This window comes from Haemaphysalis longicornis, unplaced genomic scaffold, assembly GCF_048455015.1.
Source record: "Haemaphysalis longicornis isolate Haplotype H1 unplaced genomic scaffold, Haemaphysalis longicornis Haplotype H1 scaffold_2, whole genome shotgun sequence".
Taxonomy (NCBI): domain Eukaryota; kingdom Metazoa; phylum Arthropoda; class Arachnida; order Ixodida; family Ixodidae; genus Haemaphysalis; species Haemaphysalis longicornis.
In genome coordinates this window covers 72,898,645-72,959,592 of record NW_027526295.1, presented here as the reverse complement: position 1 = coordinate 72,959,592, position 60,948 = coordinate 72,898,645, and the positions used below count along the sequence as shown (strand labels likewise).

General features: G+C 46.3%; 1 protein-coding gene across 1 annotated transcript; it reads right to left on the bottom strand.

The window, feature by feature from the left end:
* Window positions 1-328: 328 nt before the first annotated feature.
* On the bottom strand, window positions 329-50,771 carry LOC144168064 (lipase member N-like). The gene is made up of 9 exons (XM_077697149.1): window positions 50,634-50,771; window positions 42,915-43,113; window positions 39,924-40,038; window positions 35,668-35,818; window positions 33,905-33,997; window positions 30,952-31,104; window positions 25,902-25,973; window positions 22,269-22,337; window positions 329-385 (listed from the first exon to the last, which is right to left on the bottom strand). Exons 1-9 carry the CDS (start codon window positions 50,769-50,771, stop codon window positions 329-331), a joined length of 1,047 nt encoding a protein of 348 aa, XP_077553275.1.
* Window positions 50,772-60,948: the final 10,177 nt, after the last annotated feature.

Genomic DNA, 60,948 nt, shown 5'->3' with positions numbered 1-60,948 from the left:
GGGTCCCTTTAAAGAGACCAGCATCGCCTACAGAACCACACTGACCTATATTACCCTGGTAAAACGATACTTGGCGTCGCACACTGCAAGAAGGATTGCGCTAAACAAGCCTTTGTAGTTGTAAAACAAACTGCCAGAGTTTGCTGGAGCCTGTATACGGACATGCTTTCCGTCAATGGCACCAATACAGTTGGGGAAGTTCCACAGATTCTCAAAGTCGCATGCAATTTCTTTCCGACGTTCCTGGGTGGGCGGCGCCATGTATCGTGGCTCCAAAACATGGCGCAGTGCAATGCATGTGGTCCGCACAATGCGACTAGCTGTGGCATCACAGAAGCAGTATGACATAGCAAGGATGCTCATTGAAGATCCGTGGGCCAGGTACCTGTAAGCACAGACGGCAGCAACACCAAGAATGTGGCACTGTTATGAAAGGAAATATCACAGCAACACAAAGAATGTGGCACTGTTATGAAAGGGAATATCAATTATGTTGCTATGGAAATATAAAACAGAAGAGCAGGGAATTGCAGTAGCTGCACAGGACACTTGGTGCTCGCACTTTGTCATCAGTGCAACAGTATGGTGCACTGCCCGGGCCGGTCCGGAAGCCCGAGACCGGCCCGCGGGCCAAGCTCGGGCCGGGTAGCACGCAATTTCTCATGCCCGGGCCGGGCTCGGGCTTGAACCAAAATTTGTTCAAGCCGTGCCGGCCCGAGGAGACCCTGATGCCTGGCAATTCTGTGCCACAAATTCTGAATGCTTGACAACAAAATGTTTTCTTCTTGATCTCTATGGTTAAGTGAAAACAAGAAAGTGAAGGGCAAATTCACTACGGCGCCATTAAAATATGTGAGAAAAAGTATGTTGCGCTTAATACAAAAACATTTGGGCCCCATCAGCATAGTGGGAGGGAACGGGTCAGAAAACGAGGGCACTCCAGCAACAGTGTACAACATGATTGTCTTTTCCTTCTGCTTTTCAAACTAAAACAAACAGAACAAAAGTGACGTGTAGTTTTCACTGTGTGCATAGTTTCGAGGACTAATTTTCGAAGGAGAGGACATGTTTTTTCTGGTAAGAGTGGTTTTAAAACCATGAGTAAAGGCAAGAAATAACAAGTGCAGACAAAATATTGCTGCCAACATAACTAGACGGAAAGACAAGAATGAAGTTCTGAAAACGGACGCATCGTCTGATCAAATTTCAGCAAGGAATAGAACAACGAAAGGCGCAATATATGTGGAAGGATTGCAATAATAATAAAAAAATTATCCACTTGCTCGGAATCATTTCAGGTATCCTCGGTGTGCCCTGATTTTGATGACTGGCAAGAAAATGCAGCTTATATTGAGAATATTTAAGTTGCACAAAGTTCGCTCCGAGTTTAACGAGAAGTTAAATCCGAAGCAGTCGTATTTGCTTTGTGCTTACGCTTTTTAGGGTAACAGCAAACGTCTTTCAGTTGGTGTTTATAGCCTTGTTGGACTAGGGATGATATTTCACAACAGTCTGACGGGCTCATGTTCATTTTAATAAATTCTCCCGGGCTTTGGCCGGTCTCGAGCTTATATTTTTATAATTTCTCGGGTCGCGGTCAGGCTGAAATTTTAAAAATTTGCGGGGATTGCGCCGGGCTCGGGCTTACATATTAGAAATTTGTCGGGCCCGGGCAGGGCCCGGGCCTAGAAATTGAGGCCTGTGCAATGCTCTGCAACAGTATAGCTGTGAACGAATTATTTATTTTTGGAGGGGTGGGAATTCTCAGGGAGGGGGGAGTTGAGGGATTATACTGTTCATTGATACGTAACCCCTCCTCTCATACATCCCCATCATCTGCACAAATGTCACATATACTGACAGCGAACGTGTCCTAGACTCACTGATAGCACTGCCTATTCAGGAAGAGTATTCTGCACCACAGTGTGTACATGTAAGCCACGAATCAGTCCAAAACATGTTTGCTGAAACATGCAATGCACATTCACCTTTGCTGACTTCACATGCAGCACGACAATCACCCCACATTACGTGGGACGATTCGCACAAGTCGTTTGTTAGCTGATGCTAAAAGTATAGTTCGACCCACCTCAATGTAAACGCCAACTTTTCTGCGGCACTCACAGACCTCCTCGTGACCTTCTTAGGTCGGATGAGCGGCGCCACCATGGCTAGTAGTGCGTCAAACCTGCGAGTCAGCGATTGTGTACGTGCATGCAATCGCAACTTGTAAATCGACGAGACAAAGTTTAACATGCTTGCACACGTGGGGCGCTGCGCAATTAGGCTACGGAAGTCACAAACACAAAGAAGGCACGCTGTGGTCATTTCAAGAAGGCAAAAGAAGCGCTTGCATTTACTCTTACGTTCAGGGTTACGAATGTCATGAGTAAAGTATCTCAAACGCAGCGCGGGGCGTTGATGATGTGCACATGCCACCACTAATATAAGCATGCATACCCCGCAATAGCACAAACATGCTGCACAATCTCGGCGTATAATAGCCGGAGCAGGTAGCTTGCACGTATATTCTGCGGGAATTCACGTAGTGTGCCCGGTCATGCAACCGCGCACGTGGTGCGCTTATAGAATACAGTACAATAAAAGTTACCGTTCAACAGACATCCGGAAGTACTTGAAGAAGTCAGTGCCGTCTCCTTGTCTCAGTCGCAGAACTACAGCGAAGTATTCACCATGCACGTGTATGTGTTTGAGAAGCGCGCGGATGCGCTTGCGGTGAAGAGCACGCCGCCAGTGTTGGCTCAGCACGTCTGCCGACACCATCATTCCCACCAACGGCCACTGAACGTTGTTATTCGAGGCTCCGGCGTAAGCAACTAGGAATTCTGTTACTTCCGTGCTCAGCTGATACGAGACGAGCATCATGGTCAGAAGCAGTAACTTGGTGAAAAACCACGCCATGACTGTAGCAGAAGCGGCAGATGTATGTCCCGCGTCGACAGAGAGCCGCAGAACCCGGATGTTAGAGCGACGACGTCAGAGCTTTAACTTTGTTTTCGGTTGACTGCCTAGAACCAATCACAATACTTGATTCAAGTGATGTGTTTGGCCCTACACTGCTGGCGGCGTCCGGCTCCCGAATGCAAAAGAAAATGGCCGCCCGACGCAGACTCGCGTGTCGGACCGACAAGTCGGATCCGACATGTTGGATCCGACTTGTCGGACTAAAACGAAACCACGCTTTAGTCGCAACGCCACTGTACAATCACCTCGCCAAAAAATGCAAACAAAATAACTTACAAATATTGTCAAAATAAAAAGAAAATACCTTTACGAAATTTTTCTGCTAGTCTGACTTCTTTGTTCGCATGTCTTCCCAAATTGTTCTCTGCTCTTTTCCCACCAACATTCTAACCTTCTTTTACTTACCTCTACTGCTGTACAGTTCACTTTCCCGCCAACCATTAAGCCAAGGGCTTCCGTAAGCTGGATGGCTTCATCACTGAGGGCTGGACGGATACTTTTGCACTCCGTTACAATATGTCGCATGGTTTCTGGCTCATTTCCGCAGCCTGCGCATAGTTCTTCCTGTACCGGCTCGCGAATTAGCGTTTTTGCCCGCAAGCAACCCGCTCGGGCTTCAAAAAGCGATGCACTCCCTTTGGTACTATTGAATACTTTTTCCCTTGTGCTCTCCTGCTTCCCGATCCTGTAGATATCTAGGGACTTCTTCGCATCCTTCCTCTTTTTTCATGTCGTTGTCTCTGTTTCTTTCACTTCATTTTTTATTGCCCTGGTTGTTTCCCCTTCACTTCCAGGTTTCATATACTTTGTCCTGAGCCTTCTGGTTCTTTTCCTCTATTGTGTGTCCACGCTTTTCATGTAAAGATGCCGTAACACTTTGGCCGCCCATCTCTGATCATCCAGATTTCTAAGACGGTCTTCAAAACATATTTAGATCTGTGCTTCTCTCAATTCGAAGGATGGCCATCCCATGTCTCCCTGCACTGCCTCATTTGTTGTTTTACTGTGTGATCCTAATCTCAATCGACCTACGGCCCTCTGATTTACTTCTAACCCTGATTGAATCTCTGATTTGACACACACTACTGCGTTTGAAAATGTGAGTGCTGGTACCATTACTTCCTTCCAGATTCCTCTCACTACTTCATATCTTATATCCCCACAGTACTCTGTGCTTCATTATAAAGGCGTTTCTTCTGCCTTTCATTCTTAAATGCTCCTCATGAGTTTTTAGATACACCTGACCTCCGCTTAACCATGTGCCTATATATTTGTATTCCGTTACCCACGGTATTGCTGCTTTTTGAACGAATACCGATTCGTTACGGGCGTTGTCATTAAAAACTAGAACTCCCGACTTTGCTGTGCTAAACTCTAACCCCAGTTCAGTGCCTTCTTCCCCACAGATATCTGTGAGCTGTTGCAGACACTGTTTGCTATCTGCTAGTAGTACTATGTCATCTGCATATATCAGTCCTGGGATATGTTGTTACACTTCGTGTCCGTTGCGGTTATAACATAGATTGAAGTTGTGGTGAGGTGCCAAAAATCAAAGCGAAACTAAAGAAGGAATGGACCAGCACAAGCTGTCACCGCATTCTGATCACAAAAACCATCGTCATTGCGGATAGCGCTGAAGGGACCGGGAAAAAGGCAAGAGGAAGACGAAAAAGAAGTAGTGGCGGGCTCGGAGGATGGATTGCCTGGCGGACTCGATGCTCGAGTGGAGTCCGACGGTTCCCGAAGCCTGTCGTTAGGACGGCAGGGACCCAGGTGTTCTGTGACCATTGGTAAAGAACGTCCAGACACCACGTCGCCATTGGCAACGCCGTGCGTGGCGCTGCCTCCAGTGCGCCTGTTCTTCTCACGATGCCACAGCATCTTCGCGGCCTGGCCCTCGCATCTTCAGCGGCTGCGCCTTTATCCGGCTGTCAATTCTGAAGACGGCTGCATCGCTCGCGCCTTCAAGCTCCGCAACATCTCCGTGCAACGACCACGTGAGACTCTCTCTTGTCACGAGAGCCTTGTATCATACTTTTGTGTGGGGACTATGCCCCTATTTGCGCTAGTTTAATGATGTTGAACTGTAGGTTGTAGCTTTTTGTTAAGTGTACGTCTCCTTGTTAGCGTCCGCCCTTTCCCTAACTTGCCGTCCTGTATAAATGTTCGTTTTCCTCGTTCATCGAACCCGCGTCGCATTTTCTTGCTCCTGGCACCTATATCCACGTCATGTGTTCTCCCTAACCTCAACATCATCACAGAAACCTATTTTACTGCCTTTAAGCTTTTTTTTCTAGTCTAGCCATGTACAGCATGAACAGCAATGCCGACATAGGACATCATCATCATCATCAGTCTGTCTATGCCCACTGCAGGGCAAAGGCCTCTCCCATTATTCTCCAATTACCTCGGTCCTGTGCGAGCTGTGACCAATTTATCCCTGCAAACTTCCTAATCTCATCTGCCCATCTAACTTTCTGCCGCCCCCTGCAACGCTTGCCTTCTCTAGGGATCCACCCTGTTACCCTTAATGAGCAGCGGTTATCTTGCCTTCGCATTACATGCCCTGCCCACGTTCCTTTCTTCTTCTTAATCTCTACTAATATGTCCTTAACACGTGTTTGTTCCATGACCCACTCTGCTCTATCCTTGTCCCTTAATGTTACACCCATCATTTTACGCTCCATTGCCCGATGAATCGTTCTCAATTTAAGTTGAACCCTCTTAGTGAGCCTCCAAGTTTCTGCTCCGTAGGTGAGTACCGGTAAGATGCAGCTGTCATACACTTTCATCTTCAGCGACAATGGTAGGCTGCTATTCATTATCTGAGAATGTCTGCCATATGCACCCCACCCCATTCTGATCCTTCTAATTATCTCTGCCTCATGGTTGGGATTTGGCGTCACAACTTGGCCTAAGTAGATATATTCGCTTACCGCTTCCACTGCCTCGCCACCTATCTCAAACCGCTGTGGTGTCCCGAGGTTATTGATCATTACTTAAGTTTTCTGCATGTTAATTTTCAGGCCCACGGTTCTACTCTGTTCGTTCAGTGCGGAAAGCATGCTTTGCAATTCGTCCCCCGAGTTACTTATCAAGGCAATGTCATCAGCAAATCTGAGGTTGCTGAGGTATTCTTCATTAACCCTTACACCCACCTGTTCCCAATCCAACGCTCTGAATACTTCTTGTAAACTTGCTGTGAATAACATTGGACAGATTGTGTCTCCTTGTCTGACACCCTTCCTTATAGCTATTTTACTGCTCTTCTTATGGAGCATGATGGTAGCTGTGGACCCATTGTAGATATCCTCTAGTATTCGTACATAATGCTCATCTGCCCCCCTGGTTCTGTAATGCCTGAATGACTGCTCGGGTTTCGACCGAGTCAAATGCTTTCTCATAATCTATGAAGGCTATATATAGGGGTTCAGTATACTCAGCGCACTTCTCTATCACCTGATTGATCGTGTGAATATCGTCCATTGTTGAATAACCTTTACGGAACCCTGTTTGTTCTTTAGGTTGACTGAAATCTAAGATTGCAGAAATTCGGTTAGCGAATACCTTGGCAAATACCTTGTAGACGACTGACAGTAAGCTGATCGGCCTGTAATTTTTCAAGTCCTTCGTGTCGCCTTTCTTATGGATTAGGATGATGTTCGCGTTCTTCCAAGATTCCGGTACCATTGCGGTCATTAGGCATTGCGTATACAGGTTTGCCAGTTTTTTAAGTACAATTTCTTCGCCACCCTTCAAGAGGTCTGCTGTTATCTGATCCTCACCAGGTGCTTTGCCCCCTTTCATTTCTTTCACAGCCTTCCTTACTTCTTCGGTCGTTACTGGTGGAATGTCTATCTCCTCTGAACTACTGTCTCGTTCGGCATTATCCTGGGTGTCTCGGCTACTGTGCAGATCCCTGTAGAACTCCTCGGCCACTGTGACTATTTATCCCTATTTGTGATGACATTGCCTTGCTTATCCTTAAGTGCATACATCTGATTTTTCCCCACGCCAAGACGCCTCTTCAGAGCTTTCAGGCTACCTCCGTTTTTTACAGCGTATCCGACCCTCTCCATATTATACTTCCGTATGTCAGCTGTCTTGTGCTTATTGATTAACTTCGAAGGCTCCGCTGGTTCTATTCTGTCAGCTGCGGTAGAGATTGTCATGGTTTGCCGTTTCCTAATTAGATCTTTCGTCTCCTGTGAAAGTTTGCCAGTATCCTGTCTAGCCATAGTGCCCCCGACTTCTACTGCACACTCCGTGATAATACGTGTAAGGTTGTCGCTGGCTTCCTGTGTCGTAAGCTCGGCTTCTTCGTTAAGAGCTGAATATCGGTTCTGCAGCGCGATCCTGAAGTCTTCTACTTTACGTCTTACAGTTAGCTCATTTATCGGCTTCTTTCGTACTAGCTTGTTGCGGTCCCTCCTCAGATTTAGCCTAATTCGAGATCTTACCATACGGTGGTCACTACACCTTACCCTTCCGAGTACTTCCACATCCTGCACTACGCCAGGGTAATCGCATAATATGAGGTATATTTCATTTTTATGCTTCCCATTCGGGCTCCTCCTGGTCCACTTCCGACTCTCCCGTTTACAGAGGAAGGTATTCATTATGCGTAGGCTATTCCGTTCTGCAAACTCAACTAGTAGGTCTCCCCTGCTATTTCTACAGCCCAGACCATAGTTCCCAACTGCCCTGTCTCCAGCCTGATTCTTGCCTACTTTAGCATTGAGGTCCCCCATAACTACGGTATACTCTGTCTTTACTTTAGCCATTGCCGATTCCACATCTTCATAGAGGCGTTCCACTACTTGGTCGTCGTGGCTGGATGTGGGCGCGTAGCCCTGCACCACCTTGAGCTTGTACCTCTTATTGAGCGTAATTACAATACCTGCTGCCCTTTCGTTAATGCTATGGTGTTCTTCTATGTTGCCAGCTATGCTTTTATTGACTACAAGTCCCACTCTCAGTTCTCTTCTGTCCTCTAGATCCCGGTAACATAAGACGTGCCCATTTTTCAGCACCGTAAAGGCTTCGCCTGCTCTCCTAGCCTCGCTAAGCCCTATTACATCCCATTTAATTCCTCGAACAACACCTCGAGACTCGCTGCGCTAGATAAGGTTCGCGCGTTAAACGTTGCCAGGTTCAGATTCCATTGGCGGCCTGTCCGGATCCAGGGATTCTTAGCACCCTCTTCTGCGTCACAGGTCTGACCGCCGCCGCGGTCAGTTGCTTCGCAGCCGCTGGGGACTGAGGGCCGTGGGTTAATTGGGGTATTCATGAGAGGTTGTGGCCGTTACTACACCAGGGTGGCCAATCCTGCTCTGGTGAGGGAGTGCATTGCCGGCAATGGTCGCCAGGGTCAGGCCGCACCCCAAGCCCGCTTGGGCAATTCCATCAATACGCGGATTTTTTTCTTTTTTTTTAATCCGGTGGGAATTGTCCGGCACCGGGATTCGAACCGCGGTCCTTCTGCACGCGAGGCGGATGCTCTACCTCTACGCCATCGCTGCACTTACAACGACACTCCTGCACTACGCCAGAGATAGGACAACCCTGCTTTAAACCTCTATTTGTGACTACCGGTTCCGTGCACTTTTGGTCCTCCCAGGTAATTTGCACCTCGCTCTCATTGTAAATCCCCTGTAACAGCTGTATAAAGTCCTGGCCTAATCCCTCCCGCTCAAGTACGCTCCATAGAAGTTCTCTATCTACGTTGTCGTGGGCTCCCTTTATATCGTGAATTCTATCCGTAGTGGTCGCTCCTGAGCCATTGACACGTCTATGCATTGGGTTAGGACAATTAAATTGTCCTCTAAGCGTCTGTCTCGTCTGAAACCATTTTGTAGTTCTCCGAGTATGTTGTTCCCCTCTATCCACGCCTGTAGTGCCGCTTTTATGTCTTTCATTGCCAGCCTGTATGCAACTGAGGTACCTGTATAGGCCTGTACGAATTGGCATCAGCCCTGTCTCCTTTACCTTTATATATCATCTTCATCCTGCTCTTACGCCAATTTTACGGTACTTGCTTAGTTTTTATCACTTTTTTGATTGCTCGATAGAGCTGTGCCTTGCTTTTTGGACCCAGTAGGTTGACCAGTCGTATAGGAATTTCATCCGTCCCTGTTGCCGTACTAGCTGGAACATTTCCTTCGGCTTTTTTCCAGTTTAGATTCCCCAATATTAGTTCTCTATCTGTACGCACTTCGCTTTCCCCACTCCCTGAGTGCTGTAGCCCTCTCTCCGTTCTTCAGAACTTCTGTTGTATCATTGAGCGTATGTGAAATACCGTTTCTTCCCCTTTTAGTACCTGGCCTTCGCCGTTTATGACATGACGTTGTACTTCTTCGGTCTTTTTCCTTAGTTCCTTTACATGATTCCAAAACTTTCTCGGCGCGCCTTTCTCGGTGCGCCTCTCCCGGCGTGCTCCGCGGAGCGCCAGCGCACAAGACGCGGCCACGCATCGAAGCTCAGCGGCGCAGGCGCACAGGGGCTTAGAGGCGGGGCTTCGTGTCGTCTGCTACAGCGCGGGAGCGCGCCGTGCCTGCTTTGCTGTGGAGCTCGCCTAACTTTTGGCATGCTTTTAGCGTCTTAGCGCGCCGCGACGCCTTGCGGGAAAGCGCACTTCGCTGACTGCGGCGCGTTTGTAGTTTCTGCGTAAGACGACTGAGCGCTTCCTTTTTTCCGTGCCACCATCCCAGTTGAACGCATATATTGTTACAAACATTTCAGGACTGGTTTGGTTTGATTTAATGAAGAGGAGAGCTGTGGATAATTTTGGCCACTGATTCTTTTAATGTGCACTGGCATTATGCAGCACATGAGGGTCCGTGCATTTCGCGTCCATGGAATTTCGGCAACATGCGGCTGGGTTTCGATCCCGCGACTTTGGTCTCGATATCTGTTGGCTTGTTTAACATCGGGGCTGTTGTTTCAGGCCGTACATGTGTGCGGTGTGCGGCGTCATCAGAAAACTTCGGGTCATGGTTACTCCCACAGTTTACAGCTCATGTGAGCCCGCGCCTCACGACGAGCGCTTGGAGAAGTCCAGGCTTGCGCGTGGCGATCGCAAAATAAATACCAAGCAAACAGTTCGCGTGCGTCTGCACCTCAACGGAGGGGAGAGGGGGACAATACAGCTTGCTCTACAGACGCCCAGTTGGCGGGGTCGGTTGCCACCGGTTTTATTGCGTCCTGACGCATTCCACTTTGGGCGAACTGTGTAAACCTCCCGACAAACCGTACCGGGCCCGCCAGTCATGCATGAGGAAGAAGATGGATATGTCGATGACTGCTACTACCGAAGTGGAAAGTGGCGACAGGCCATGTAAATAAACAATTTCAAAGCTAATGCAATGCCTGGTGGTGTGTCTTTCAGTGCTTACATAGAAATAAATCCTTCAGCTTCGCTATGGATCAAGCCTTGTGTAACCCTCTGCAAGCTTTTTCAATTTTTTTTTACAAGATCATCGCCCATTGTCGAGATAGTCTAGCAGCCACCCAGCAAGCGGGTCTCACGCATCCAGCACGATCATCATATACTCTCCGGCAGAGTCTTGGGCTGGTTGCACTGTAGCCTGCTGCGTTATAGTTCATATATCATTAGTTGCGAAGCATATACCTCGCTAATTTTTGAGACACAGGGGCCTTACCTACCCTTTCTTGCCACCTCCTACGTAGACTTTTTTCTGTTGTGATCCGTACGTCCACGCAATGGGCCTATGTGAGTAATGAAGCTCTGGCCACTAGTGCCAAGCCCCACCGTTGTGTAACAGCTTCTCCGTTCTTGCGGTCCATAACTTCTGCGTCCTACTCTTTACCATCCCAAAACGCATGGCCTAGCCGAACGCCAGGAACAGAAAAATAACCAGTATGTTCAATGTCTTCAATCCAATCGCAGGGATTGTGACAGCTACTGTAGTTCATCCCCTCTCCAGTCCGGCACTGCATAACACGAAACGACTGCTTTAAATCAATCCTTCTTTATGCTCAACCTACGCTCAACCTTAGCCACTATTCTTCAAATTTCTGGTGTGCCCCCCCTACCCCCCCTCCTCCCTGAAAAAGCCTGTCGCCTCGCCTGCCTTCGCGTCCTGGCGTCGCTAGATCGCTCTAAAGCGCGCTATGGTGGCTTGTGCTATCACGGGCATGGCAGTGTCTTATCTGCTGGTGGGTTGAAAATGATTTCTAAGCTAACTCTCGGCTTTGTCCAAGGGAAATACTGTCCAATTCTTTGTGACCGCTGAAGCCACCCGACGTTTTACTCGCGGTATTTTTATCGCCTGACGCAACGTCGCGCTATGAGCATTTCAGTTAAGGCTTGCGCTTTTTTTATTTCTTCTTGTTTCCCACATTCGTTCGGTAATAAAACGGCTGCAAGCTAGCAGAGCTACACCATTTTTCCACGAACGTTCGGAGGGACAGCGATGTCGCGTGTTCCAGATGACCAAAGAAGGAAAATCGTGGATCTCAGCTTGCAAGCCTACATTCAGAGGCAGATATCCGAAATGACCAATCGGCCGCTTTCAACAGTAAACCAGATAATCCAAGCGTACCGAAAAGAGCGGCGAATTAAGGATGCGCCTCGTAAAGCCCCCCGAAAGTGACAACAGAAGACGAGGACATGGCCATTCTTGCAGCAGCTGTGGACTGTCCAACTGCAACTGTTCGCGAAATCAAGTACAGTGCAGGGCTCGAAGGTGTGTCCGACACAACAGTGAAGCGTCGTCTGTACGAGGCTGGCCTCAAATCTATACCGGCGGTTCAGAAGCCCATTGTTAGCGAGGCTAATCAGCAAAAGCGCTTCGAATTTGCTCGGGAGCACCAGCAATGGACCGAGGACCACTTGGGGAAGGTCGTCTTTACAGACGAATCTACATTTACGACAAGGTGGGACCAGCGGCAGCGAGTCTGGCGTCCCCAAAACTGCCAGTTAGCACAGATTACAGAAGCTCTCGTATTCTAGAAAGTATTAACTTGCATTTTGCCCTTAGTCCACATGCATATTCAAGTTTGTGTGAAAAAATAGGAATTCCATTCTCACGGCACTTTACCGCCGACTTTGAGCTTGCTACAATACATATAGCATGCGTGCGAAGGAGTAAATCGAGCAGATCCCTGAAGCCACAGTTGCATCACTACAATGCGCCTGTCACCAAATCAGTGCCTGTGAAATATGTCTAACGTACCGCAGTAACCACATATGACATTTTAGAGGAATAATAATAATAATAATAATAATAATAATAATAATAATCTGAACGTCCCAAAGCTGCACGTGGGGAAAGAGAGACCTGATAGAATGGGATGAAATTATAATTTACGTCGTGCTTATCAGGCTAAACATTTTAAACCAAGCATTGAGAACACAAATATGATAATCGGGGCTTGGCGCCAGTACAACAATTTCAGTTTAGCCAAGTTCAGGTCATAAGTCCTGTGGAATGTACTGCTTCTTAATAAATAGCAGCTAGAAATCCGATTTGCACACACAGTGGCATACGTAGAGATGATGTTCTGCCAAAATCTGGGATTATGTAATTATCTCCGAAACACATGAACTGAGAAAAGAGAGTCCGCGTTTTGCTTATTTAACATAACTGCGTTTAAAGAAAATTAGTTCTTCCCCGTTCATAACCATCATACAAAAGCTAAAAGTAATCGCGTTTAATACTTGTTCTTTGTAACCAATGGTTTCATTCGCATTTTATACTGATGTCCACAAAAATATTTTGATTATTTTAGGTATATGCCGGAGTACATGCAGCGAGTCGCAGCCAGTGGTCGTCACTCTGCAGCGAGTGTTTGGGGCGTCGTGACAGCAGAAAGTCTGGGACCCCTCGTGAGGATAGAGAACCGCTTTAATGCGGATTCGTACTGCGCCGTCCTCGACGATGTGCTGCTCCCATACCTTCTTGGAGGACCATTTCCGGAAGAGGACTTCATCAGGCTGCAGCACGATAACTCTCCAGTACACAAGTCAAAGAAAGTTGCAGCGTTGCTGGAGAGTCGCGAAGTGGCAGTCTTCGAATGGCCTCCACAGTCGCCTGACCAAATGTAATTGAAAATGTTTGGGGCAACATGTAGACTACTCTAGCCCACTGACAACTCCGTTCCCTCACAGCGGACGCGCTGTGGGCTATTGTCCACGAGGGATGGGAGCGGCTGAGATCTAACAGCAACAACTGCCGGTCCCTATGCTGCACCCTGTCGAACGGAATGCAGGCTGTCCTGAATGCTGGGGGGGAACCGACCCGCTACTTACCATCGGGTGCCTCCGGAAGCTCACCCCACGCGCGAAAGACGTCGCACCAGTGAAACCTTAGTAACCTCAGCAGCAATAAAAGTTTTATTGCTAGTTGGTAGCTGTTCTTGTGGTTCTTTACGGTTGTTTCCTGTGCTTTGCGCTAAACTCCGCCTGGCACGAGATAGATCTGTGCTTGCAGAAAAACCTCAGCGGGGAGCATAAAATTTAGCGACTCATTATAAGGCGTTTCAGCACTATGATTATAGCTTCGTCGTACAGCCTGCTTAATAATGCAAGCAATGCCTTAAATATACACAAGCACGCGCATTTGCATATTTACGACAATTGTTGTCGATTTCGATGAGTTCGTTGGGCACATTCGAAGTCGCGTCGAGCAACCCACGAGCGCTCCGGAGGTGCACTGAGCATGTGACCAAAAAAGTTAGCCAGATGCCATATCCAGGTAAATATGGCCATCCGCTTTAGAGAGCACATGAAGAAAATAAAGCTTTGCTCCGTGGCCCTGTTTAGTTCCAGAATGTCGTCAAGACCCGAGAATGCCCCGAAGCCGTGGCTCACTGGTTATGGTGCTTGGCTGTACTGAGCCGGGAGATCCATGTTCAATCCCGGTAGCAGGTGCAGCGTTTCAACACAGGCGAAATACAAGAAAGCGCGTTTGCCGAGCTATATCACTATATCACAACGTCTCATAGCCACAGTCGTTTTGCGGCATTAAACCCCATAATCCCAACCAAACCAGTCATGAAATGTTTGTAACCATGCATGCATTGAACTTGGATGGTGGCACGGAAAAAAGGAAGCGGTAAGTTGTCTTACGCAGAAACTACAAACGCGCCACAGTAAGCGAAGTGCGCTTTCCCGCAATGCGTCGCGGCACGCTAAGGCGCTACAAGCATGCCGAGAGTTGGGAGAGCTTCACAGCAAAGCAATCACGGCGCACCCCCGCGTTAGCAGACGAAACGAAGCCCCGCCTCCAAGCCCCTGTGCGCCTGCGCCGCTGAGCTTCGATGCGCGGCCGCGGCTTGTGCGCTGGCGCTCCGCGGAGCACGGCCACGCTGCGCCGTGTTCACACCTAGAGTGGACGGCCCTGTATATCGTGCAGGCTCCTCGTTGCACAGATCTCAAAGAGAATTAGGCAGCACGCGCTATCACACCCCGGCTCCACCAGGACGAAGATGCCTCGGATGATTCCCCGCGGGCTTTGCTCAATCTCAACTCCGTCATACACTTCTCTCGACCGTAACCGAAGCTGCACAATACAGATTTATATACTTTACAGAGAATCCATACCAACGCCTTCCTTCACGGCACCCATGTATGCAATCTACCCTACGCAATAGATCGAAATCCAAACATAGCATTTTCCTTTGCACCCTATACGAGAATGTATAGCAGTGCCCCCTCACACCAACTCTACCCAAAACTACCCCACTTCTGAACACAACAGCTGAGCAGTGGAAAAGCCAGACGGCAAGCGCCGACGCCACTAAGCAAGCAGCTCGAGCTCAAGTTGGGGACTTGAGAGGGTGTAAATGCCGAAAGCTTCCGAGATTAGGGACAACGCTCGAAGCGAGGAGTGGCTCAACCATTTCCGTCTTCGTTCAAATAAAATGCCTATAGATGGTATTCACTGAACGTTTCAGCTGCCCATTTCTCCGCTTACTGGAAAAGGCCATGACATGGCCGAAGCGCCGCGCATATTGCACGGCTTGTGCCACTGCGCCTACACGCCTCAGAAAAAGAAAATACTGGCGTGCGTCATCTGCTCCGTTTCAACCCGATTCTCAGCGGTAGTGTCAACAGATAGGTTATTAATGGTACTCACATTTGACTCGAACCATTATTTTTAGTTCGGTGGGGTACAGTTTGAAACGTCCAACACACATGTGCTTACCACGGATAAGTACAGCCATCCCGAGGAGCCCGACGTAAACAGTGACGGCACACTCACATGGTTGCCTGCATGAGTGCCTCACCAGTGAATACAACCATCAGCTTTGATCCCTATGTATTGGAAGCACCACGGCATCTCAAGCGTCGTCTGCGCTTTGAAAGGGTAAATTATATGCGAATGCCAATATTTTTGAAACAAAACGATTTTGATAACGGCGCTGTCTTGTTCGTTTCTTCTCTTTGCGTACCCTCTTTAGCGTGTTCATCAATACATATTTCACAGCTTCCAAACTCACCACCCTTGCAAACTGACTTACGTGTTCGCTCCGAATAACGGACTCCATAAACTACCGGACTCACAAATTTTAGCGAGAACATTGGTCGCATCTGTATGGTACTGATCTTCCGCATATATTCTGCCCCAATCTTTAATGTTTCGTGCTTGCAATGTTGCGTTTCAGTGTGTTACAAGCAAATATGTGCTCGCCAGCACCCATAGAAACTGCCGCCACTACGATTTACGTTACTGTACACTACCATTGCGGTAGGTGTTTATTCAGGGGCTAGAAAAGTAAGAAAATCAGCCAAACCATCATCGCGTACAAAAGTAACACGTCTGTGAATTTGCAGACAATCCTTTGTTACCCTCGACGCAAGCACATTTCAAGGAGCAACAAAAGACCTGTAGGTTCTGCGTTCAGATTGAGGACTGCGGTGGATAACATTTTATTGATACATTCTTTTCACGTATACAAAGCATGTATAAGTATACGGCCATAAAATCTTCAGTAATATCAGTGGTAGAACGTGCCATTGTGTTGACATAATCATAGTCAATTTATTTGTTTTATAGCGAAAATCAATACTTAATCACCATTAGGCATCACACGCGGTGTACTTCCGCATAACGTTTATCATAGGGACGTGCAGAATTTGCGTGGCATCGAATCCGAATATAAAATCAAGATGCGTAAAACGGGGATCGGGCACTGTGTAGTCATACACAAGAACATGCCTCAACCGCTGCTTCAGGTCTTCGTAGTCCTTGGGATGGGTACCAATGTCAGCCAAACCTCTGAACAGCGCCACAGGAGCTCGGATCTTTTCCAGCGGGTATACGGGTGGCTTTTCCTGAGCAGACACAGAATCACAATTACAATTTGATAAATTTTCGTTCGAAATCGTGTCCAAAATGACCTTTGGGAGGGCCATTCTAAGCAGCATTATCTACAAGCAAAAATTGATCCTCTGCACATCGCCTTGTTGGCCATGTTATTTAAGCTAAGCGATTCCGATTCGTTTATTATAGTTTCAGTGGCAGTGATAAACGGTGAGTTTCCTAACTTTCCCCCCAAATTTTAGTGCTAGTGTATACCTTGCACGCCCTGAACAAACGCAAGGAATGAGAAAGCGGGCAATCTATTGTGAGGGGCCTATGGTTAAGCGTTGCGGGAGAAGAATGTACCCAAACTGGCCGCTGCCTTTGGGAGTTCTGGAGCACAGCAACTGGACCCCTTACAAGAGAACCCCACTAGAAGTAAAGGGGCAGCAAAATTGAATGAATACAAGAGAAGCACATTGATCACCGCAGTTATAGCATAAACGTGATACAGTAGAATTATTGCAAAGGGCACTCTTTACATTTCCAGCTGGTTACTGCTGAGTAGATATTACTCCCCCGAGTAAGTAATACATCAAATAGCCCGAAAAAACAAAATTCATTTAACAAACCAGAAAAAGGACGTAACTGAGCAAGGTATCTACGTAATGCATTTTCAAACGGACACTTAGCAGACAACACAAACAGTATGTGCACTTTTTATTTTTGTGTAATTCACTGGAGTGTGGAGGCCTATGGTTTAAAACAAAGCAAATGGTATTGTGGGAAACCCAGAGTCCTGGCGCGTTCCCCATTCCTCGCCGCGCGCAGCCGAGGCGAGGGGGGAAGACTCCTTCTCTCCCCTCGGCAGATGCGTCACTCTCGCCGCGGCGCAGGCGTGTCGTGGCGCGGCGATCGTTCGTCACGTGACCGGTTCTTCGGGGCCCCGGTGGGCCGGTCTCGGTGCGCGGGACGAAGGAAGGGTCTCTTCGGTTCGAGCGGGCAACGAGGAGAGACGTGAGTACCGGAGATCCGGCTTTCCCCTTCCTTTGTCTACCCCCTTTGCGCCTGCCTCCTGATCCCCGCCGGACAGCTGGGTCGGGACAAGCAAGAGTCGGCTACGTTATTGGTGGAGCGCCAAGAAACGAGAGTTTGGCCGTTTCGTTGTGTTTGTGTGTTCCTTGCTGCTCTCTGCCGCTACGCCGGTCGGCGGTCCGTGGCGGAGTTCAGCCGAGCTAGCCTTGCGGCCGGAACCCTGGTCCCCACAGTATAAACGCATGAACAGCAAGCGGACGTTATTCATCATAAACACAGATAAAAGTACTATGTATAGAAGAGACATTATCCCCATCATAGACATTAGAATTTGGCAATATGGTGGACTCAGAATACTCCTTCGCAGTCCGAGCCAACCAATATCGTCTTGACGATTTAGCACTTGAGAGAGCGTTGCATAAGGAAGACTTGTATTGCTGTTTGCAAGGCTATTCTTAGGCGTTATCTTTTTCCAGAGGGAAAGTTTGATATGATTTTGTCTTTTAAGTTTCCTGGTGGGGTCCGAACAGCTGTACCTGCCCTTCGAGCATATCTTTCTCGTTAACGGCGTAAAATATACAATTAAAATGGTCTCTATAAAATTTGTGTGAGGAAGACTAATCTTTTGAAAGCTTTGAATGCGTATCCGTGTTGACGAAAAGCAATTATACAGGGTGTCCCAGCTATCATGCACCAAGTTTTAAAATAAGAGTAATGGCGTAACTCGAAGAAAACCTATTGGATAATGTTTGCAGTACTGTGAAGAAGCGGTGACAAATTTTTTCGTTAATGAGACTTAACTAATTACTTCTAGTTAATTATCTAACTCGATAATTACTGTCCTAATCACTGAAGTGTCAATGAGGCATTTGTAGGTATCGACGAGGGGCATCTAACTGCGGTATTTTCAGCTACGAACTAATTGCGAACTAATTTATTCTGACTGATAAAGAAAACCCGCGAAATATGAAAAATACCACGTGACAGCGCATCCGCGCGCATTGTAAAGCAGCGTCCCCAAATAAGCTGATTGAAAGCAACTGCTTCCAGTGTTACCCACCCGAAGGGACAGCGCATCACCTTGATAAGGCGCGTGTGCAGATAAGGCACAAACTCGGTGGCGATTTCTTCTTTCTTTCTTTTGTTTATTTCATTCTGGCTAACTCAGAGGCAGCCTGTTTGAGGGCGTTGCTTTACGACGCGCGCGGACGCGCCGTCACGTGGTATTTTTCATATTTCGCGGGTTTTCTTTATCAGTCAGAATAAATGCGTACGTAATTAGTTCGTCGCTGAAAATACCGCAGTTAGATGCCCCTCGTGGGTACCTACAAGTGCCTCATTGACACTTTAGTGATTAGGACAGTACTTCGCGAGTTAGATAATTAATTACAATTAATTAATTAAGTCTAATTAACGAAAAAAATGCTGTCCGCTTCTCCACAGTACTGCAAACATTATCCACTAGGTTTTCTTCGAGTTACGCCATTACTCTTTTTTAAAATCTTGGTGCATGATAGCTGGGACACCCTGTATACAACTTTTGATGACGTACTCTTTACGTCCAAGAGGAGATTTCCCCTGTACGCGATATATTTTTTTATTTTTAATATTCCCTCCCGCCGTTTTCTACACTAACATAGCTTTTGCCTTCTTATAACAAATTATTTTAGCTGATTTATGATACATTATGGATGGTATTCTGCTAATTTATCCGAAATTCACTTGCTGACTCCCAATGCGGTACTCAGCAGGAACCTTTATGAATTCGTGAAGCTTGCCTGTCTGTCTTCACAACCTTTGTGCCATTCACAATTCACGTCATCTTCAACTAATCGCAAAATACTGTTCTCTCTTTTAGCCGGTTGTAGAGCGCTTTATTCAGGCGTACGCAGTGAAGTAGTATAGTTAGAATAAATATTTTCTGAACGTGAGAAGTTTGAAGGTATTCTGGAAAACAAACCCCTCGAAACTTTCCCCGTTCAAGCCTCGCTCAGAAATATTTCGTCGTGTTTGAAAACTGATTTTTGAAACATTTTGATTGGTGGGGTCAGATAATAAACAACTTGATCACCAGTAGGTATGCGAAAGAATTAGCAGAAGCCTTGATCCGGCAACGTCACAAATACGTGACTCCTCACTAGCCATCCTTTCTTTCATGTTGGTTGTTCCCGCTTTCTTGTGACTGTGGTGTCCTACCAAATATTCCCATCCAATCACTTAAATATAACGACCTTGTCTTTCTTCATTTCAGCACGCCAGCCTGGCCTGGAAGCGGCTCAGTTTGATGCGCTCACTTAGGAAGCCGGAGGAGAGTGGCGCAAGGGCTGCGGAATTTGAACGACTATGGAATGTAGAAGTGCAGCACATGAGTTAACCGAGTTTATTTTTTCGTTACACGAGTATGCGCTACTAGATTAGGCCAAACTGCCGTAATAGGAGACGCATTTCTTTCGCCGAATGCTGGTCTTTCGGCGTGGCCCAGCTTAGAGAATTCAAAACTACTCCATTTGTTTCTCTTGCAGTCTCCACCAGCCCTACAGCAATAGTTGACCTCAAGCCACCGTTAAACGCATACGGACTACAGACTCCACCTCTCCATCATCTACCTATGCTTGATCGAGTGGACCCACTCTTAGGCTTGTCGCACGCCGCTTGCTGATGATACCGACCTCACGGACAGGTCCAGCAAGAGCCTGGTGTATCAAGAGTTGTGCTCCGTGTAGGTCCTTCGGTTACGGTGCGGGGTTGTGGGTGCCAGTTCGCGTTTCCGACACCGATGTTATCGTCTGGCAGACGAGTTTCGCTCAATGAGGTCAGGATGAAATGGGGCTAGGGTCACCGAAATGGTTCGAGGAGTTCCTCACGCACTGTTTCGTACAAGCGCGACGGGCGTAATTTCTAACGCCGGGTATCTGTGACGGGACCCAGCGCACTTCCAAGACGGCGCCGTTGCTATTTTTCTGATAAGCGCACGGACTCTTGATGGGACCGGAGGGCATGCCTTTTCAAGGGAGCTTCTCTAAACATTTAGGAGATGCTGTGCACTACGAGTAGATGGTGAAGTGCAGATCTCTGTCGTGGGTAGGTGACGGTACGTTTCTTGCATGCGAAATACCCCTAACTGTACGGCTTCGGCGTTTACTCTATCGTAATCTTAACGCCATGTGTGGTATTGCACGTCCTTGTCTTTCTTTACACTGACCAGTGAGAGGCACTCGCTTCGTATACCTGCCTCCCGTGAACTATTTTAGTGGGGGAGCCACTTAAGGGCTGGGGCTGTTGGCGTCTCCTGTCCTCGTCGTCGTCGACTTCGTATACGTCGTCGTGATTGACGTCTCATTTAGTCACGGTACTAGAACAGCGGTAAACTCGTTTCCGCCTCGCGCTAGAACGTAACGCGTGCTAAAAAACACCGAGACACTCGTTTACGCCTCGCGCTGGAGCGCTTCGTAACGCGTACTCAAAAACACCGGGACATTCGTTTCCATCTCGGGCTAGAGAGCTTCGTGCTTCAAAGACACAAGACTTTTACAGTAATGCTGTGTACCTCTACCTTCCAATGGTTTCATCTCCGTTGGCGAAAGCTTCGCCCCTCCCCAGGTTTCACATTAGAGGAGATGACCCGGGATTTTTTTCTGTACTCACACAAGATCCCTTAAACGCTTGTAGAGTAGCCACCCACATAATGTTCAGGCGCTGGCAAGGTGACTGCAAATTACACATCTTTATTCGGGGAAAATGTCTTATTTGTATGTCTCCCTGCATATATTTGATTGATTTAGGTTTATTACCAACGCTATTGCTCCTTCACAAGTAAAAACACGCCCGTCATTTATTTGAGTACATCGTCTATGTGCAGTCCAGACTCACGTCAAGTGATATATCTAAATACGGGGGAGGTCAGACCCCAAAAAGCCCGGTAAGCACCACCAGATGGCCCGGGTTCACCCCGGTCACGCTCACACTTTGGTTCCGTTCACCCTCGTGCACTTTGTCAGGCGTCGCAAAATCCAGATCGCTAAATAGTATCAAGGGTGCCATACCTTCCCCCTCATAGAACCTTTGGTGTGCATTTTAGAAAAGCCCCATTTCGCGTGGTATGCATTGAAATCGCATTTCCCCAGACAGTGGCTGTTGTCGCGATGGTACAAAGAAAAAAATCCAGGGCCTTGTCCAAACGTGAAACCTAGGGAGGGGCGAAGCATGCAAGTGTATTTAAAGATTGAAATTATCTCCCTTGCCACACGCCGCGCGCTCATTGGGCGCCGGAGAAGCGCTGAGAGGCGCAATCGCGTGCTTGCTGAGGCGGTGGCGCCCTCTCTTGAGCTGAACTGGATTTAAGAACTCTACAAGCCCCACCTGCCCCAGCTTGGGGCGGTGGCTGGGGTGAACGCGAGTGCAGTGGCTTTCTCTGGGGGCTCGTCCTCGGTGATCAACGAGGGGCCGGCACCAGGGAAGCATTCCTTTTCTTGCTTCGACCGAAAACCCCACCCGATCAGGCCTGGCGTAGACAGCTGGAGAGTATTTCAGTGTAACACAAATTATAACCCGTCTACAAACAGCTTCTGCTTGTGCTTTACAATTGCTGAAGCGGGAAGGGAGCATTACGCAAATCGTGAAATCATGTTAGTTTATTTTGAACCGGTTGTATTTAATTTACACTTTTTTTCAGTAGGTGTTACGTTCTATCTCAAGGCGTTGGAAAACGAGTGCCCCGGTGTTTTAGTACCGTAAGTACATGAGACGACAACGGCGGGAGACGCCAACAGCCTGAGCCCCTAAGGGGCGTTGCCTTTAAAAAAACAAATCAATGAGAGCGCGATTGCTTAAAAACCATGACGTGTGATTACGCTTGGAGACATCACGAATTCCGGAAACCTTTTCATTAAAATGGTCATCTGTATATTTTTATAAACACCATTTATGAAGAGGGTTGGTTTTGAGCAAGTATACAGATTCAGAAACATGCGTCAGACATACCTGTGAGTAGCGACGAAGGTTTTCGGCTTTGCCGTAATCAAACCTGACAAAGTTTTGCGCTCTGTATAACTGAAAGAGAAAGTTTGAAAAACGAAATGACCATATTGTCACGTTACTTGCAAGTTCATTGTTGCAATTCCAATACTAAATGTACTATAGGTGGGAATGGGAACCTCATATCACTTGCTGTTTGTGTCAAACCAATATCGCAAGTACTACGGAGGAAAATGGGCGCTTGCCTATACGTACAATTAGTATACCGGATTGTCGTTCCTTATGGGTATTTTTACATTTTTTGTTGTATGTTGCGTAAACGCCTGGTTAAGTAAAATTTGGAGCCGTGTGCAACTTCTTGTTTGTTCAATTCACTTTCATCTAATTTGTAAGTGTTCTGGTCCGAAGAATTTCTAGGGCATTCATGTGTATCTTCAATCACCAAGGCTGCCTACATTAGAGAAAACGGGAGAAACAGCACCTGATTTTCACAATGTCCTGAGCTTCCAGCAATAGCTCAAAAGGTAAGCTTTTTGCGTTTTACCAACCACCAAATATTACAAAACAATACAGCGGAAATACCGAGGAGACAAAAAAGTTCAGTGCCCTTACACTCCCTGAATAAGGATGACCAGCGAAGCTGTGGTGCGTGACGATAGAGTCGTCTGAGCGGACAATCGTTAGTTTCCGGATAGTTTCAGTAAAACAAGTTACAGCCGTTTTCTGTAACCATACGCCCTCCTCAGATCGCAATGCATTTACAGCAGACAGTTATTCTATACCATTTACAACTTCACTCTGAACTAATTGTGACAAGTAATGAAGTTGGGTATAATTGTAGACTCGTCTTAACGGCTGAGATTTATTATAATTTGTTTCGGGATACTTTAAAAAACGCAAGATTTAGGACCGTTTTCTGTAAGCATGCCCTCTCCGTAGATGGTCATGCTTCACTGTACAACAGAAAATGTGGAAAAGCCAGCTTACAAAGGCCAAGCTTACAGCAATCTTCTTAATTAAGGCTTCACCTCTTAACATGAATGCATTGTTGGGAAGGCATTTTTCATTGAAATGTAAGCCGTGTTGTGTCAAAATGTAGAACTTTTTTTTTTAATTGTATGAGTTTTAACACGAAAGTTTTACGCCGGGGTACACAAACCTCACCGACGTAATATTCGTCACGGAAATGACATCACCAGCAAAAGTTTCAGTGACGCGGCGGAGCTAGGATTCAAGTTCACGATCAGTCTGGCCTCAACGGAAGGATTGAAAAGCTTTGTCAACTGAGCCATGAAGTCATTCCCGGATCACTGTAAGAAATCGCCTTGTGTCCTTCCCTCTAACTTCTTCATTCAGATGGTGCTGCCGTCTAGGAGAGGTGAAGCGAAATAGTGCATCATGACGCTAATCAGCGCCGATAGTTGGCGCCTCGGAAGGGCAGCGTATAGCAGCGGAAGCTGCTGTGTTTATCTGTCCGCCGCCTATGTGGAATGGTCAGCTTGTGGAACGCCGCCTCCGCGTTCGAAAAGCTGAGCTCGTCGCAACGAAAGAGCCTGGCGTACACGCCACGGAGCAGGATCAATGTGGTTGCACCTTTCCCTAAGCGACCCGCCAACAGGACGTCGCTCGCCAAGCACACCCACAAGAGTGCTGCCGGCCCGCAAATCATGCTCCTTTCGCTGTAGCGGACCGTGGCTACACCAAACGCTTAGCTGGTGTCCCCCATTCGGTTTAGTTGGCACGGTTGCGAGCGCCTCTGGTTTCAATCCGATTTACGCAATGCTCCGGCGCGTGTAATCCAGTCTCTAATGCTGAATCGTCTAACGGTGGCATACCGACGAAATATAAATAGCTATGTTCAAGTTCACATCGATGCACAATAAACATTCAAATGCTCCTGTGAAGGCACAGTTCACTTTCTTTTTTTACCGGTTTCTATGAAAGAAGGTTCAACCACATTTTTTTTTCTACACTGGGAACCGGTTTTTCAGCGGCGGAGAAACATACTCCAGAAAGAGCGTGACACAATACCAGCAGAGACTGTCGTCAGGGCCAGCACTATAACAGCTCCGCTGCTAAAAAATACTCTTGACTGTTGGTCCGAAGCGAAGAGTGGTCAGCAATAGCGCAAGTGCAATCTTCGGGCACCTTGCGGTGTTGCTACTAAAGTAACCAATTTTTACCATACGCCCCTCCCAGATATCCGGAGAGGATTATCATAAAGTTGATCTCAAAGCCACTGTTCGAAGTGGTGTATTTTACTACCATTGTGCTAGATTACGACAAGCCTCTGCACCACGGAAACGCGTAGCGCACATCATTTTGTTAGGGGAGCTTATGATGGCTACCTTTTTTCGGTTTCGGAATTTCTAACTATGTCTACGTCCGAGGCTCTAACGTTCGAATACGGTAGCATTTACGGTCGTATGTAGGCAAGGCAGATGTTGCTGCTATCTCTTGAGCTCGTCGCGGCCTCTCCTCTCATGGAGGCCTGTTCTAGGAGTTACGCTCTGTTGAGTGAAACGGCAGCTATAATGAGTGTTTTTTTAGCCCATCGCTGGTTAGAAACGGCACTGGCGTAACTGGCAGCTACTTTCCACGATTAGTGTACAAAACTAGCAGAAGAAACATTGTATTTGTGGTTGAGGAACATCGAGGATACCGTGGTTTCTCGAGTCCTGATTACTGCTATTTCAATCAGCCAAAAGCAACCCTTACATTCTCTCAGGAGGTGCAAATCATACTACTATCTGAAACAGAGGAGGCACAGTTGAATCGCGTTCGTTAAACTCGCCTACTTAGGTAAGGCGTGTCTGGATGTTACGAGCAGTAGTAATTCAAATACATGTGTCTGTATTACCGCACAACTCTGTATATATATATATATATATATATATATATCTTTTCCGGATAATGTCGGCATCCACCCTGATGCGACAAGATGTTGACCAACCACTCATGAAATATTTTGCAGGTATAACCTTCATAACCTTTTGCCTTCATTCCAAATCCCTATGATGATTTAGGAGGGCTGCATTAGAAACAAGTTGAGAATTTTTCGCACCCCTATGAACGAATCTATCAAGTTCAATGATTGGTGGCCTCCAATGACCGTTCCGTCATGCTCATGTGAACGGCTCTCGTTACCACATTTTGCATGCAAACAGTTCCTCAAGCTAAAGGCTTCGTTTTCTAATGCTATAACATCACCCAACTGAAAATAGCGAAAATATCTCCCAAAACTCACCCAGCCGAAAATACCGAATGAATAGCGAAAGGCTACGCACACCTGCACTGCCAACGTACGTTTCCTCGCAAATGTGTCAAATCTATATTTTCAATCAACCTAATTCAAATATATAATACACTTACGCAACGCTTGTTTCAAAAATGGTTTTATGGTTTTATTCTGTTCGTTTGTGGACACTAAAGTAGGTGCTAGTAGTACCCAAAACTTGAATATACCTAAATACGTAAGTGGCTTTTAATATTCTGAATAGAAACTCAGAGCTCAACAGGTTTGCTGTGGCTGTAACTTTTCGCGAAAATGTGTATGCTTACATTATTTTACGGATTTTATCAACAAAATTATTCAGGAAATTTAACGTTTCTTGCGTTTTAGAGGTTAATATTTCTTACCTGGGTGTAATGAAAGGCCGCCTGACTTGAGGAACCAACTGGTACATTGGCATCGTACACAGCAATTCGGCTCTGCGTTCGAAAAAGTGCAGCGCGGATTTTAAAATTTCCAACTCTCGAGCTGACATCAGTTTATACGCCACATTTCTAGCGTACGGCTGAAGTAATTCTTTCAATGACATACCAGACGCTAAATTTATAGTATGAACTAGCACTATAGCTTGAGGCGACATGTTGACGCGACCGTTTCTTTTAAAATGCAGCATTATTAGGTGATGTCCTTACAATGGCAGCAAAAATCTTATTGGTAGAGGTTGCAGCATACCAAACTGAGTCGCCATCAATACGCCGCTGCGAATGCTGGTACCCGGTGGCCTCACATTCCCATTGGGTATGCGATGTCCCGACGGGAGTCTTAGCGTTGTGCTATGAGATTTAACGAGCCCAATCAGTTTTCGTAGTTTGGCTACTAATGCATTCGGCGTTACTTCTGACTTTGTAAGGCAATGGTACTTTACGGTACTGAACAAAAGCTGCATTCAGACTTAACAACATATGCACCAGGTGGACTGACCAGTGGTGGTAGCAGCTGGCGCCGAAGCTCAGGGAGAATTCACCGTTTTGTTCCGATATAAGTATAAAGTATTTTGTGCCCACTCAGGGTTTTTGGCCAGTGAAAATACAACCTGCCGTCAGAAGTTCGCGGTCGATTCACTAATTCTCATTAGCTGCGGCATCAACATACGCACCCGCCGTTTTCACATACTTCCTCAAGGTAAATTGCCAGTAACGCTGGTAATATATCCTTAAGAAGTTACGGTGTCTCTTATAATTTTCCAAGTGATTTCTTAGCGGGATCAATTGGGAGACTGCCATTTTCTTGTCCATGCATGCGCACGTCTTTGCAAAAAACTGCGCAGGTCACGTGCCCAGCTCCCTCATCGGCTGCTGAGAATACTTTCAATAACTGGGGCAGGTGTTTTCGGGAATCGTTTCAAGTTACACATCGTCGTCCCTTACAATGAAACGTGCATGTCCTTTTTCCCAATCGCTTCAAGGCGTTACTTACATGTGATTTGGGCCTGCCCGATCGCTTGCACTCTGTTAACTTGCATAGGTAAAGATAGTTTCAACTTGATTTCAGGACATCACGAAAAAGTCACTACTACATTGCTGGTCGAAAAACAATATATACTGTTGCTGCATGTGGCGAAATCGCCGGATCGAAGAGGGTATATTAATCCGATGTCCTAGGGTAACCATAGAATACTTCTGAATGTATAGTCTACTTCTGAGAGTGATTGGTATTACTAAGGAGGGTTGGGGTAAAAAGTGAGATCAAAACGGGCTCAAGAGCTTTACCTGCACCTGTGCCATAAAATTGGCACCGCTCCACGCTCAAGAGCCCCGGCATGCTTCAACGCTCACAGATGGTGTGGTTGAGTAGATTGCAGGTAGGAACAAGGTCAATTGTAATTAAAGTGAGCAGTGTACTTGGCGAGACCAAAATGCCAGTGCATGGTGGTATCTTCCTCACTTCCTGGAGGTTCTTGCAGTCTTAGCAGTAGTTCTTGCACTTATTTTTCTTATGACATCTTTCAGGCCATTTCTTAGGAGTGCCAGAGGAGCGACTGTTCCGCGGCAGAGTGGGAGAACGCCGACTATGCGCGATACGAGGGTTGAAGTGTTTGAGCATGCCTGTAGGTTTCAAGACATCTGTCGGCGTGTCTGGGCAGGCTGTCGCTGGCGAAATTTTGTATAAATTCCAGGAAGATGATAATGTGCTCGATTCCATCGCTTGTTGGCTGAAAATTCCTTTCTGGATCGAGTGACTTTCAAAAGCTTTCAGCACAGCAACGTGAGTTGGATGTGCTGCCTTAAGGCCCTCGGCATTATATGACCTCTCTGCTATTGTTCCTAGACAAGAGACTCTAAATGGTAATCCCAAACTGCACATTCACGTAAGAGATGAGTTCCAGTTCTGCCCTGTTTTTGTGTTGCGGGGGAAGAGTTTCATATTTCTAAAAGTGATGCGCTTTCACGCTCGGTTTGCTCTTCAACGATAGTGGCGGAGAAAGAACGGCCGTATGATTGCCGCGGGAAGAAGAAAGGCTGCGTGGAAAAAGCTGGACGGGGATTCCAAGCTACCTCTTGCTTTTTCCTCGAAAGCGTTATTGATGCACCGTTGTGGCTTGTTGGTCCTGTACCAGCAGATACCCGCTGCGACATCTGTGCGGAAGCTTTGGCGGATGCCATTGTACTTTGTTTGGAGTTCTCCCTAAGGCGTTGCAGCAGTTCGCTTAATCGACACATGATAGCACTGATGCTTTAAAACTGTTTTTTCTTTACTCAGTGCATTCTGCAGATCACCCATGTGTCCCGGCATAACGATCATTCGAAAATCACACAACCATGAAAAGTCGCCCATTGGTCAACAAGTAAACTCCGGGCACTGGTTGGAAATCGCCAGTACCATGCAACAAACAAATGCACAGTTAAGCGATGTATATTTATATGGTGTGTGGTTCAGTGACGGAGTTGCGCTAGGAAAAGGGTGTCTGAAATAATGAAAACCTGCAGGTGACACTCTTCATAAGGTACGGTATTAGAACTCTTCGGTGGTGATGCCGCGTGAGTCTCGGCGACACGGCGGATATGTACAGTCAGGGATAGATAGCCAAATCACGGTTAACAAGTACACAAAGACGTAAAAATGAAGTTTCGTCTTTAACTGAGGTTTGAGAAGGTTGTTAGTAATCATTATTTCGAAGAGAGAATTCGTACGTCCAAATGTTAAGAAATTAATTTACCAGCTTTTCCTTCAACCCTTCCTAATTTTTCAACGTTAAATTTAATGTGGGACTCCCATTCTGCAACAGCATATTTAACCTCAGGTTAAACATATGATTGTTAGCAACCAAGTTTTCCACGTGGAGGCGAATGAAGAAGTTTGCGTTTCAAATAAAAAAGCTTTCGTAAAGGGCCTGATCGGATGTCGATGTGCAGGTACTAAGAGAGATTATAAGTAAACATTAGGCCTAAATATTTGAAGCTGTTGATCAGCTTAGGTGCACATATCCCGTTCTTAGCCTCCGCTGCAAGAATTTCCCAGGTGTGCGTTAGGCGCTATTCTACCTTCTATACTTAAATTTCACGGAATAACATACATTCATCTGCAGTCGCATATGAACTGGGGGTGGAGAGGTGGAGGTGCTAACTACATTTCCAATGTCATTACAGCATAAGCAACCGCGCGAAAATATTACTCTGGGGCACTACTGACATGACTGGTAGACATCCAGAGCCATGACCATCAATTAAAACACCTTCATCCCTATTCACCACATACATATCCACTTCCAGAACTAAGATTCCCTGAATACTGATATACATATTCTTATTTATTTCGTAGCGAGGAACTTTGTCATATCTCTCGCTAAAATTTTAAAAAATTAGTTATGTAAAATGTGAAAGCATTACGAGCACATTGACGCAAAAAATTAAGAGTGTGCTTCCAACGTGCTCAGAATGTGAAGGCGGAAGCCTAGTAGGACCTTCCGTTAGTCTGCTGTAGAACTTTCCGTTGAACTCTGCGGACGCGCCCGACTGCACTTGAGCAGCTCCTTGTACAGCATCTTGTAAAGCTTGTTGCGCACTCACCGCACCACTAACAGCCACCTGTTTTCCCCCGCCGGTACCTTTACCCCTCAAGGCAGGCCGTATTGCACGTACGACAGCGGCGCCACAAGTCAAGTGGTCGGTTTCCTCACTTCAGGACCCCGTTGGAACGTGTAGCCGTCTCAGCACCGTGGATCAGCCGAAGCCGACGTACGCTACAGCTAGGAAGTTCTCTCTCCCACTACTTAACCAATGAGTTGGAATTTGGGCAAAGTAAGCTGTCACTCCCACATCGTTTGGTACAGAGTGCAGGGCGCGTTGCAGAAGGGGAACGGTGAGACATATTGCATCGGCAAGAATAAGGGAATATTGTTAGGGTATACGGGAACGTGTTTGTTTGGAAGACACGACAGGAGCGCTCCTCTTTCCTGCTGTGGGAGGGCCTGCGAATGACCCGTCAGCAGACTGGTCGCTCCACCAGTTTTATTGGCTTCTTAGGTCAATGTGACCAACCCTGCACTCCGACTTTCGTCACCCAAAGAGTTCGGGTCACCGTTCGCGTAGTGTGGCAACGCGGTCACCCAACAGGTCAATGACTCGTCTGCGTGGCCATGTGTGTTGCCGTCGGCGTCATTTCGCCCTGGTGGGACCACGCGTTTATGCAGAAAAAGTGGTGACCCACGTTAGGAAGCCAAACGATACTATTCACCCCAATGCACTCCCAAGTGTCGGGGGGAGTCACGTCATCGTTGGTTTCATACCTGGAAACGTTAAAAGTTGTAAACGTTTCATAATCCACCTTCTAATATTCTTTACACCTTTAGAACTGATGATGGTGGTGGTGTGCTTGCCCGATACGAATGTGTTCTCGTATTTTGTAATGTTAGTCATTTTTCCCGGCTCCCGCCATCTGCATATCAAGATTGTCTGATGATAAAGAAATCTTCGAGGACATCAACGCCCTTCCTCTGACTTCTGAAAGGTGCAGCATTATAGTTTAACTGCTTTCGGCTGAGTGTCGAATTGAACCTTAGTTCTGACAGAATTGCTGGTAAGTGCTGGTCCGCTAGATGTTCTAAAGCAGGAGCGGTCGGACTGCGATACTCTGCGATGCGTGTGCTCAAATCAATTCACTTTACCCGGAAGTATTACCGAGGATGGCGCTTTTAACATTGTTTCCGCGCGAGCTCGCAAGCACCCCTTCTGGGCGTGCTTTATTTCTGAGACCTGCACAATCCTTTCCACTGGGTTTTATTTCTCAGTCAGGCATCGTGAATTCAAATGAAGCGTCACAGGCCGCGGGAATTTGGGTGCCATTTTCCTGCACCAGAAAACGCTGGACAACACCGACGCCGGCTTTTCATGCCACGGGGCATTTATGGCTTTCGCCTAAATAGCAGTTCAAGAGGCAAAAAGTAAATGTAACGCTTACGGCGTTCAGTTGCCTGGGGTTCACTCCTATCACAAGTGCCAAAGGCGACCAGCAGATGTTGCGAATCGGAGAGTCGCAGAAAGTGGCAATCAGCTTTCTGGCGAATGGGCTTGATAGAAGCATCCCGCCTCCAGTAAGGAGGTCATTCACGCCCTGCAGTGAAAGGTAGTACAATAATATTTATACATGAAACAATATTCGACGACTCAAAAGGATTACCTCCTCTTCAGAGGGCCGAAACGAAAAACACAAGCGAAAGGACGGCACAACACTGAGAGGCCTAAATCGGAACTGCATATGGCGAGTGCGGGATTATTTTCCGGATATTCCTAGTTATTTTGGCATTTGCTAACTGCGCCCACAAAATACTATGCGTATCCTCTGTCGAGACCTCTTTACCTGTTTTGCGTCACTCCGCCGGTAGCTCGGACCTACTCTATCCGTCGCGTTACAATTTTGTATTTCTTTTCGCGTAAAAGTGCGAAAATAAAATTTGTGCTTTACGTAACGCAGTTTGTTATGGTTTACACCAAGGTTACGCCAACTTTGCCTCTGCGTTCCGCCCTTTTTCAATAGAAAAGCCGCCATGAATGGGCGCTTATTGGTTATCCGGTCCACTTTCCCCTGTGCAGCGCGTCGGCGAGAGGAAATGAAAGCGCCGCGACAAGCTTCACAACAAGGCTATATTAAATATAACATCACACGCATTGAAAAAAAAAACGCTTTGTTTTGTTTTGAATTTACCGTTAGAGTTTTGTTATCTGTAAACCATATGAATATAACTTTTGCCGTTAAAGCGCATGTCGCGAGTCGAATCGATCCCGTAGCCGCCTGGACGGCCTGTATAAATTTCCCACGCAATTCTAGATGTTGCGCTCTAGTACAGCTGAGCTTAACGAGCAATTTTATTGCCCATGGCATTACGACATCGTTGTGGCAGAGCTAGGTTTATCACATTTTTTGTGCTACCTAATTTTTAGAGGCTCTTTCGGGACAGAACTGTGTTGACTACGAACGCAGCCATAGCTTACATAGCTTTTGTCATGTTTTTGCATCTTTGACATTGTGGACATTATTTTCCTCCTTTTTCTACAAAAACTGTAAATATACGCAGTTAGTCGGTTTCAAAACAAGCCCCATGGGGCGTTGCCAATATTACCTCGTAATAGTTTTCTTCACATTCTTTAACAGACAGTGATCTTTCTTTCTGGGGGAGAGCTTGGAAAGAGTTACAAGGGTATGGTTAGATGGAAGGGAATTGGAAGCGAAAAGAAAAGAGAATTTTTTTCAGCTACTTCCTGTCATTGTATTTAATATAACTACTACTACTACGCCAGGTAAAAAAAAATCAGTTCCCTTCCACTCTGTGAAGAAGGATGACCTGCAAAGCCGGATGCAGTCCACCTGAGTGCACGAAACAAAACGCGTTTATCGAAATTTGCGATGGAGGATATTTCCTAGCCAATTAGCTGAATGAACCTCTCAAGGATCCAAGCTTTGCTCTTGCATATAAACATGGAACTGCCTGTGCCCCCCCCCCCCCCCCTCCTGCGTCGTAAGCATCTTACTATTTGTGTAAGGCCGGGTTCAGATTGTTGCCGCAACTGTCGTAATGACTTTAAAGAATGACGTTATTACACGTTTCAGCCAACCGAACTGCGTCACATGGCATTTTTTACGTTCATAGATCACGATATGGTTTTTGTGTCGATAATCTGAACATAGCCTAATACACAAACCAATCCGCTCGACCACTAAGGACTCCGCACAGGCCCCACTGAGCCGTTTGACGTCCGCGGTTAAATCTCGTACCAGCACAACAGACATGCGATCCATCAGTACGGGCATGACTCCTATAGCTGCGCGTGCACACCTCCCCTCCTCTATTCTTCACTACAAACCTTCGCCCGCATAAACCGGCAAACGGTCATGTGCGCGTGCTTAGAAGTGACAGACGCCGCGACGGCGGGTTTCGGTCCTTTTAGGGGGCAGCCCTTTGGCAGCCGTTAACTGGGATTCGCGGCAACGGCGTCTGTCCGTGTAACCGAGTGAGCGAACGCAGCTGGGACGAAAGAAAGGAAACGGAGCGAAGCGTCGAGCGAAGGGTGAACTGGAGTACGGCACGTGCGGCTACGGCGTCACCTCTCTCATTGCCTTTCCCTCACACATGTTTCATGTGTCCCCACCAAGGAGCGCCCTTTCCTTGACACTTTCCCCAGACGCTGTTCCATTCTTCTCTAATCCAAACCACGTGACGTTTGCGCGGGAGGTTCAAACACGATATGCAACAACATGCTCGCAGCTCCCTCGTGCGGGGCTAATCCGAACCACGTGACATGTGCGCCGGAGGTTCTAACACAATTTGCAACATGCTAACCGGCGGCGGCAGCGCTCTGCGAGGTAGCAGCAGAGTAGCGCACGCCGCCGTCCGTTCGCTGATCACGCAGACACTTCCTGATGCGCACCAGAAATGCGCCGTGACCGAGAAGACTCCAGCTCGCGCTGCGCGCAAATTTTATATCAGGGGTTGTAGTAATCGTCAGTGCATTTTTTACGCCCATCCGTGTTTCAGTTTACTTTTCGCAATCATCTGATAACCGCATACCGCCGTTAGCTGCCGACTGCGCAACTTGCCATAGTGGCATCGGTGCAGGCGAGAGGAAAAATAGTTGTGAAAGAGGTGTCAGCGGTGGTGAGGAGGAGCCCCGGAGCGGCGCCAAGTAAATCGGTGACACCGGAATGAAAACGGGGGGGTTAGACATATACTGCTTTGCACTAATAATCAACTACGGACGCCGTAAAAGCTGCTAAGCTGCTTCAGATAAGCATACCCATGCCCACAACATTTGACAACCCAACAGAAAAACTCGGTAATGATGTATGGCCTTCCCGAGGTCGCATAGATTCTTCCTTGTAAACGCGAGCGCGTATCAATACTTTTTTAGCGGCTTACCTTTATCGCCTCCACAAAGGGCGCTAAGACCCGTATCGGTGACGTGAAGTGTGTCATGTTTCCGACAGCACCATACCCCACCAAAATGTTCACCTGGAATTTTAAGGTACCAGTCAATATGGCTACGACAAGCTTAAAGCAGAAATAACAGGTTAAGCCACTTGAAACAATTAAACGTATATCCGCAGTTCTCCGCCATTTCTAAGAAGTTGTTTTTGTTCGAAACCCTTCATTGTCTTCTTTCACTTCACTATAACTGATAGCACGGGTGCCATTTTCCAACCACACATGAAGCTAACAGTAAGATTCAGATCGAATAAACCCTCGATGACCTCGGAGATAAAGGACACGCTACGTGAAACTTCCTTAAGGACCTCAAAGCCTATGCTACGCCCAAAAAGCGATAAAGACGACATCTAAAACAATCTGTTGTCGGCGGAACGCGTTTTTGGAATCAAAATAGATGCTCTCGCTCTTGTACCGCGTGCACTGCCTGAAACTCTGTAATTTCCGTACTGCGGCCGATGTGAAGCACTCAGCAGCCATCGTTTGACGTGAAGTAACGCTACAGTATTAAACCACTAAGCAGTGCCCATTAAAGGTGCTTGGGGTTCAATGCAGCATCTTTTTCGTGCGGCAACACGGAACATATATTTCTGCCAATGACATGACCATTCGGTTTGCGAACTGTTTTTAACGCTAACGAATTATGGAAAGGTTTCTTGAGCAGATTATTTCAATGTAGGTTTGCTGCTGTCTTTCGCTTTCATTACTATTTCGCATGAATTCATATATTCAACCAGTGTTTAACATGAATAGTCCCCAAACAAAAATGATTATCTTTCTGGCTAAAGAGTTTGTTGGAGCTGGAACCTTCGAACTAAAAAAACGAGATTTTCAGGTTTGATGTAAGGTGCAACATTGGCGTCTACGGATTTTAGCGGCTAAGTTCAATTTCAACTCAACATCCTAACTAAAACATTTTCTGCAGCAGAGATTATCATCAGATTAAACACTAATTGTCTTAACGTCTATTGTTTCACCAGAAAACGTCTGATTCATAGTAGAACACTTACTTCAACCTATGTATGTTCATTCATTAGGCTTGTCGCAGAGACAAAAACTGAAGCCCGTAACCTTTAACATTTTTGTGGTGACGTTCATTTAAAAAGTTGCAGATCTGTGAGGTTAAATGACAATAACTAATATCACACGCGCGGCATTGATCAAACTACCAAGGTAGCTGAAAATCATGGCGTCTTATGTACACCGTGAAATACATAAGAGCGAAACCCTCGGTTGTTTTTCCTTTTTATGGCAGTAATGAAGATTGAAAACAAAACACAAGGTGCATGTTCCCGGCCGCGGCGGCCGCTTTTCTGATGGAGGCGAAAAGCAAAAACGCCCGTGTGTACGAGATTTCGGCGCACGTTAAAGATCCCCAGGTGGTCAAAATTAATCCGGAGTCCTCCACTACGGCGCGCCTCATCGCCTGCGTTGCGTCGGCGCGTTAAACCCCCAAAATCAATCAATCAAACAAGGTGCATGTTTTTCTTTTACAAACTTTGTTGTATTCTAGGGGAAACAATATTTTACGATAAAAAAAGACTATTTCTAGCATGGTTAAAGCAGAACTTTGTAAAGAAACCAAGAATTTGCATGCGTTGCTAATTAAGTTGTAGGTGTCTTTCTTACTAGTTTCGAATGTTCTGTCTCTCGTACATCAAAGTCTTTGGTAGGTGTTCAGCTTTTCTGCTACTCGCCTTGTTGTTGTACTCCGGGCGCATAGAGAGGAAAACAAGGGACGATGTGAATCCTTGTGAAAATGCGAGCAGACCAAGCCTGTAGAACTTCGTCACGTTAAGGATGTGATCCACAGTTGCCGCAAGGTCGTACCTTCCAATTTCGTCAAAACTGTAAATGTATTCATCACTTCGTAAATATTTTGTTTTATTTATAAGGAATAGACGGCAACGATATCGTGACGCCATTAGTAGAAAAGTGAATGTTTTGATTTTGGTCGTAATAGCAAATACGAGATATTTTGTTGCATAATTTTCAAAATTATTCACATGAGCATTTTTTATCAGCAGAGGCAGCACGTGATAGCACAGACGACAAAGCTGTTTGGGGATTACCATGATTTCAGCCAGCTGAGAAGTGCCCTCTAACCATCAGAAGGCGATGAGCCCTAACTCACTTTAATAAGTACACTGCATTTTCGTTAAAAATGCTGAGAATGTATCGGACTTCGAGGTCGAATATTTTCGCTTTGGGCTCGTGAAAGCAGACCTCGGGAAACAATATATATAGATTAGTCTTGCCCTCAAAGGGGCATTATCTTTTCTAATTTCTGTCATCTTAATCTTCACCGCACACGCGTTGATCTCACACGCGTTGATCTCAGAACAGGTGAATGCTTCTTCCTACGGAGAAAGTTGAGCGCGGCTCTTTAGGTGAGCTGATTCTGTAATACTTTGAGGTAAACCGTTTGAGAGGCACATGCAGGTATGTAGAGTAAAATACCCCTCTGGTAGCGCCGCAGACAGACCTTCGACCAATGCAGCGCTGTGTTTCAAATTATGCATCATTTTACACATTCACCTAATTGCTTACAAAATGAAGCCGACGTCAACGCCCCTGAAAGCGCGAGCAGGCGCACTCTCTTTTTTTTTTATCATCCGCTTACCGCTGCTTTTTTTGCCGCGCTTCCTTCGTAATCACCGATGTTCAGTGTCCGCTGCGTTCCGCCTTCGCTCACAAAAACCCTCCCCAGTGCCTGTAAATCGCTCCCTCAGTTATGTCGTCGGCAACGCCAACGCCTTAGTGCGCTTAAAGGCCAACTTTCATTCAAGAAAAAAGGCGAAACAGCAGCGAACGACTCCCGATGACCAGTGGTGTAGGCAGAAATGTTTTTCCAGGGATGTTATATCCCACAGGTAAAAAAACTTTAAAAAGATAGTCTGCGCGCGATATATATCTTATTTTTGTTTTCTTACTTTATTCCCGTTGTTGCATTCAAATCTACAGAGGAAGTGTTTGAAAAACGTGGGCAGAATAAACACAGTAAAGACTTGCATTTCCATTGAAATGCAGATTTCCCGGAATAAACACCTGTAATTGTTATAACAGCGTGAATAGAAATAAATGGTCGAACAGAAATTGGAAAACCAAATAATAATAAAAATATAAAACATAAAATTTTCACAAAATGATCTGACAAAATCAAAAATATGCATCTTGGACACATCCCCTCAAAACCGAACAATAAACGAAAAAAGCAGCAGAAAGACGTTCAAAATACGAATAAAAAACACCGAAAGTGGTGAACCGTCTCACGCCCATGCATTTTCACTAAAATGCGGATTTGGCGAAAGTAACACCTGAAATTGTTGTAATAGCGTAAATGTAGATAGTCGGCCGAACATAATTTTAAAAAAAGTAGGAAACAAGAAAAATAAAAAAAATGAAAATTTCACAAAAATTATCTGACAAAATAAAAAAAAATGAAGGACGCTCATACTACCGCGTAAGATTTGCAGGTAGCGAAGCTGTACGCAAAATTCACAACCATCACCAGGGTTTAAGTCCCCGATTGCAGCCGATTTGCTTCCTCTTCGCGACCGCAACGGCCATCATCGTTGCTTATGAGTGCGAGCTCTTTTCATTGTTTTTGGAAGTGATAATTATTGGACATCACCTTGGAGGGGCGCACTGAATGACCTGTCTTTCTCGTTCCGAGCAAGTGTTGCCACTATTACGTTGAATGTTTGATTTTTTTTTACCAGTATTGGTCAATCTCATTAAGTGGGTATGCTTAGCTGGACAAACTACGCCGGGTGTGCTGTGTGGTCGCCGCGAGGCACGTGCACACGAGCGCTCGGCATTTTCTTGTATTTGTTTAATGGCCGTGCAGTCGGCGCAATCTTGGCCAGTCTTCCTAAGTGGGTATGCTTGGATAGACAAACGTGCGCAGGGGACGCTGGGTGGTATTCGCGAGGCATGCACACATGAGGGCTAGGCATTCTCTAGGTTTTGTTAATTGCCGGGCTGTCGCCGCAAGGCCCGCGCTCAAGTACGCGCGCTTGGTACTTTTGCGCGCACAAAAAATTACGATTTGCTAAATATTATCGCTGTTAACATATTCATTTTATACATTTTTCTACAAACCCAAAAGCAAACACAAAAAGTCGGCAAAAATACGTTCAGAACACCAACAAGAAAATTTCGAAAACGGCGAATCCAGTAACGCCCCACATTTCGACAAAAATGCAGATTTGGCGAATGTAACACGTGGGATTGTTATTATAGCGTAAATGGAGATAATTGGCCCGACAGAATTTTGAAAATCCTAACAATAAGAAAAATAGGAAAAATAACATTTCAACAAAAAAGACCTCACAAAATCGAAAATGTGCATCTTTTACATCTCCCCCCCCCCCCCCCCTCAGACCCAAGAATAAACTAAAGAAGTATGCAAAAGAGCCTTCGAAATAGGAATAAAAAACAGCGATAACGGCGAACCCGGTAACACCCTGCATGTCCACAAAAATGCAGTTTTGGCGAAAGTAACACCCGTAATCGTTATAATAGCTTAAATGTGGATAATTGGTTGAACAGAATTTGGAAAAACCGAAGAATAAAAAAATAGAAAACAAATAAAATTTTCGTAAGAATGATCCAACAAAATCAGAAATATGCACCTGATACATCTCCCCCCACAACCAAAGAATCAAGAAAAAAATCCCGGAAAAGAACGTCTGTAATGTGTGTAAAAATAGCGTAAATGCACCAACTCTGCAGTAAGCAGAAATATATAATTAGCGAAGTAACAGCTCTTAATCGCTAAATGGTATATACGTATTTACATCATTCGCGAGAGAGAACAAAATACAACTTAAAAAATAATAATATAACTCAACGTCGTTCACTACTCATAGCCATATTTGGCTGTAAAGGACTCACTCTAGACAAGCGGCATAACAATGTTACACATTTGTAGACAATTCTCTGAATTTCGGCAGATTTTTGTGATTATGAGACATAAACTTGTACCGGTCAGAGAAAAGAAAGCCGTAACTGCAAGTATTAATCAACGCCCGTCCAGCATATGGTAAAACGGTGCCCTTTTCTCCTCAATTTTCAGGAACGTCACACTCTTCTTACAAAAACGGACTTGTGCTTCACTAGCTTCCCTTGCGCTGTTTTGTTCCCCCGCCTTGTTGAGAGCATCCTTACTTTCCGAACAGAAAAATGTGACCTATATTTATGTGCACTAATGGCTCGAAAGTGAAGTTTACAACTTTAACACCGTTTTAGGACTTTCTACAAAATTGGTAAAACTTTTTTTGATGCAACGGGACGCCAGAAAGACTCCAACTTTAAGCACATGTAACGTTAAGCCACGGTCTATTACTCATTCTGCAATATCTTTTATGAATGTTGATGCAAAACTAAGTGACTAAAGTTTACTGTTTAAAGGAATGGCTCAAAACTTTGAAGCACTCCCAAATCGGTCGGAGAATGCACTCGTGAAGACTTGAGAGTAGCGCTCTAATCCTCCCGTTCTAAGTAATACATTGGTACCGAATGCAAACTACAAACCAACTAAAGACCCTAGAAATTGTTGGTATCATTTTGGCGAAATATTAGTGTTCGTATAAGACTTCTCATATGTTTTGTTAAAAAATATTTTATTTTGTTGTAGCAAAGCAAACGTTCTAAGCGCTCCGGCAAAATGTGCATAAAATACGCTTGGGAAAGCAATTTTAACATTTTCACAGTTGGCGCTGGTATTTTTTTTTTTTGCAAGGGTGGGCAATTGTATTGGTAGTTTTAATATTTAGTGACTAGCTGCAGTCTCAATATTCATACGAACATAAAAATACTACAGCCAACTCAGCCTATTTTGCAAAGGTGACTTTTTGGTTAAAATACTAAGCAAAACCCTGTTGCTGCCGTAGAATAACGAAATGCTCGTACGGTTGCTTGAACATTATCTTCTCATATGAAAACTTGCCTCCACTCCCAGAACTTTGGGTCGTCTCTTGTCAGTGTCTTGTGAAAATTGGACTGCGGAGCTCCTCTAGTGTTCAAAAGCCACACGTCGAAGCCAGCATCGGCCAAGAGGAAACCTAAATTTGGTTATGTGAGGAAAGAAAAACGGGGTTTTCATGGCCACAGCTAATGCTCGTCGTGATCTCAACACGCATGAGCATTTGCAGAGATAATTCCCATTTCAAGCCTTCGATTACTTGAAACAATACACGAAAGCCAGATAAATGGTTTTCTACTGTGCAACAAGTGACACACTCAATCCGCGTTGCAAAAGCAGTGAAAAGCCTCCATCACACATGCTGAAGAGAAACTAAACACCGCTAACTAGCGCAATTTTTCGGCAACTTTAAATTGAGTGACAATTCAACCATTGGTCCAAAAGCAGAGGTTTCAAACAGCTTGTGGAGGTAGTTTGGAATGGACTTTTTTGTACCTTCGCTGGTGCCTCTGAGTTGCCACACACCGTAAAAAAATGTTCAGTATTTCTGAATGACATTAAGAGACTTAAAAACATTTTAAAACTTTAGGCCACGTAAATGAAAGAAAGGCAGTGGCACTCGTTACTTGTACTGTTGTAAAGTAGGAGCTTCATTTGCCTGCTCTTTATGTAGTTTGTTTGGAGAGTTTGTTTGGAGATGCAAGAGGCTACAAATGCCCTGCGAGACGTAAAGGTAAAACCATAACATTCATCTTGATGGCTTGCGGCAGAAATTTGCCTCCATTCTTATTTTCGCGTTCACTTTTCCCCCGAAAGGGCGTTGGTGGGACACGACAAAGATTATGTTTTCCTGCGCACGACTCTGTGGAGAGATTGTAGCAATTTCCACTTGCTTTGAAAGGTTCGCACGTGGTTAAAACGTAGAGCAGGTTTCTATCAACGAAAAGGACTCGAAGTATACATAGATCGGACGAGACGCATTTTTCAGCGGTTCAGCACAAGTGCTATTTCAAAGTTTGTTTTTTGCTTGTTCTGCATTTTTACCTTCTGCATGTAGTCATAAAGGGCAGGCATTTTTGTAAATTAAAGCTTCAGGTTTGGCTCATCACTGCAAAAATCGCAATAAATGCATTTGAATACACATTCAGCTTCAATTAGGTCAGCATTTGGAGACTTTAATAGGTTCTCCCCATAATGTCACGCATTCACTAGCTCGACACAGCCGTAGTTTAAATTGAAAACGCTACTATCTCAAACAATAATGTGCTGGTAATGCTAGCAAATTTATGTACCAAGCAATAAAAAGCTAACATATACGAACTACCTAGTGTTTTTATTTGAGGCCGTATTTCTTCTGAGCATAAGGTATTAATTATTTTTCCTATCCGGCTTTGTTTCGTTTCTGTGTTGGCACTAAATAAAAGTGTATTTTTGTACGTGCAGTATTAACATACTTTAGAAGAGTTCCAAAAAAAGAATTCGATATACCGTATTTTCGCGATTCCAAGCACGCCCCGAAACTGAGCACGCTCTCCTACTTTCGGTAAAAAAACTTGGAAAAAAAGTGGGTACGCAAATCTAAGCACTCCCTTTTCTAAGCAACCATCGCAAGGCAGACGCGTGGAAGTGGGCCCAAGTTGACGCTGGGGCGAGGTCATTTATAAAGTTTTTAATTAGAAACTACTTCAACGGAACAGAAGACGACATGTGGGGGTACTGAGAGCAGCGGCTGAATGGTAGTGAGGGTGACTGAGGATCAGACGTAAGCGGTGTGTTCACTGTGTGGCCCTATTTGTATTTTGAATCTTTGCTAAATAAAACTTTATTCCTTGCGCCCGTCTCGTCAATACGCGGCCGCAAAAAAAAATGGGCTGGGGGGAGGGGGGAGCGAGGGGGAGGGTAATTTAGGTTTTTCGGATCTAAGCGCCCCTCACTTTCGGCATCGCGATACGGAGCGACAAAACGGGAGTGGCCATATCGGATATCGTGTTCTGAAAAGCTGTGCACGATACCGTGAGTTACGAGTGTAATGCGGGCCTAGTAACGCGGCGATAGAACTTTTTTGTTGTATAACCCGAACGCAACTTGGGATGTTTCTTTAGTTTAGTTACGCTATGTTATAATTGGTTGCGTAGCTACACATCACGGATGGATATTGCATGTACTTAACAAAGAGCTCCGTAATCAGCGGCGCGTGAAATCAGCTGTTCGTTTTTATTGAGGACTCAAATCGTTTGCATTTATGTCTTTCTTTGGAAGCTCCTAATGGGAATTTAAATGAAGATATTGCACCCTATCCAGTTCCGATTTAGTTTTTCCTCTGGGCTGTCCTGTTTCCTAAATTCCTCTTCGACTGCAATGTGTACATTCAACACGACGCACATCGCTCATTGAACACCAGTCGACACCCGGTGCTTCTCGTCTGTGGAACGACCTAATGTGGCTACATACCCTCTGTGTAAGGCAGGAGTTGTTGGCTAAGATTTCTGGGAGACGTGTCTTCCAATGAGAGCCCGATTTGAAACCCTGAGATATTCCTAGTGATTTTTTTTTGTTTTTTAAGCCCCGTGTTCGCGGTTAGTACAGGAACAAGATGTTATTTGTATATGCAACAGTTACTAGTGGCGTATTTGGAATGCACTACACAATAATTTGTTTGTGTACAAAGTTCTTTTTCCGGAATTGGTGCCTTCGCACCTCACTTTATTGAAATAAAGTAGATCGTGCTCTCGATTATCGTTGGTGAACGACCAAATAACTGTCGAATGAACCACTTATGATAATTTGCCTAACCTGTGTTAAAATCAGATTGCTATTACGATCGCTCAAGCCAGGCAATTGTACATTCCTCGTACTTGAGTTTTCTTGCCGTTTAAAGCACTCAACTTGTAATCTGACAGACACCTCGCGTATATCAATCAGTTCGTGTAGTTAGACGGGCCGCAAAATCAAAATAAAAGGTCATGCCGGGAACGGGCATATCTGTAGAAATCCGCGTTCTTGGTATTTTCTTGCCTGGGCTCTGGGAAGGAAAATTTACAACCCAGCATCCAGCGTTGTTAAAGATCCCATGCACAAGAAGCACTGGCGTGTAGGCCCCTCTTTTGCTGGCCGCTCCCATTCCTTGCATCCTGTCCAGTTCCAATATGTAGCCGTCTTCGGTGGTCACCTTGTGAATCTCGACCGGGTGGCCAAACCTGCCCATGAGGCCAGCCTATGAAAAAAGGCAAGCAAGACACATATTCGAGTTTCTTGCTGCGATGTACTGAATATTACTGTTTCCACTAAGATTAATCTACTTACTGGGTTCCAAATGTCTTCGTGGCAAGCATTCAAAACTGCGGTTGCTCAATATTGCCTAAAACACTTCCAGGTATCGTTACGTAAAACATGAGAAAAAGGTAATGCAATATTACTGCCGTCGGTGGGCAATAACAGCTTAATAACAAAATTCTAAACATTCATCGCTACTAAAGTATTTTAATACTCCAATGTGGTGCATGCCGGGCTGCGGCTGAAGTTTTAACGTGCGCTAGAAAATTTTACTCTTGCCACTTCATTCCCGATCCACTATTATTATACTGCGGCCATTCCAGAGCATCTAACAACAGGGTATAAAAGTTTTTTAGAATCGAAGCATCTCTCTCTCATGGTCGGGGCTATGTCCCTCCCTTGTTGTTGTTGCGCCGTCCACACCCCCACTGCGCATGCTCGGCTTGCTGAACGCCCGGTGGTGTCTAACCCTTTAATGGCTCCTGGAGCGACAGTGTTGCCGGTGTCTTCCTGGGCCGGCACGAGACGAGCACGCTTCCCCTTTAAGGGCTCCTGGAGCGACAGTGTTGCCGGTGTCTTCCTGGGCCGGCACGAGACGAGCACGCTTCCCCTTTAAGGGCTCCTGGAGCGACAGTGTTGCCGGTGTCTTCCTGGGCCGGCACGAGACGAACACGCTTCCCCTTTAAGGGCTCCTGGAGCGACAGTGTTGCCGGTGTGTTCCTGGGCCGGCACGAGACGAGCACGCTTCCCCTTTAAGGGCTCCTGGAGCGACAGTGTTGCCGGTGTCTTCCTGGGCCGGCACGAGACGAGCACGCTTCCCCTTTAAGGGCTCCTGGAGCGACAGTGTTGCCGGTGTGTTCCTGGGCCGGTACGAGACGAGCACGCTTCACGCTTCGACGTTTCATCATCGGCGGCGGCGGCGTGCGTCGTCGAGTCTCGGTGTGCCGTGATTATAAGCAGCCCACAACCATCCGGGCAACGTGCATCGACCTCATCTTCAGCAACTTTAGGGTTCATCCACTACAACAGCCCTTGACTTTACATTTCACAGACCATAAGGCGGTCATAATCAAAGCGGAACGACAACCACAGCTCGACGTCACCTACGTTGAACATGATGATGATAATGCCTAAATAAAGACAAACAAAACTCATACCACGCACAACGTATCTCTCTCTCTCTCTCTCTCTCTCTCTCTCTCTCTCTCTCTCTCTCTCTCTCTTTAATGCCTCTCCCAAGAAAAGTAATTGTGAAAAAGCAGCAACCAGGTACAAGCAACCATTGTACCTGCAAAAAATGGGTAGGCTACAAGGTTAACGCAGTCATGCACAAACACTCGTTATTGTGGTCAATCGCTGTAATGCTGTAAAGCAAAATTTTTTGCTGAAACATTTTTACATAAAAATTTGAAAGTAAAGGACAATAAAACAAACGTATTCATAAACTAACTTTCGAAATCAAAAATGTATATTTTATACTCTGCCTACACTAGCAAGAGTAAAAAATATGAGTAAATCAAAGGCACATCACAACGGGAAAAATGTGAAATTAACACCAACTGTGTCAGCCTTGTATCTGCCCATAAATGCATAAAGGCGAAGCAAACGTCTCGCAGTTGTAATGGGGTAACTATAGAAACAATGTGGAAAAATCTTAAGCCTAATGCAATGCAAACAAAATACGAAATAAAATTTTGAAAACGTACAGAGGGCAACACACTTGTCTATAGCACAGGTATCCTACTTCTAGCTTTATCTTGCCTCGGCCGAAAAGCATTTGAAGAAAACTCTTGCGTCGTTCTGAAGTATTAACCATGTATTTTCACCTCAACGTTTTTTGTTGAAAGTTTGAGTCCGCAGTTTTGAGAGGTAACTAGTTGAAGTTTAAGTGAGTGTTATAGACGTTGCGCACTGTCCTAACGAATTCACTCACGCCAATCCTATACATGAAGTCGAGGGGGTTTAACGGAAGCCCGTCTGGTCGGGAGACAGGTTTCAATAAAACGGAGACACCGACCAAAGAAACGCCTGGGAAATTTAAAAATAACAAAAAAGAGACGTTTTGTCTTCTCTAATAAAGCCTTGTTTAAAATTGTGTGAAGGAAAGATCATGGAAGCTAACATTTTTTTCAGTAGGTGACGTAACCAGCGCGTGTACAAGGAAAGGGGGGGGGTCTTCATTTCGATTGAGTGTGTGACGGGTCTCTGTATCTCCAACGGCTCCAGATAAAGCCGCGATTTCAACTTCCTTTATTGGTCGATTATTCTTGAGTTTTCCCAGTTAATCTCAACATTATACGCCTCCCTCACACGACGAAGCAAACAAATTTCACAAAACAAAACGAAACTCTGTTCTTTGGTTTGTGTTTGCACAAAAACGCCGAATTGATAAAGTTAACAGATTTATTCATTATAACTTTGTAAATTTACATTATATTCTTAGAACGAGGAGTAAGTGGGCTGGTTGATGCATGCTAAAAACATGAGAAACAGTGCGAACGGGATGCAGAGTAGGAGATACACATACGGCGCTGACTAACAACCCAGTTTTATTGCTTGTAGGTGTCTTAAATACAGATCTACAAAGCAATGGAAAGGGAAAGAAAAAGAGGCAAACAACACAAAATAAACAAGAGTTCTTATCAAGCAAAGTATTGACATTGCCATCAAAAAGCCAAATTCTTCGCTTGAAATATACGTGACTTCATTTTCATACAGTAGCACGGACGGTTTGCTTACACATTCCCCGACCCTTCGAGTGATACAAAGGGCTTCATGGATTTCACGTGTGCGCTTGTCAGCATATCTTCGCATGATATGACGCTGATCAAATTCTGGTTCGCACTTACACTGGCGACAGTGCGTAGCTAAGTGGCCACCGACATTCGCTTTCAGCGAATTTGCATGCTTCTGGAGCCGTACATTAACGCATCTTCCCGTCTGACCAGCATAGCTTCATTTGCATGTTAGGCGGATTTCGTAAATGACAGGCTGACAGCAACGAACGTACTTCGTTTTGTGTTTTTTTTTTACATGTGCCGCGCTTTTTATCCCCATTATTTACCATCGCACAGAGCTTGCTTGCTCAGTTTATTGGACGCGGACATGAGAACCTTTGCTACCCCTCTTTCGGCAATTTTCTTAACTGTGCGCGACATGTGATGCACGTACGGAATAACTTTTGCGTGGAATTTTACGTTCTCGCTTTCTCCGGTAAGTATCGGTTCGTTCTGTTTTCGTTTCCTGAGGTGCCGTAACAGGGATGCAGCGATGCTTGATAAAAACTGAGGCTGATGACCAGCGACTTCCAATCTACTGATTTGAGCGTCAACAATACATTAAGATAACAATAAAACTGCGCAAAAGGACGGGACGGAAGAAGAGGACAACAAACCAGGCGCAGACTCACAACTAAATTTATTCAGAAACAGCCTACGCACCTATATACCCTTCCGTACACATGCGCACAGTCGCATGCGTTTAATCACAAGGACGCGTTTAAAAATTCATACTCACTACAATACAAAGATAGTGACGCTTCGCTAACGCATTTATCACCATTTTTTCGTATATGAAAGGCCTCTATTAGTTCCCTTGCCACCTTTTCCTTGCTCCGGCCCAGCACTGTGGTTTTTTCCAGTTGCGGCTTGCAGGACTTGTTTTCACAGTTCTTGCAGTGGTGCGGAAGGTGCGAGCCAGTTCCATTCTTTATTGACAACTGGTGCTCTCTTAGCCGGTCGTTCACACATCGGCCAGTTTGGCCAATGTAAACCTTCCCGCATACAAGCGGAATCATGTATACAACCCCAGTTGCGCAACCCACATACGGTGTGGTATGTCCCTTCAGGCAGTCTTTTTGTTCCCTTCGGGCAGTCGTTTGTTGGTTGTACCGGCCAAGAGTGCGGAAAGGCCTGCTTCCGTATGGTTCCGCGCACTCCAAGACTGTTAAAAGGGCCATTGCGTGTTCTTGTCTACAAGGTGCTCTGACGAAGTCATGCCATCATAGGGTGCAAGAGAGCTTCGTCGCTCAGGTTGCCAGGCTGCAGACGGCTGGCTTTCCTGTGGTCGTTTTGACAGCGGTAGCCGAGTCGTTGCTACAGAAGGTGAAGGGCAGGGCCGCACACACGACGGACACCCCTAAGCGCAAGAAACCAGTGGTTGTACCCTATGTTCACAGGGTGGCACACAACCTAAAAAATGTAGCCAACAGGCACAGAGTGCCGGTAGTCTTCTCTGCCCCCCGGAAGTTGGCTAGTTTGTGCCCCAAAATCCTGAGAGGACCGGATAACAAAAAAGACTGCCTGAAGGGACATACCACACCGTATGTGGGTTGCGCAACTGGGGTTGTATACATGATTCCGCTTGTATGCGGGAAGGTTTACATTGGCCAAACTGGCCGATGTGTGAACGACCGGCTAAGAGAGCACCAGTTGTCAATAAAGAATGGAACTGGCTCGCACCTTCCGCACCACTGCAAGAACTGTGAAAACAAGTCCTGCAAGCCGCAACTGGAAAAAACCACAGTGCTGGGCCGGAGCAAGGAAAAGGTGGCAAGGGAACTAATAGAGGCCTTTCATATACGAAAAAATGGTGATAAATGCGTTAGCGAAGCGTCACTATCTTTGTATTGTAGTGAGTATGAATTTTTAAACGCGTCCTTGTGATTAAACGCATGCGACTGTGCGCATGTGTACGGAAGGGTATATAGGTGCGTAGGCTGTTTCTGAATAAATTTAGTTGTGAGTCTGCGCCTGGTTTGTTGTCCTCTTCTTCCGTCCCGTCCTTTTGCGCAGTTTTATTGTTATCATGGAACACCAACTAGCCCAACAACGTGCTTTACTCAATACATTAAGCTGGGTGCTCGCCTGACCTAGTTAATGCTGACTTCAAACATGATATGGCCACCCCTCTTTTCGCTATAATTGCGAAGTTGCTATTCCACAACTGGCAGCCCGTTGTTTCATTCGGGAAGGCGTCCCCGAGCCGAGCTCCATCACCTCCGTCATGCGAGAGGTAGCATGGTGGTCGTGCGCGGCCAGCAAATGTTGCTGCATTGAAGATGACAAGAAGCCGAAGGCAAACTTCACTGGTTTACTGCATGGCGAGAAATGAGCCGAAGCGATACAAAAACAATGCCTTTCCGAGCGAGGTTACAGTACAGGACTCGAGCTGAGTGACAGCATTGATTCGCTGCTCCAACAGGAATGAAATTCTTCGCCTGGGGCCCCCCGTATTTATACCCACAGCGCTAACAGTCAAACAAGCCTTCCCCCTGGTATTCACACATGACGCCCTTTCCAGAGTTCGTAAGGGGTCGGTAGTAGTGGCGCACGCTGAGTCCGAGAGAGGAGAGAGAGGAGGTCTCCGCAACGGTGTCCGCGTCCTTCGGGCATGTAGCCACACGTCACGTTTTCCACTGCTGAAGTTTGAATCCCGCAGACAGCGAGGCGCCTCTGTGCTGGCCTTTTCCATGCACGTTGTGGCGTGTTGGGATCTGTTGGCTGACGCTGCAAACCAGAGGCGCCCACTCGAAAGGCGCACGTAGTGAATGCTCCGCCACAATGCACAAAAGCGCTGCACGAAGCTTACAGCACGGCGCGCTGATTTGTAACACTATATTTGAATGGGCCGAAGTAACCTCAAAAGGGTCTTTTGCGAACGGAGTTCCAAACGCCAGCACACATTTTCAGGGTTGCACTTTATTGTGAGGTCCAAAAAACGTAGAACGCTGCCATCGGGTAGTTCGTTCGTCAAGTTCAGGCATTGTAGTTAATTTTGCAACACGTCAAAAATTAGATAAATGACATTGTTCCGTTGGTGTTCCTCGTTCACTTGGTACAGAAGTAGATAATTGTCTACGCACCGGTACACTTTGGTCATGCTAATCTGATTTAGAGCGATCATCAGAGTTCAGTGAAAGCGGGCTAAAAGCAAATCACTTAAAACCGGGGTGACAGATGAGCCTACGCAGGTAACCTCCTCTTGAATGATAATGTTCCCTTTGTGTCTGATGAGGGTATGCTAACTTAATACCTCAGCAATTCCATAAAATTGTCTACGAAACCAAGCACGAGTTGTGAAATTTACCTGCGCCGTGCCGATCTATACTTGCGCTAACCTCTTCACAAAAGGTTCTTGCGCTAACCTCGTCACAGACTAACTACTGTGGCAACGAGTAGTATACAAGTCTTCAACGTCCACTTTCACGTCCACTGAGAAACTGAAGTTTTTTTTGACGTAGTCAGAGAATCTGATCGACCAAATGCGGTTTCCTGGCGAGGCAAGAGCCCTCAACTTTGATGCTCAAGAGCGACTTTTGCAGGAAGATGCTGAGGTGTCATTGCCATGTCCCCCGCTCCGACAAGATGACTCGGAAGGGGCAGTCGTCCTTGTGAGTATTAGCCGAGAAGAAGAAAGAGAGGGTGCTCTCCTGAGTATTCTTTATGGAAGCAGCCAGCTTCATTAAAATTCGCTAAACGCGAATGTCGGAGGCCACTTAGCTGGGCACTGTCGCCAGTGTAAGTGCAAACCAGAATATAACCAGTGTCATATTATTCGAGGATTTGCCAACAAACGCACACGTGAAATCTATGAAGTTGTAGCGACACCATCGCTATCATCATGAGCGCCACAATAATCATCAGTGGTGCTTCCCTGGTGGCGTCAGCAGTGCCACGCGCCACAACAGATCGAACACGACCGAGCGCCTGTGGCAGCCGCATGTCCGCACCGCTCCCACTCCTGGCCGGGCCTACGCTCGAGCGTAGGCCCGGCATATAATAGGCCCGGCATAGCATTGGGCATATTAGGCCATATATGCCCCACATCCATGTATGGCCCCACCCATATATGGCCATGTCAGGAATTGGCATATATGGCCATATATGGCCCACCCATATATGGCCATATATGCCCAATTCCTGACGTGGCCATATAGGGCAATTTTTATATACGGCCATATATAGGATTTTCGTAAGGGTCTCCAATAAAATGTAGGAGACCACCGCACCCTACCGGGTCTGCTTCCTACAAGTGGTGACCAGGACATTCCTTACAAGTGCTGACCCAGACGCTTCCTACAAGTGGTGACCCGGACTTTCCGCGCCTGTCACCCGGCCAGCGGCACACCGACATGGCGACGTGGGGGGACCCACCGATACCGTTGTTCGACGCACGCCACGTCAGAGGATGGTTGTTCAAGTTTGAGGCTACCCTGTGGCTCAACCACGTCAGTGTACAGCCTCTGAATCACTCCATTCTCTGGGAGACGCTTGCACTAGAGCTCCGCTGCGTCCTCTTCCTCCCACCGCCCAGCGCCACCCCCTACGATGACCGCGCTGCCGTGCTCGCGCACTACGGCTTCGGGGACGACTGCTTTCGGCCTGCAGCAGATGAGGTACCGGCACGGTCCGCACACGCTTCGCCGCCACCTGCAGCACACGAGGTACCCGCACGGCTTGCACACACGACGCCACCCCACACGGTGCCCTCCGTGCCACCCAGCACGGCGACGTCCTCCACCACCAAGGCCGACGACCTGCTCTCCATCTGCAGCACGGCAGCCCCACATTCACCGACCGGACTTGAACACGACGACATTGCACGCGCTCACCGACCACCTCCCGCTTCGTCCGCAGCTAACATTCCGCGAGAAGGTGTGGGGGAGCCACAGAGCACCGAGGCAGCGACCTCCATTCCGCCTCGGTTAGCACCACCGCCATCTACATCCACTGTGAGCCCTCCCCTGACACCGCTCCACGACCAGTGCTTCCCAACGTTGCCAGCTCGATGCCAGACTGTGCGGCAGGCACAGTGCGCCCCCGACGAAGCGGTCATCTTCACACCCGCCAGCTGCCGTCACGAAATTTCGGCTCCCGTTTTCGTGAATGCATGGCAGCACCGTGCCCCTACGCTATGCGACGCCCTCAGCTGCAACAAGACTGTGGACGCAACTGCCGTGCCTTCGAGTGACCTGCTTGACTACCAGGAACCAAGTGGCGTAGTAAATTCTCTCAGAGCATACCGGCGACCAAAATTTTGACGGGTACATTAAGTGAGAGCAAAGACCGCAGTCGCAGTCCGAGCTGTCCACCTCGCTCACACTCGCCCGGTACTTCACTTACAGACGCCGCGTATTCTACGCCGAGTCGCCAAAGCCGCATCCGAGCACACAAACGTCGTGCACCTCGCGGACGGCTCATCGCTCCGCATCGACCAGCCACTGCCACGACAGTGCTGGCGTCGCCAGTTAAGCGCAGGCAACTTTTCGCCCGCTGTCACCGAAGCCTACCCATAAGACTGCGCAGGACATTCTCCACCCGTTCACCTGCTTCATGTTCCTTCACACGTGGAAGGACTCGGCACTGTAAAAAACCACCACGAGTGCCGATGTCACTTCGCCGGACCCGGAACCTTAGACGGACATGGCGTGGCTTACGCCGCACACGTCGTCGTGCCCCGTGCAGAGAAAAAGCTACCTGCATCATACGAACACCAAACCCTCACACGCCATCTCCATTCGACCCCTCTGTGATCCGGACAGTGCTCTCGCCATCTGCGGGGCATCACTTGTGCTTCCGGGTGCGCCTGTCAGCTTCCACATCGCAACGCGTCCGTTTCTGCGCACGACCTCTGCGCCACTCCCAGGCAAGGCCCCCCGAGGGTAATGTACATACCGGACGCTTTCCCTGGACCAACTAGGACAGTGTAAGGACATTGACCGTAGACAAATCCTACCGATCACCGGTGTTGTACGTACCTGTACATAGTTTTCACATATTTCTCATAACGCGCTACGCGCTAGGGGGGAACCCTGTAGCGACACCATCGCCATCATCATGGGCGCCACAGTCATCATCAGCTGTGCTTGCCCGGTGGCGTCAGCAGTGCCACGCGCCACAACAGATCGAACACGACCGAGCGCCTGGGGCGGCCGCATGGCCTCACCGCTCCCACTCCTAACCGGGCCTACGCTCTCCAATAAAATGTAGGAGGCCACCGCACCCTACCGAGTCTGCTTCCTACAAAGTATTTTGCATCAGTCAGAGAATCGACAAATGTGTAAGCAAACCGTCTGCTTTACTGTCTGAATATGTACCTATCAAATTTCTGAAATGTACCTTTCAAATGAGTAACTGGGTTTTTGATGGCCATGTCAGTGCTTTGTTTGACAAGAGTTTTTGTTCATTTTATTTATTTTCCTCTTTTCCTTTCCGTTTGTATTTCTTTACAGATCTGTATTTAAGGCACATGCAACAAATAAAACTTGGTTGTTAGTCAGCGCCGTGTGTGTGTCTCCTACTCTGCGTGCCGTTCGCGCTGTTTCTCATGTTTTTACATTATTGTTCGAAGAAGAAAAACAGAAAAAAAGAGAAACATCACAGGAATGAGCACGAATTAGCAGAATATTCTCTAAATTTGTGCCCTTCATTTTAAATGTTGATTTCAAATCTTTGCTATACCTTCACACGTCGGCCGTTTAGAATTTGCTGGCAATTTTACCGTAAAAGGAAAAAGAAACACAATTTACCTGACTTTCCGTCGCCCTTCTACCAGGGCAGCCATACTCAGCCATTATTACTATTATCACGCAAACACATGCCGCTGCTCTATGAGAATTACCTGCTCAAAAACAGCCAAACGCCAACTCCCCAAAGCTGTATAGTTACCGCGCGTACGCCAATTCACTTCTGCAAATTTGAGAAAGGACTACGTTCGCGTGCGCTGTCAAGCACTGTGATGGACGCACTGCAGCATTTGTGCCACGTGCAGTACCGAGCCTTCCTCACTAACGTGAATGATAACACTATCGCGTTCCAAGCCTAAAGACGAGGCTTAAGCTACCTGCAATTAGTTTGTTTGTCCCTGCCTTCCGTGACAATGGAATGTTGGTTCCGACAGTCACGTGAGCCTCGGCACCGATGCGTAGCCGTGCTTTCAACAGAAGCTTGTATATTTATAGCAGAAGAATAGGCAGCTACATTAGGGCACTAAAATAAATTGCAGAGGTGGGTGTTTGTATTTGTGCACTGCGTATTTGATCGTGTTCATCGGGTTTTTAGATGTCTGTTGCAAATTGGCACCACAGACTGCATTCATCCAAATTTGTTTCCGGTTCTATGAACGCCGCTCCACTTTGCTGTTGTGTACCCGCCGTTGCGTAAACAGTTGGGGGTATCGATTCGTTGGTTGCAGCGCGTAGTAGTCATCTCGGCGCCCATTTTTCTCCTGATGGCCAGTTGGCGTGGGCAAGCACGTGGTTGGTTTTTTCTCCATAGCCTGCACTCTGCGTCAGACTGACACTGCATTTATGCAATAAGTAGTCTGGTCATAATGCACTTGTTTTATTTTCGTACGGGCAATTTCACTACCATAGGCATCCCCGTACCTCATAACTTGAATGGAGAGCGCTTAAACTTTGACAGTAAACAAGGACGAGAAGGACTGTAACACAGGACGGAGCGCGAACACAGGACCGTACCTCATCTTAATTGCTAGTTTTTAGTCCGTTTAAGTGAGATTGCTTATCATCATTGTGTTTGTTACTCGGCATAAGCAATATATACGTGGAGGTCTCCATGACTCCACTCATGGTAAATTGACCACAGTAGTGCACTACTATGCGAATGGACAAGGATGCTACTAAAACTTAAAATAAATATTGAAGAGGGCAATGAGGCGTACTTCTGTGGTCTCAGCCCCCAACGACGAAGAATCGCTGTGGTGGCACGCAGCCTCCACTGACTCCCTGATGGCCGCCAAATTACATAGTGCAATTATATCGCCCCACATCTACCATGGTTCGTCTCATTTGTTCTGCAGTCACGTAATAATACTGAGGCGAAAGCCTGAGTTGTTAAATGCATGAAGTAGTCATGCCATTCCCCGTATTTGTTATCGGCGACAACACGAATGGTACCAAAATGGCCGCCCCTCTGAAGATAATATAAATAAAAAAACTGCGGTTGATTCCCCTGTCATAGGAATCGGTAAAGCACGAAAGTGAAATGTGCAGCGAAATCTGCAGCAAAAAGAGCATGATTTGCGGGATACCGGCTGTCTTGTCGGTGTGCTTGGCGAGCGACGTCCTGCTAGTGGGTCGGTTCAGGAAAAGTGCGACCACTTCGGTCACTCTGTGGCGTACCCGGCAGACGGTTGCGTTGCGACGATTTTAGCTTGTCGAAAGCTAGAGGTAGAATTTGTAGCTTGAAGCGTGCACGCGCGAACGCGTTCCGCTACCCGCTGGCGTCTCTTTTCACATCAGATCAGTCACCGTTTCTCGCCATTCGCCTGTCGGCGTTGCTACGACGCAGCTTACGCCAACTGTCGGCCCTTGTTAGCATCATGATGCACTACTTCGCTTCCCCTCTCCTAGAGGTAGCACCATCCGCGTCAATTAAATTTTTGTGGCGTTTCTCCTGTGTTTGTTGTGCTCGCGTCATTTCCGTGACGGATATGACGTCATCAAAATCTTAGTGTATCAGGGAGTACAACACTTTCGTGTTAAAATCACATTTCAGACCCTGTGAGATTTGAACAGCAGTCTCCAGAGCACCAGCCATAACCCGACAACGGGCCTCGATGGATCTAGAAATATCCTGATGCGCGTCCTGTGACAGATGAACTGGACGGCACGTGCATAGAACGGCTGTATTACTGCTGCGTAAATTGCTGCCAGTCAGCCTGATAAAACAATGCCTACCTTCCTAAAAAGTTACGACGGCGTTTGGTGGCTGGAATTGACTGGTAGTTTTCACGTAGTCATACTTTCAAACGTGGCGCTAAGCATTTATATGCGCACAATATTCAAGGCATACTTAAGGCTTTTCGTGTAGCTGCTCTCTTTGCTTGGACGGAACCTTTACTCTTCAGTTAGGTGTGAACATACTTAGCACACAAAAAACTGCACGACATTAGTGTCGCATGCAACTGCTAAACAGGTTTGTTCTTCAAACCAGACTCTGAAATTATATCGTTTAGTGCTGCGTTTACTTAAAATAAATAATGTGCTCATAATATGCTAAATATAAAATAATATGCTAATCTTTCAAGTATATTCTTACAAACTTGCAGGTTTTATTATTTTTTTTTTTTGCACGAGACGTACAGAGCAAAAAAGTTACGATTTAACGTATTAGTTGAGTTTAAGTTTCACACACACCAAAAAAGAAATTATTTTACGCTTCAATTTAACTTCTCACAGCAAACACAAATTGCGCATGCGCTGGGAAACAACAGCGGCAGTCAGCACTACTTTTACACACAATCCAAATTGTCCCGCTCGCGGTATTTTTGAGCACAATGTGTAGTGCAGGCTGTTCTTTGTTGCGCTTTGTTAAACAAAGTATTTACAAGGCCTCACCCAGATGTTTTCATGCCGCATGAAATTTTTGGTTGAGAGTTAAGCTGCCAGCATCCAATCATTTGTTTTTTAAACTATATTACAGCTTTAAACTTGATTTTGATCTTGATAAACTTGATGACATGGCGTGCGTGTCCAGCTACAACTTATGTTGTTTAGACAGCAGCCACATAACATTGTTAAATGTGGCGGTTGCAAAAAACCAGTTCATTACAGACGGTAAAATTGGTTGCCAAAGCCAGGGTATATCAAATGTGAACGTTGTTCTCATCCTGGAAAAGGCAACGACAGAGCTGCCGGATTCCTGTCAGCCGGGCCGTTTTTAGGATGCGGATGTTTCAACAAAACCCTTGTGCGGACTTGCGTTTAGGTTTGCTGGAAAACTCGCAATTGGGAGCGTGGTCTCCGATCACAAACAGTAAGGCCTTTCAATTGGAGCTCTTATAACACACGTAGTGATGACCTTGTGCATCCTAAAAATCAAGAGGCTACGTTGTAAGTTTAAGCCAGAGGTGTCAAGTTCGGGTGAGGATTCCCGGCTTCGCTAAATTAAGATATAGTAAAGGCTGCTTTCCACAATGTCGAGTATAATTGTTGCATTCCCAGCTCAAATCTTTGCCAGCTAGTAGTGAGTAGTGAGTAGTGAGTAGTTTGAGAAAGTGTAGAGCTAGGGTACTGTGTGAACAGTTCATTGAGTCAGACAAAAAACATTATTAGAACATACCGGATCTAGCTTGGCGTCTCGGCTCACGTCACTTTCTTCAGCGCCTATTATTCTGGGTAAAAGAAGTATCAGCACACTTCCAAGGCAAAGAGTTGCAAAGAGAAATCGGGTCATCCCGAAATTAGAGCGGAGAAGCTCAAATCGCTTTGGGACTGTAGTGTCGCAGTATAGTAACCGTTACTGGAAAGTGTCCGACTGCCCGTCTGTTATAACTGAGGGTGGCTTTATTGGGTTGTTCTTCGAATGCACACATTAGGAAATTACGTGTTTATGTAAAAAAAGAACATTGCGATTACGTGTTTATACAGAAAAAGAACATTAACGACACTGGTGTGTTCTAACAACTCGGATTTGTTAGTTTCCTAATATATAAGCCCGCACTTAAGGAAATTGGCGCTGAGAAAACGAAAACATCAATCAGATGGGTTTGCGAAGAAGAGTGGGGCTGTTTGATTAGGCTCTGGCTTTGAATACAAACATTAGGTAACTACGCGTTGAGATTAATTAAAAGCATCCATCCCTTGGGTATACAATGACTGGAGTGACTATTAGGTTGCGTTTTGAAGGCGCATGCGCGGAAATTAAACGTTCACAGTGAACATCACCTTCATTTACATCGGTATGCTATAACTGGGAGAGGCTGTGCTTTGTGCTGATATTGAACACGCACGTTTATAAATAACCCGTTCAGCATAAAGAAGAGACAAATTAAGTTCAGAAAAAAGGAGTGACAGATTCCGAGAACGTCTTAAATGCGCATATTTCCTGAAATTTTTTGTTTGTGCCTCCCACATACTCGATAACGATACCTTTGTATCCCTATTTATTCCTTCCTTGAGTTTTTCTCTTGATTTGGTTGTTCATAAATTTTCAGGATACTTTTTCATTAAAAATGTATAATGATGTTCTCACGATATTGTTGATATTTCCCTTTCCCGTATGTTACATATATGCCCCCCAGTTCCTCTTATTTATAGTGCCCCCTTACCCCATGCTCCACCTGGAGTCTGTAAGGGTTTTCTAAATATTTAAATAAAAAATAAATAAATAAATAAATAAATAAATAAATGAAATGTAAATGAATAAATACAAATATACTCTAACTAGACTAGCTGCAATGAGCGTTATATGTCCTGTTCTGCAATAATTCAAAGCTACCTATCTTTTACAAGTTCAGCAGTACGCGTCTCACAAAGTGTATCCAACTCTAAACCCGCAAACAAAGGCGTGCCCCTCGTCATTTCTCGATATACATCAATGACCTGCCAGACTGTGTTTTTAACTTCGAACCATTCTTTTACGCCTACGACACCACAACACCTTAGCTACTGACAGGTGCCCTAATTCTCTAACGAAAAATTTATTTCCCACATTATTATTTTTCTGTGGTGTCGCCAGAACCCTTTACATATCAACCCAACAGGGTTGCCAAGTCCCCGGACGGAAAATTGGACGGGAAATTGCCTAAAGTAGCCCAAAAAGTCGCCATCTTAAAGAGAATGTTCGAAAAGGAGCCAGAAAAGTCGCCATCGCATCAAGGCTATGCTATAGTAAGTACTTTTTGATTACCTTTGAATGAAAAATGCAGAAATTCCGGAAGGTAGAAAACCGTACCACGCATTTCGCATTTTATTCGTTTGCTGTGGGGCGGGACAGCGATAGCCGTGAACTACCGTCTATAAAATTGCTAAAATATTCTAGTTTAGGTAAACCGTTCAAATAATATGAATAAATTAGAACGGGCGTTGACCGCAAACCATTTTTTACCACTTTCGCTGCCTCTTTACATTCCAGTGCCTAGATCGCCATAGAAACTTCCCACCACGCAGCATAAAATCGCGAACTCCTATAAACTACTGAAACATTACACTTTATATCAAGAGAATTAGTTGCAGTCTTTGACGTCACTTATACGAAATTAGCTGCCAGATATTGTGCCAGTTAGTTGTGCTGTGCGGTCGTGTGTTTGAGTGATTAATTTTTGGGGACCTATTCTAGACTTTGCCAGATCACCGTCATCCGCCGTATAGTTTGTTCTGTTCAGTTTGTTTAGTTTGTCCCGACGGTTGAAATGGTCTGAAAGGTCATATAAGGTCTTTTCTGTGGAAAGTGGGGCTTCTGAAGGGCCCGAAAATATATATAATCACCAATGCTCAAAGGAGCCAGAACGTATCCAAGTCGCCACACTGAAACGCCTGCTCGCAGAAGGCCCGCCCCTGACGTTTGACAAAGCCATCGTAATTATCGAATACATAGCCGAAGTCCAGGACTTACTTCAAAAATATCGTGCAGCGAAAGAAGAAATAGTTCAAGCAATCAACGGTACTCAATGAACGCCACCGGTTCGATTTCCACGTCGCGAATTTCGATCCACTACCTTCAGGACCAGCAGCCGAAGTTCACTGCCGGTAACATGTGGCCGTTGTGACAGGACCCGGCATCCGCTCTAACTATGCCCAGCCCTCAGAAAAACGTGCTTTAGGTGCGACAAAAGAGGCCACTTCAGGAATGCCTACCGTACGACGCGTCCTGCAGCCACGCATCCGGCGTCAACTCGTGTGAAACGGCACCCAGGTCCACCGGTACGAAACATCGGTAACCCAACCAAAGGAACCCGTGATGATCAGCTTGGTCATCAGTCCGCCCCATCCCACCGCGGATTCTACGGTGACATTAAGTTAACTGGAATTTTGCTTTCCCTTCTTGTAGATACAGGATCAGCTGTCTGAATATTATCCCAGGAGATACTTCAACGTTACTTTGTTGCAAAAACAGTGCTTGAAGCTTCACTGCAGATCCTGGAAAACTACTCGGGTCGCATCATACCAGTGTGCAAATGTTTCACAGCAACTGTCATATTTCAAAATCTCCAAGAACACCTACTGTTTTATGTGGTGCCAACAGGCAAATCCCTCCTCTAATTGATGCTATTTCTGCTCTCCAATTATCTCTCACAGAAAACCAGCTCCGGTGCTGGAAAACTACACAGAGCCAGTCTCAAATTGACCAACTGGGCGAAGTGGTTGAACAACTACACCTTGAACTAGAGGGTCATGTATCTGAGCGCGCCCGCGCCGCCGAATGAAACCAGCGCGGCCTAGGCCTCTCTGTTGGCTGGAACCAAGCTTAACCGGGGCGACAGTGGGATTCTTGGGGTCTTTCTGAAACGCTGCCGTGGTATCGCCATCCCAGATGCGTGGGACAAGCGTCAGCAGAATGTGTTGTGAGAGGAGGATGAGGTGGAAGAACAACTTTATTTAGTCAACAATCATTGAGTTTGATTAATGATGGGCTTCTTCTTGACTCTGTGAAGTGGCCAGAAGACCTTGCTTCATGACGACTTCCAAAACCCAGTCCACGGCATGAATTTGGGTCTCAGGCTCAAAGCTGGTCACCGCAGTCTCCCACTCTATTTGGTTAGAGAGATGCCATTCGGGTTTAGGTTTAGGTTCGGGTTTAGGATGTGGGCTAGGTCGGCTTTTTCGGCCTAACACATTCTGCACTTTGGAGTGAACAGACCTGGGTACATTAGAGCCAATTTATAAGGGTTCAGAAAGGTATGAGGTTGGAGTTGCCTCCATGTCGCTTGCTGGATTTGCGTTAGGGAATAATGAGGGGCAGGGTAAACTAGTCTTTCATTTCTGCAGTGAGATGTAATCTCTTGAAAAGTAACCATACGCTCCTTAGACCCTCGCAGGCACGATTGGTCCACCGCCCGGTTGACGAGTTCGCGGGAAAAACTGTGGGCCGCTTCGTTCCCTGGATGGGACGAGTGCGCAGGAATACAGATAATCTGGATCTGGCGGGGTTCGAACTGATTTCTTAATAGAATTTGAGATGCCGCTTCGTGAATTTTATTTTTCTAAAAATTACGCACAGCCGTTTTGCAGTTGCTGAAGATAAATTTTTCTTTCGTATTAATAATTGCAACAGAAATTGCAGCCTCTTCCGCTTCTTCCGGCCGCCTGCTATAAACAGTGGCTGCGGTGATGTGCTTCAGTTTGTTATCGACGGCTGCAACTGCAAAGGCATCCTGCACTTTGTATTCGAAGAAACCCACCGGCACGTGCAAGCAACACCACAGCAGCAGAAGCAGCAATTGTAACAAGCCAAGCACTTCTTCTCCGCACCCAGCGCCACCTACATGCTCACTTGGCACACGTCTTCACTCCTTTTGAACAACTGCTAAACGAACTCTGCTGTTCGGACTGAGTAGCCTGCAAAAAAAGGACTGAGTAGCCTAGGGTAGAATCGTGGGTCTTGGAGCGAACGGCCTGGGTTCAAGCCACCGGAATGCTTATTTTTTGAACGACCCCCTGATTGTTGTTCCCTCTACGATGTACTCTATCTGCTATCTGAATTGTGCTTATTTTTTTCGTAAATGAAAGTCGCTTTAGGACCAGGGTGCACTATATCAACACACCGCACAGCAAGTGCATGGCTTGCACCTATCTCGGAACGAAATTGCCCTTAAGGCACATGCCGTTTAACGTCAATTTCGAATGACAGCCTACCAGCAGTATTGCCATAAGCATCAGAAAGAACTGCTGGATGAGGAAGAAGCGAACGCGTTGTCAATTACATCTCCAATGATAATTTCCGATTCTTTTTCTGTATGCCTAGCCCTTTCTTCCCCTAAAGACACTCCCCTTCTGCGGACGTTTCGGTCACTCCTGCCACCTCACTTCACT

Coding starts and splice junctions, on each gene's coding strand:
- LOC144168064 (XM_077697149.1), bottom strand. CDS start 50,771: ATGTCGTCGTGTTCAAGTCCGGTCGGTGAATGTGGGGCTGCCGTGCTG. Junction 33,998..35,667: donor GCCCGGAGTACAACAACAAG/GCGAGTAGCAGA, acceptor TTAAAATTCCAG/GTGAACATTTTGGTGGGGTA. Junction 22,338..25,901: donor CGGCCTTTCATTACACCCAG/GTAAGAAATATT, acceptor TTTCTCTTTCAG/TTATACAGAGCGCAAAACTT.